This window comes from Gymnoscopelus microlampas (genome assembly GCF_963454915.1).
Source record: "Gymnoscopelus microlampas genome assembly, chromosome: 11".
Taxonomy (NCBI): domain Eukaryota; kingdom Metazoa; phylum Chordata; class Actinopteri; order Myctophiformes; family Myctophidae; genus Gymnoscopelus; species Gymnoscopelus microlampas.
The window spans coordinates 12,988,007-13,060,095 of record NC_139948.1 but is presented as its reverse complement, the minus strand read 5'-3'; the positions used below and the strand labels follow the sequence as shown (position 1 = coordinate 13,060,095).

The 72,089-nt window shown below is 43.4% G+C and overlaps 2 protein-coding genes across 3 annotated transcripts in view; both read left to right on the top strand.

Annotated features, from left to right (window-relative positions):
• pigq (phosphatidylinositol glycan anchor biosynthesis, class Q) overlaps nt 1–13,663 on the top strand; it is a 16,769-nt gene extending 3,106 nt beyond the window's left edge. For both annotated transcript variants that reach the window (XM_084073018.1, XM_084073017.1), the window contains exons 5-14: nt 1–124; nt 703–834; nt 2,383–2,503; nt 2,980–3,106; nt 4,471–4,624; nt 7,430–7,541; nt 7,854–7,934; nt 9,034–9,148; nt 9,985–10,046; nt 10,451–13,663. The exon at nt 1–124 is cut by the window's left edge and continues 73 nt beyond it. In XM_084073018.1, coding sequence (XP_083929144.1) covers nt 1–124; nt 703–834; nt 2,383–2,503; nt 2,980–3,106; nt 4,471–4,624; nt 7,430–7,541; nt 7,854–7,934; nt 9,034–9,148; nt 9,985–10,046; nt 10,451–10,603 — 1,181 coding nt within the window. In that variant the 3' untranslated portion in view covers nt 10,604–13,663. The remainder of the gene's footprint in view (nt 125–702; nt 835–2,382; nt 2,504–2,979; nt 3,107–4,470; nt 4,625–7,429; nt 7,542–7,853; nt 7,935–9,033; nt 9,149–9,984; nt 10,047–10,450) is intronic.
• Nucleotides 13,664–15,918: 2,255 nt separating this feature from the next.
• On the top strand, nt 15,919–54,470 carry LOC311056237 (ras-related protein Rab-40C). Its single transcript, XM_084072706.1, has 6 exons — nt 15,919–17,423; nt 28,712–28,772; nt 34,227–34,287; nt 36,197–36,274; nt 41,534–41,756; nt 51,651–54,470. The coding sequence occupies exons 1-6, from the start codon at nt 17,282–17,284 to the stop codon at nt 51,926–51,928; spliced, it is 843 nt and encodes a 280-aa protein (XP_083928832.1). The 5' UTR covers nt 15,919–17,281; the 3' UTR covers nt 51,929–54,470.
• The last annotated feature ends 17,619 nt before the right edge of the window (nt 54,471–72,089 follow it).

Sequence of the window (72,089 nt, the reverse complement as noted above, 5' to 3'; positions counted from 1 at the left end):
CCCACTGGCAGTCAGAGGGCCGCGAGGCCAGCATCATAGTGGAGCTGTTCAAACACGCCTCCACCCCCGTCTGCCGCCTCATCACCTGGTTACTCTCCATCTGGTCCTGGATCTGTAGTCTACGGTGAGAGGACGTTTTTATTCAATCAGGAGAGACGATATACAGGATAAACAGGGGAAATTGCAAGTGAAAAAAAGAAAACAAGCAGACAAAATTGGAACTACTTTACTTGATTTTTTTATTTTGACGGGACCGTGCATAATTTACAGTAATGCAATGTAAATACACCCTATTTAGCAAGGATGCTAATTTTCATCCGTAGTCCCCACAAAAAAACTAAAATTGTAACCTAATTAAAATGTACTGAAACACATAAAATGTAAGCTGATGAATGAAATCTGTGCGGTTCTCACTCTTAGATGAAGTTGGTATTACTCCTAAAAAACATTTGTTTACTAAAGAGCTGGAGAGACTGGGAGATCCCCCTGTTATGGAACATATAAGAGAAAAAGAAAATAAATAACTTGCATAACCTTTAATTTAATTTAGAGTGTACAATCCATTTGGTTACATTTGTACACTCTCTGAGTTGTAGACCCTTAGGGGTCCCATTTTTACCCTGAGAAGCCAGTGGTCGAAGCCATATTCAATGGATCAAAATAGAATCCTCCTCCCTACCATAACTACTTCTTCTGTCCCAGGATCCTCAACCTCTACCCGGTGCACTTCCTGTCCAGCAAACTGTCCACGTGTGTCCAGCTGAGCTACAGGACGGAGCACATGCACACGCTCAGCTCACCCAAGAAAGCTGCCACGCACACACAATCCATGAGGTAAGTGCATGTGTAATCCTGGGGGCTTGGGTGGCGCAGGAGTAGGGTTTCTGTTCACCACCACGGAGACTAGGCCGGGCGTTCTGACAAACACAGCTGGCCGTGTTTGTGGGAGGGAAGCCGGTCGGGGAGTGAATACTTTGTCACTGCACTACCGACTCCTACAGGTTGATCAAAGGTGTGTTGAACTGTGAGGAATAGGGTGGTTCCTCCACACACACTATCTCGTTCCGGTGAAGCTTCTCACAAGCACGTGAAAAGAAGTGGCAGGCGATTCCATGTGTATATGAGGAGGTGTGATATCATCCCTGGGACCATCCAGTCCAACAACCAACCAATAGGGGTCAGCAGTGACAAGATTACACAAGCAGGGAAATGGTATGATGATTAAATTAAGAGAAAAGGGGAAAAACTGGCAAAAACAAATGTAGTAAAATAAAGTAAAAACATGTAATCCACCTGGATTTGAACCTGAAACCACGATCTACCACTCATACAAAGTGTCCCCCCAACCAGCCAAGGGAGATATTAGATCCCTTGGTTATTAGGCCCCTTGACCCCTTAAATAATGGGTTCCCTTATTTAGAACCCATATCAGAGCATGTTTTGTTGACATCACAAAGGCGTGCAGGCAGGCTGCAAAATAATCCAACCATTTATAAGATGCAATGGAATGGAAGAAGTCATCATGGCACTCGCATTTAAAAATACATCCCATCAAACCTTTGGCTGTGGTTTGCCTCCCAGTGAAGAGGAAGAAGGCTTAGAGAGCATACTGTGACCTCTCCTTTTTTTGCTAGACCCAGGGGGTCTGGCTTACATGAGGCTTTGTACCTGTTTTCTCCATACATGGGCATGCCCCCTTTGTCCTTAGGCCCCAGCCATAAAAGTCTGTCCCCCTTTCGTCCATACATGGGCATAGACACAGGCTGACACGTCATGTGAAGTCTGGGTCTGGCAGAACCAGGTCTCCTGGTTTGTTTAGATATACTCCTTGGTTTCTTACACGTGTAAGCCCAAACCAGTTGTCCCCAAAACCCTGTCCCCAACTGCTGTTATTGACTGAGATGCATGGAGGGAGCGCCCATGGCGCACAAAGCCATCGGCTTCTCTGTGCGGGCACTCTATGGCCTGGCTGGCACACCTCACTTTTCTTATTTGTGAAACGGTCCGAGATATGTCTGAACAGATGAGAAGCACTATATAAACTTAATTCATTATTATTTTATTATGCTGATGCCTGATTAATACTTGCATCAGGTCATGCTCCGAAAATAGCTGATCTACAAGGTCACAAGCTTGTAAATCTGCTGTTAGTGATCGACACCGGCAGCAAACTAAGTTTAAGTCAGGCTTAAGATGCTCATCTTCGATGTCAGCCCAGGGGACAGAAAGGGCAGTGAGAAAAGAATAAATTATGCTTTATGGCGTCAGTGGCCCTGATCACCCCAATTTTGATTGTGGTTCTACGCACTTGTTGTGTGTGTGTGTGTGTGTGTGTGTGTGTGTGTGTGTGTGTGTGTGTGTGTGTGTGTGTCTCCCCGATAGGAAAGCTAACATCCTGGTGTCCTTCATGGTGGACATAGCTCTAGGCCTCCTGCTCATCTCCTGGCTCTACAGAGAGAACCGCATCACCATGCTGGCCAACGCACTGGTGCCCATCGCCGATGTACGTCTTTCTGTCTGTTTGTCTGTGTTGTTCACTACACTGTAATCACAAGTCCTGAATTAAATCTTTGATGCTCGCTGTAAGTTGGGCTGAAGCCCTCTGAATTCACTGCTGATGTATTTCTTATTTATCACTGGTGTCACATGAAAGCCCTGACCCCTGATTCCTGTAACGGTGCAGTTAGAAATGAAGCCCATTCTACATCATTTAACCCACATGAATCCTAGCATCCCTATTCTGGGATAAACATTCAGCAAAAATAGCCGATCTTCAAGCTCACAGCTTGCAGCTTACAGCTATTTTCATCGAAGATATTTAGTGTAGAGTGAAAAAACTCTGGTCAACTAAGTACTAAGTATATAGGGTTTAAGTGGTTTTAAACATGTGGAAATGGCAAACGCTGCCCAACAGGTTACAGTGCTATGAAAGTGTGCGTGTCCTGACTCCTGACCTTGTGCTACGTGTTTCTTACACAGCGCGTGGCCAAGGAGCTAGAGGAGCTGCTGCAGTGGCTGATGGGAGCGCCGGCGGGACTGAAGATGAACAGAGCTCTGGACCAGGTGTTGGGACGCTTCTTCCTCTACCACATCCACCTCTGGATCAGTGAGTCCCACCACACACACACACACGCGCACATGCACACATGCACACGCACACGCACACACACACACACACACACACACACACCACACACACACACACACACACACACACACACACACACACACACACCCACACACACACACACACACACACACACACACAGTGAGACACACACACTTAATTTACTGTTAATAATGTGAAATGATTTAAATTGCAAAAGTGCGAAAGACAGCACTTTGTTTATGTTGATGAAGTCAAACATATTTAAATATGTAATCTTCTAATTGCAAAAATCTATTAAAGTAACTTTCATGTGCTACCTGGGATTCAAACCCAGGTCCCCTTCATAAGTGCTGACATTTTTACCAGTGAGCTTGTAGAGCATTCCTGCTCAGGGAGAAATGTATTTTGTCCTTCAAGCAGTATCACTTGTCAACCAGTAGGTGTCCTACCCCGACTACAGGATCTAAATTAGGGGTGTTGGGAAAAAAAATCATGTAAGAATCACAATTCTTATTATCAACGATTAAAAATCGATTCACAATTTCAAAAGATCGTTGACACAAACAAAACAATTATGTTGTGTTTCTGCATCAAATAGAACTACACCTAATCTAAGATTCCACCAATGCCAAGACTTTTTACAAGCAACCCTCTCTGGTATTCTATAATTCTTTGCTTGAGCTGTTGGAAATAACTAGGCTACACTTGGCTGTTAAAGTTCAGATGAAAACAATATGACTGAAATAATTTGGATTAAACTGATTGTTTTTTAATGAAAATCGAATCTTGACCCCAAGAATCGTAATCGAATTGAATCGTGAGATAGCAGAAGATTCACAGCTCTAATCTAAATGTCTTTACAGAAGAGCGGGGCAGACCTAATGCCTAACCACCTTAGTTTATACAGTTATATTGTATTAACATACAAAATGAAATTACCCTCCACTGTTTTTCTGTAAATATACTTTTACTGCTCCTAGTATTGATGATTTCTTGTATAGTATTTTATGTCTTTATATGTGAATTGAATTGAATACATAGGACCACAATGGAAATAAGCCCTCAGGGCTTTTCGTGTTATCCTTTTTAGCATTATTGTATAACTAACGTTTTGCAAACTGTTAATACATTGATTGATTGAATAATCAATCAATCAAACGCTATCATACAGATTGGTAAAACATCATGTTTTATTCACTAAAAACAGTTACATAGCTTTAAATAAAATCACAATTAATTTTGAATCGTAGCCTAAAACTCATGGTAAAATGGGATCTTGAAGTCTGTGGTGATTCCTACCCCTAACACAGACAAACTTCTCCTTCCCTTTCTCTCTCGTCCATGGCGTCCATCTCCTGCAGGCTACATCCACCTGATGTCTCCGTTCATAGAGAGGATCCTGTGGTACGTGGGCCTGTCGGCGTGCCTGGGTCTGACCTTTGCCCTGTCGCTGCTGTCCGACATGGTGGCCCTGCTCACCTTCCACATCTACTGCTTCTATGTGTACGGAGCCAGGTGAGAACACACACACACACACACACACACACACACACACACACACACACACACACACACACACACACACACACACACACACACACACACACACACACACACACACACACACACACACACACACACACACACACACACACACACACAACCTTAATGAGTATTGATTTGAACAACGCTACCCTCCACTTTGTGTAGCTGAGCATATTACAAAGTCTGTACTCCAGGGGGCAGTGTCTCCCAACTGTTTGCTTCTTGTGAGAGAGCCTCATAGACCAATTATTTGTTTACCAACATTGAGACTGGATGCACAGGTGATTGTTTCATGCAATCAATTCTCAACCTGTTGTTTTGGGGTGCGCTGGTTTCAGCACAGCCCAACCCCCTCTTGTGTGTTGGGTAGTGAGGTGCGTCCTAGCGAGACCTGACAGAATGGGTTTCATTTTTAACCAGTATGACGCTTGCAACCAGTGTCTCAGTGTGACGTCGTCTGTTAAGGGGTCTATTGGGCTAATTGTCTAATTCCTTACAATTACAGTATATATAACTCTATGGTTGTAATATTAGCATGTTGGCGTGACTTTTTCCTCAGTGTTATTTTAAATAAATACATTTAATCAGTGTTATTTGCTCCATTTGAAACTGCTTCTATGGTCAGTAGAAACAGCATTGTAGTTAAAGTACTAATGACATTATTTGCATTTACTCTTAAGAGATAAATTCATTAGGAGGTGTGTGGGCTCATGAAAGAGGGCTCTTCTTGGCAGTGTTTGAGGACCTGTTCATTGTGACGGAGGATCCATTAATAGAGCTCGAAAGAGGAGCAAGGTAGAATCCACTGTGTTGTTCAGCATGATGAGCAAATGGAAGAATAAATAAGGAGAGATGAGAAGCCACTTAAATGCAAGAAGTACATTTAATGTTGTTCACAATTAGCACATAAACACTTAACTTCGAATGCAGTCTACATGCAAAAAGAACACTTTTTGCCATGTAATGTTGTGATCAGCATTAAACGTTCTGAATTTAAGTGCCTTCTCAACAATCGATTGTGGCCTTGTGAGACCTTGTTTTTTCACTATGTACTTAGACAACTAGAATAATGAAGGAAAAAAAACATGAAAATACAGATTTCACACAAATTATTTGAGAGAGAGAGAGAGAGAGAGAGAGAGAGAGAGAGAGAGAGAGAGAGAGAGAGAGAGAGAGAGAGAGAGAGAGAGAGAGAGAGAGAGAGAGAGAGAGAGAGAGAGAGAGAGAGAGAGAGAGAGAGAGAGAGAGAGAGAGAGAGAGAGAGAGAGAGAGAGAGAGAGAGAGAGAGAGAGAATAAAAAAAGGATGCTACCTTGTCCAGTAGGTGTGAATATGGGATGTCTGTCCACACAAAACCGTGTTTTAAGAGTAGTCAGTTATCCCCCCCTAACAGTTGTGGGGGCAAATGATTGCATGTAGAACATTGCTTAGTGAGGGGTACCTGCCATGGCATTGAAAATGCAGATATCTTATCATGACCATAAAATCATTGCTCCGAAAGACCTGCGTCTTGTATCCCAACATACTGTAATTGTTCATATTGAAGTAGTGTGTTCGTTAGTGTACAGCTGGTGATATCTTCTCTGGATCTCGGGATGTGATCATGTTCAGTATCATCTCAGCTACAACAGTATCATTAGTGTCTGGTTTAATGCACTCAAGCACCACAGAGATGTGTTCCAGTTCTCTGTGGGATTTAGAGATATGGAGAGAAGTTCCGGGTGAATTGACGTTGTGTCTCATAGCTCTTGCACCATCTCGTATTAATATATACACGTACACACACACCCTCCTATTAACTTCCCCATTCCCATTGCCTGTCTAACCACAATAGAGAATGCTGAAACCCAGCAATGCAAGGCTATCATATCACTCGTATTTGATTGAACCATGAGTATGTGAAGCATAATAAATGTCTGTCTCTGGGTTTGCTAGAAGCAGAGTGTTTATCAATCTCGTTTCATAGCGGTCTCACATTGGACATCAGTACACAGTCAAATCTAATCTTTCAGTTAATGTAATGCTGAGAGTGTACAAAAGGAACCAAATGAACCCATAAGAGTCCATTTGATCCATTTTACTACTGTACACAATGGTGTGTAATTAGAGGGAACATTTATATACAAATTCAATAAATGTTTACTAAGATCGAGTGGACTCTACAATCTAAAGGAGTCACAGTGTGAATATGTACATTATATGTTTAGATCGCTTTGCATATTGTAGTATATGGACACTGATAAAACAATAATTCACTGTATTTAATATGCTCTCAATCAATAGTATCAACCTCATGCACTACTTTTAGGCTGCATGGACTCCAAAAAGCACTATTGTGAGAAATCTGGCAGGGTTCGGTTAATGCATTTACAGGAGTGAGCAAGCTGTTTTGAACTTTTACAACATTTAAGCTGTTTATTTGTGTTTTGGGCATGGTCCCAAAGCCCGGACAGTGGGTCAAAATTAGAGCCAGACCAGTCTGATTAATTGATTGTGCAGATTGTGAGGGAAGCTGGTTATGACCAATTGGTGAAAATCCTAACTGTCAGGTGAAAAAGAAGCTGCTGGCGACTCACCCCAGGCCAACAATGGTGGGATGGCAGCAACAGGGGTCGCAGTACATGTGGTGGAACAGGCAATGATTACAAAAAGACAATGAGACAAAAGCAGATCTAGCAGAAAATATAAAAAAGGTGAAAATTCATACTCTTTCCCTAACCTCTGATTTTGTATTTTGTGAGGCATGCCTTGAACTGTGTGTCTGTGTTTGTGTCAGGTTGTACTGCATGAAAGTCTACGGACTGTCCTCTCTCTGGAGACTCTTCAGAGGGAAGAAGTGGAACGTCCTAAGACAAAGAGTGGACTCCTGCTCCTACGACCTGGACCAGGTAGCACATGCATGTGTAACGTGTGTACACACACACACACACACACACACACACACACACACACACACACACACACACACACACACACACACACACACACACACACACACACACACACACACACAGTCCTGTATTCACTCACTTACAAAGGTAGACTTCACACACACAAGTTCAATAGCATTTCCCCAAGTATACTATACTGTACACATACTGTCACAATTATTTGTAAGACAATCAATCGTCATGTAAAATGTCATGATCGTGACCGGCCTACCTGTGATATGATATCATTGCATGGTGTTGTGTTTTCAGCTCTTCATTGGGACTCTACTGTTCACCATTCTGCTGTTCCTGCTTCCGACCACAGCTCTGTACTACTTGGTCTTCACTCTGGTACGTACACACCAAAGATTATTAGAGTTAACTAAAACTAACAAAGTAACAAAAAGTAGAATTGAAAAAACATTTTTAAAAGTATGCTTTACAAAACAAGAATGATACCTAACTGAAACTGTATTGTGTGGTTTAACAAAGCTAACTAAAACAAACTAATTATTGAGAAAATGTCCTCAGTTTTAATCTTTAGGATACAAAATCTGTCTTATTACACTACAATTCTCAGAGCCCCGCTGTGGGTCCTGCAGTGTGAACTAGACTCTTTTCATTGTGGTCTTGTAGTTCTGCAGGAATGAGAGTTTAGCGCTCAGTTCCTCCTCTGATTGTGTCTGAAAGGCTTGATATCTCTCTCTGTTCAGGCCCTCAATCTTCTACATTATCTTTGTTCTTGCTCCCTCAGTGCAGTGATCTTGGTCTCCTCTACCTCTTGTAGAAATTGATGACCTTAATGTGTTCTGCAGCTTGGTTATAGTTTGTTTTAACATCAATAAAGACCATTAGTTTCTCCTGTAATAGCTTCAATGATTCTTGGACTTCCTTATTGGAATCCATTTGCCAACATTTGTCCTTTTTTTAAGGTCTCACACAGGTTCTTACAAACTGGACATTCCTTTCTTTCCTTATGTGACCACCATTCCTGTAGACAGGCTTTACAGAAGCTGTGGCTACATGACAAGACAACAAATGATTTTATTTAGGGGTGCAACAGTTCATTGAACTAATCGATTATTTTTATTAAGATTATTATATTAGGTTAATCAGACTAGTTGAAGTGTGCTGATTAGTTTATTCGATTAATCTCCCGAAAGGAAATGCATGTATTTAATTAAGTCTGACCATAAGCAGGGCTAAAACATATCCCCACCGGCTGTTTATGACACATAATACTAGTGACTCAAATACATTTACTTTAACACAGTAAAATCCTGAGTGTTCATTTAATAATTAAATGAAGGATTTTACTGTGTACAATCTCTCCTGTCTCTCTCCATTGTTTTCAATGTGCACATGCACACATTGCTCATTCATTGTCCATCCATGTGGCGTGTATGGTTTGTTTGTGACTCCTGCGTGTCTCTGTGGGGTGGGGTTGTAGTTGCGGCTGGTCGTGGTGCTGTTCCAGGGCGTTCTCCACCTCAGTGTGGACTTCATCAACTCCTTCCCTCTGTTCAGCTTGGGCCTCCGCATCTGTCGCTCCTACAGACTGGCAGGTAATGTACTCACAACTCTTAACCACATGAACCATAGCGTCCCTGTTCTTGGGGCGAACATTTGGCGAAAAATAGCAGGTGAGGTTGGACATCTGCTATTTTCAGAATAGAGCCCGGGGGAATCCCGGTCAACTACTTTAAGTAGGGTTTAAGTTGATAAGCCCTGTATACAGTACATCGTATACTATAAAGAATAGCGAAAATAGCCAGTAGCCTTGTGGTTAGAGTGTCCCCCATGAGATTGGGAGGTTGTGGGTTCAATCCCAGCAAAGACTATAAACATGGTACCCAAAGCCTCCTTGCTTGGCACTCACCATCGTCCACTACGGCTTCCCAACTTGGACGGCGCACTCGTCGCATCCTCTCCCTGCCTTGTTGAGGTAGCAAAACTAAGCGCTCCTGTTCAGTTTAACTCCTAGGAAAACAAATATAGCATCCAGGACTACAGTTATGCATAAAGCCTACAGTATTTGAACATCCCAACTGCCATCTACGCCCCTCCTGTTCTGCTATCCAACAGCCAACATATTCCACATTAGAATGTGGAATATGTGTTAGAATAGTATATAGAATTAGAACATTTATTTTTTACAGGCCTTTGCATAACAGTCGCAAAGAAATAGCTTTACCAAAAATTACATAATAATAATAGATAAATGATAGATAAGAGATAGACTTTAGGTGGATAAAGAACTGTGTGGGTGTGTGTGCGTGCGTGCGTGTGTTTACCTGTGCGCTTCATGTATGAAAGAGCAAAAGTTGAAAGTTGATCACTGGCAGAATCGATATGTGTCATTGTATAGTGATGGGTGCGTGTTGATGCTGTGTTTGTGCAGAGGGGGTGAAGTTCAGGGTGCTGTGTGAAGAGCCAGGAACAGCCCTCCACCTGATGATGGAGGTAAGCTTGGCTTTTGTCCTTTCATTTCCTTTAAGACACTTTTTCTCTAATTTACATCAATGACATATTTTTGTCTCGGTATCTAGAAATAGACAATGCAGACATGCACTAACCACACGAACCCAGGCATCCCTTTTCCAGGCATGTCTTAATAGGCGAACATTTCTGCGAAAAAAGCAGATCTGCAAGCTCACAACACGTCATGGCGAGTTATGAGATTGTAGGTGGTCTTTTTTCGCTGAAAAAAGGAGGTGCCCAAGTACGGTCTAGTATAGACCCCAAGAGGGACTCTGGTCAACAAAGAATATAGGGTTTAAAAGTGTGTTTTGTTTTTTTTATCTATGAAATGTTGACACACTTCTGTAGGAGCTTGTCCTTCACCGTTTCTCCTCTCTCCCGGTCAGATGAACCCGCTGAAGTTCGGCGATGTGGTGAAGACCTATCGCACCCCCACATACAGCTGCTACCCCAAGGACTCCTGGCTCGCCCTGGCCAAGAAGCTGTTTGTCGGAGAACTGGTCTACCCCTGGAAACACAAGACCACCAAGGTGGACTGAGAGAGGGCTGTGGATGAGATGCATGATGGTGGGGTAGGAGGAGGAAGGGGGACTGGGCCAGGAGAGATGCAAGCAAAGAGATATACACCGTAAACTCTGGAGGTTCAGTTGAACTCTGAGACTGTTCAAATGGACCCGTAAGGGAATACAACTCCCAGAGAAACACAGCAGAGATGCCATGGGAGTGGTCAGAGAAGGTGTGTGTGTGTGTGCCATTTTACCAGTGCGAGTGTGCGTGCGTGCGTGCGTGCGTGCGTGCGTGTGTGTGTGTGTGTGAGAGAGAGAGTGTGTGTGTGAGAGTGTGAGGTGAAAATCAGTAGCTTAGATATGGAGATGATGTTACAGCACATTGAGAGATTCTTTAGGCCAGGGGTCTTCAACAGAGGATCTGGGACCCCCAGGGGGTCCTCAGAGTTACTACAGGGGGTCCCCCAAATCTTTGTGTGATATAAACTTAAGCCAAAAATAGTAGATCTAGATTGATTGGCTATTTTTGGCAAAGAGTTAGGTGTGTAGAGGGAGAAAAGAGCAGCAAAGGTTTACCGGAAACACAATATTATACAATATAGAGGGGGTCCCTGCTTCATCTCTCTCTCAGCTAGGGGGTCCTTGGCCTGAAAACGTTGAGACCCCTGCTTTAGGCTAGTACGTGTAGGAGGGATACTAAGTCAATTTTGAAATCAGGTACCGTATTAATACATTAACTGCACTGATCAGAGATAGATCATAATGATTTTATGATTTTTATGTTATTAAAGTATTAACTTAATATTAGTCAGACATTTTGCTAAAAAAAGACATTCTGATTCTGTTTTCCCTCAATGCTTAGGTTTTGTATTTCTTTCCCTAGAAAGTGGCTTGCTGAATCGAATGTATTCCGTATTTATATTATTTGTGTTTTAACAACCTTCCTTGAAATTTGGAGACTTTGAAAACTTGTTTATTGTTGTCATTTGTCTGTGGAGATCTGATCGAATAGGTAACTGGATGTAAGGTAGCTGCCAGCATAAGTGAAAACACCTTTTGTCTCACTGTGAACTTCCCATCAAACTGGTAGAACGCATTGTCTCTGCAACACTGCCATTAACCACTTTGGAATATGTGAAGATTTCCAAACCCTTTCAAAAAATAGTGAAAATAGCTGATCTACAAGCTGACATCATGGCGTGTTGTGGCCGTGTATGTCTGCCATCTTTTGCCATGCAAAACCACTGTACAACTAAGTATAAAATAGGGCTATACGTGTACATTATAATCTCCCATTCAATCTACGTGGTGTCTGAAAAGCCTATGCAGTTTCCTCCTTTTCAGGTTCCATCAACTGCTGAGTGAGCGTTTACGTGACATGGACGGACGGATAGCATAGTCCTCCTGAAAGACCACTGCCTTCAGGATAGAAATGCCTCACCTGAGGCCAATCTATACTTTGTAAAAATAAATAAAAAAGTATAAAATAATTTGAAATCTCAGCAGACACTTGTCTTATGAGGATGAAACAGTTCCCAAAAATGTTAAAACAATTTCCCAAAATTTTGAACAATTTCCAAAAATGTCTACATTTTGAAAAGTAGCTAAAATAGCCTATCTACTGTAGAAGCACACAACGCACCATGATGCGACGTGTGATGAGCTTGTACTATTTTCACTATTCGTTATACAGCAAAGTATGGCACTTATGTGGTTATGGAAGTGTTTGTTTTCTTTATTGTCAGTATGGTGTTTTATTACTGTCGGTGCTCATCTGCACGACACACCCTGCTGTTGTACATTCCACTGTTGTTTTTGTTCTGAGAGAGCCCATCACAAAGGAACTGGTATGTTAGTTTGAACTATAATTTACTGCTATTCCTGCCCAGAACATGTCACATTTGAATCAATTGTGTGCCAACTTCACCCTTTTGTCTAACTGTGTGTAATTGCGTCTGCCCTCAGTTTCATCATAACTAACCAAACTGGACCCACTGCTTCTCAAGTTGAATAATTGTTGTCTTGTTGTTATCTGTTTTACTTACTTTCTTTGTTTTTTACTTTGACATATTTTGTGCCAATTTTGCTTAAATGATGAACAACGTTTTGGACATTGCTTGATTCTTTGTCTGAAACTTTACTATTTGTTTGAAAGCTGAAGATGTTCCTTTCCCTTTAATAAAATTCCAGATTGATATTTAAAGTTATGACCCCTTCTTTTCAAATGAATCTAGCCAACCTGCCTTTCTCCACAGCACTTTACAATGGAAACCGTGCAAAGCACCAACCTGCTCATTATAGGAGCAGTTCAGTGTCTTGCTCCTGGACACTTTGACAAGCAGCTAGTAACAATGTTTTAGGCCTCATTCAGTGAGAGAGGTGCCTGATAACTCTAATGATATACTGCTGCTGACATCAACTCCCTCATTTTCCATGTTCTTGCCTTTTTAGGAGGGGATAAACCTAACACATCCTTCACAGTAAAATCCTCTATTAATTGATCCCTGTCGAGTGTACACAGGGAACCAAATGGACCCATTTGTAGACTCCTTTGAGTTCATTTAACACAGGATTTGACTGTGTACAGTATGTATTTGCCTCCCAAAAATATGAATCATGTGCTACAACAGCAGAGTACTATGGCTGATGTCATAGTACTGCCGTCATAGACTGAAAGCCTTTGAAAGTATATTCAAATAATGAGTAGTACTGTATTATGGCAGCAGATAGAAAGAGTCCATTAGGCCTACTTTGCTTTCAGGAGTTAAGGCGGTCAAGTGGAAATCTTAGAGCAGGAGTCTTCAATGTTTTTCAGGCCAAGGATCCCTTAGCTGAGAGAGACGATGTCTATTGTATAACATTGTGTTGCAGATTAAATTTGTTCATAGACTTCATAGATAGCTTCATAGACTTTGACGTTTGTTTGACAGCAGTATCATCAGTGTTGTGTTAATTAGTTTTTTGTTTGCACACACATCTTTTTTTATTATGTTGGATTTGTGTTAATGTGTATTTTCAGATATTTAACCACTTAAACCCTCAATACTTGGTAAATGTGACTGTTGGCTCTGTACTTGGTCTGCTTTTTTCACCCTCTACACACCAAATGACACACACACACACACACACACACACACACACACACACACACACACACACGATTAGCAAACCATGCATGTTGTAATCCAGCTTATACAGAAATGTCTTTATCTGAGAGATGATTGGATTTCTTTTATAATAAAAAAAATATGCACGCTAATGCCTCATGGGAAATATGATTCTGCAGTCAGTGTTGAATATTTCCAGTTGTGTGAGCGAGAAAGAAACACAATTTGAATTCATATATGGTGTGTGTGTGTGTGTGTGTGTACACGTACACCTTTGGACAATTGGTTTGTGTACGTGAGATATTGAGAGTTGCGCTCATATCATGGGGGTGGGCTGCCTGGTATACAGTGGTTCTCAAACATTTTCATGTCCAGGATATCTGATCAAGCTGATAACGGTTATAATATAGCGTATATAAATACACCATAACTATAGACTGTCATTTATAATCCATTGCAATTACTTGATGACTTTAGTTACTAGATTTAGATTATTAATTCAAAACATACATTAACTGATAAATGATGTATTATAGGTTAATCTACCCAACAGCACATAAAGTAATTAAAATCCCCATCTTTACCAGCTGTAACATTAAACTGATGAACACAATAATGGATTACTTACAATCCTATAATATGGTGTGTGAAATTTACCATTCTGCGAAAAATACTTTTATGTTTAAATTGGTACTATAAGTATATTTGTATGCAAATAATTGTGTACATTTCCTGAAGTAAAATTGTGAAAGCAACAGAGTGACAAGTAGCGGTTTTGCTACATTTACATTAAGATGTAAACACTTCTTCCACCACTGGCCCTTGGTATAATCTGGGATATTTAAATAACACTGTAGTCAGTTGAAAAACATCTTTAAAAAATAATAATGATAATACAAAAGAAGGACTGCTCAGTATTGTATTGGCAACTCTACTTGGATCATTGCATCAAACTAGATGTGACCCATGTGTACATGTTGAATTCAATCTGTTGTTTCTCTGCCATTGAGGTTACAGATATGCTGCCAAACCGCTGATGATGATGATGATTCTGTCATTCACTCATTATGTAGGTGTGTTTATCCTGCAAAGAGACTATTCTGGCAAAGCCAACTGGTGGTGAGTCATGATGTTAAAACAGATCACACACACACACACACACACACACACACACACACACACACACACACACACACACACACACACACACACACACACACACACACACACACACACACACACACACACACACACACACACACACAGCTGACTGTAAATGATCCTCACACACTCACTAAGAACAAGACATTATTAGTTTATACCACTTTTTCTGCACCATCTGTGTTGTTGTTGACAGCAAAGGTGATTGATTGGTCTACGCACAAATCACATGTAAGCTTAAGTGCCCAGTCAAATGAATGGAGAGGCGGGACTTGACAGGGGGCGGGAGAGTGGAGGTAATACCGCGCATAGGGTAAATATTTACCCTGGCTTACGGTCTTATTTTTTAACTCTATGCTTACAGTATACTATGCAATAGCTTTCCTGTAAAACATTTGTACAAGTTAAACAGGGTTTTGTATCTCCACATAGTTATTAAAAGTAAACTAGCTGAAACTGAGCGTATTCTGAATATACGTATGATTATTATCATTATTATTTACTTTCTGAGAAACTGGCAGATTTCATAAACAATAATAATCAAAATAAAATGTAATAATATTATTATTAATAATAATAATACAATGTAATAATAATAATAATAATAATAATAAAATGTAGTAATAATAATACTACAATATAATAATAGTAATATTAAAATGTAATAATAATAATCATAATACAATGTCATAATCATAATAATACTACAATGTAATAATAATAATACAATTTAATAATGTGTAATAATAATGATAATAATAATAATAATAAGGGTAATAATAATAATAATAATAATAATAATAATAATAATGGTATTGTAAATCTAAACCTCCTGAGGAAATATTCAGGGCAAAAAAAGGTACCGTGTGCGGAGGCAGCAGTGAGGTCTGTCAGCGGACGGACGGTGTACTGTAGTGTGTTGTTGTTGCAGTAGCAGCAGGGCTTACACATCGCTGTTATGACTGAACAACATGGAGAAAAATGGAAAGATCTCCCACTGAGATCCTCATCACCTCGCACACGTACCACACACACCCGGGCTGGACGTGAACCTGTCACCCTGCTGTGACTCTCTCTCTCTCTCTCTCTCTCTCTCTCTCTCTCTCTCTCCCCCCACAGAACCGCAGCCCCGGGACAACCTGTGCTTTATTACAACAGGGGGAGAGATAACGACGTTAACGCCGCGAAGTTGTGGGAATCTTTGTTGTTCCCCCGTCGGACCGGAGGAAAGGAACGGGGGGCCTGAAAAAACACACCGCTCCGTTCGGCTGGACGTTCTGTAATAGCTGTGGAGAACAACACCAGTCTTTTCTCCAACCGTGTAGCAGCCCATGTGTCGCGAAACGAAACGCGAGCAACGCGCGTCTTTCAATGAATATCACAACACTTGCCGTTAATAACAATAACGAGTGGTGGTAGGCAGGCAGCGGGCTAAGTGACACGGTGCTAAGCTAAGCTAGTTTTAGCGCTGAAGCTAGTTTACCGTTGGGTCGCGTTCATGTGGACAAGAGGAGCGACTTTTAAGGTTGGACACTATGGTTTGTTTGGGAGTTTTTTTTCCCCCTCATGTTGACCTGCGAGATGCTTCTGTGATAACAGCAATAAGAACGCGTCTATAAACAACAATGCAGCTGAGCTTTCGAACTGGATGACAGACACAGACGTCTTCCACAATGAGACAGACTCCTGCCAAAAATCCCACAAGAGCCATTCCACTATTTGTGGATCTATTAACAGATCTCTCGTTTTCTTCGTGCTTAGTTTCAAGGCATTCTAATCTGTAATAATAGATGTGTAATAATAGTTGTGAACCTATCAAAACTGTCTTATTGTTCCAGACAATGAGTGGTTGGTTGATTTCTGGACAACGTTATTAGACTGTAATTAATAGTTAGACTGTGACTTATTCTGACAGTTGGAAGGACCAGTGTTTGCTTTTAGGGGGGAGTGGTTTTATATCTGTTTTTGGGGTACTTTAAATCTTTTTGGCCATGAGGAGAATGTTTTGCCCCGATTTGGGAACCCATGCTGTTTTTTTAATCAGACTCTGAAGCAGTTGTGTTGGAGGACTTTTCTGAAGCAGTTGCGTTGGAGCACTTTTCTGAAGCAGTTGTGTTGGAGGACGTTTTTTGTCTTTTACTTAAGTTTTTACACACCTGTCCATTTGGCAGAGAAAGGCGTGCATCCCTTGAAAGTGGCACACCATCACCAAGCGAAGAACACACAAGCATTGGACCTTGCATACTGTCCCAACATCAGGCAAGTTCGTGACATAATCAACCCTTTTGTCTCATCAAGGCGGCCAAGTTCACGTCGGGGGTCACCCTGTTTGCCTTTCCTACGCGGGCAGTCTGCTCAGAGCGGGGGTCCCTTCTCCGTAGCCCCCTCCTCCTCTCGTCTCCCCTCACCCCCCTCGCCCTGGTGGGCACAGATGTGAGGCATCATGGGCACCCAGGGCAGCCCGGTGAAGAGCTACGACTACCTGCTGAAGTTCCTGCTGGTAGGAGACAGCGACGTGGGCAAGGGAGAGATTCTGGACAGCCTGCAGGACGGCTCGGCCGAGTCCCCTTACGCCTACAGTAGCGGTGAGTCACTCATATCTGCCCCCTTATCTGGGCAGACACAACACAAGGCGAGGGCAAAACAACGCCTGTGTTGTTTTGCCCTCGCCTTGTGTTTTGTCATGCTGGCTCGTCACAAAACCTCCCCAAACACGCTCGCCGCCATGCCTCTCCATATGGGCACTGTGGAGCGCACAATGAGCTCTCTTCTCTTCACTCCAACCCCCCCTCTCCCTTGACTTTACGAAGTCCTCAGTTAGCACGCGCCGTTACACTATCTCTGTGTGTTGTCTAGCTGTCTCACATGCACAAACAAACGTATTCACGATATAAGCAAGCGTGCGTGCACGTGGGAATAGTTTAGGAGTGAGTGTGTATACTAGTGTGCAAGAGCATGGCGCCTGGTGTGTGTCATGACCTCATGACCCCATAATGAGATCTTTTATATGGTGAAAGACTCAAAGGAAGGTGACTCATATCAAACATACACACACACACACACACACACACACACACACACACACACACACACACACACACACACACACACACACACACACACACACACACACGGTGAGTAAATCTATGTGACCATGAATACACAGTGTGCACAACAACAACAGAAAAAGCTTTGTATTCTGGTTAGTCCAGGTTTCCTGTTTCTGTATGTGTGCTTATGGGTTAAGTGGAGGCTGCTCAAACAAACAAGCATGCCATTACAAGGAGTAGAAATGGTTTGATTTGAACATCACAGCAGTGCTGAGATCAAAGCTGTGTTGGCTTATGTCTGCTCATAATTGGCAAGTAGGTACCGGTCCGGTAGGTACGGAATAGGTGTAGTATCACATCTTTTCACATCTTCTTGCAACAACCAACATGCTGTACACTTGACTGTACAGGCTCCATCTACATGTGCATTGTGCTGACACACTGCCAATTGTCCTGGAGGGTCATTGAGGGACTCAGAGGGAGCTTTATGGCAGCACTTTGCCCAATCACACAGGCTCTCCCTGGGTGTGAAAGCACAGCAGTCACTTCTATCTTGCTGAAAGTGACAGGCTCTATCTGATCAGTGCTGCCTGCTGTTGGGGCAGGCCGGTGGTCCTGCTGCAAATATGCATGAACGCATGCACGCATGCACACACACGCACGCACGCACGCACGCACGCACGCACACGCACACGCACACGCACACACACTCTTGCGGATGTTTCAGTCCCCATCAGAGAGAGGCTGTAGGGGAGAGGGAGGAAAAAGGGAATACTAATGTCTCAAACAAGGCAGGGTCACTCCAGCTATACTAATAGTGGAATGTGAATCCTGCACCAGAGGGAGGGGGGAACCTCTTTCTGTTTTGACAACATGTGATCACTCTCCGACTATGCTAATGAGGTTCATCAAGGGAAGGGGGGGCAAAGGGCAAACAAGGTAGAGAAGAGCAAATGTCCATCACAGTTACAGTATGCAACGTAACTTAAACGCCATGCCATTGACTAGGGTCCCCCCCCCCCATGGCTCTATAATTGATCAGTTCCTTTTCCCCTCTAAACCAAATCTCTCTTTTGCCGAAAATAGCCGATCTACATGCTCACAACGGGTCGTGTTGTGAGCTTATACATTGGTTGTTTTCACCGAATGTTCGCCCCCAGAATAGGGATGCTAGGGGAGGGTTCATGTGGTTAATTAGGCCCAGCTCTCAGCATAAGGCAGCTTTTTACTCTGCATATCGCCCGCTGGCGTGCTTGTGCCCCAAGGGAAAATGTGCAAATGTGCCTACATTAGAGAAGAGACACAAAATCCTCACCAGAGATGCTCCGGCAAGCGATTCCCCAAGTATCCATTTCATTACTGAGATGAAAAACACCTCTCCTCGCTCGCACGCTCCCTCCCTCCTCTGTTCGTGATGACAGGAAACGTTGATGAAAAATACATCAGTCAGCAATGTGAGGCCTTTTCTTTTGCTAGTGGTAATCTAATGGATTCCGCCAACACTTGTTGGCAGTGTGAGGCTGTGTTTTTGTGGATATCTACCCTTTTGAAAGTTCAGCGTAGAGGGCGAGGATGTCATACAGAGAGGGAATCCTGCGTTATGACTTATGACATTGTAATGCAGAGACGCCTCTGCATACAGCCTGCACTGTAAAATCCTGAGTGTTCATTTAACTCAGAGAGGGTACAAAGGGTCCATTTGGTTAGATTGGACTGATATGGATTACATTTGTCCAAGTTAAAATTGGTACGTTTCGATTTGTAGACTAGGGGTGTAACAACTATATCGAACTAATCAATTATAAAATATAATCAATTAAAATAAAAGAATAGTTTTTTGGTAGAGTTTTTCCCCCAAAAAATCCTAATCAGCGAAAATAGCAAATAAACGCATTAGCTTGACCGGGGACCCCCAGGGGTTTATACTTGATCCCCTTCCCTTTTTCCCTCTACATCTAACAGCTTTCCTGAAAAATATCTACAAGCTCACAATGTAGATCGGCTAATTTGAGTATTTTTGTGTGACACCATTGTACCTTGAAGTATAAAATAGGCCTTCAGTGGTTAATCAGACTAAATGATTTTGTTGATTATTAAAAAGAAATGTTTCTTTAATATTGAATTAATCAAAATCAATACAATAATTGCTAAGAAAAGAATCAATAGTTGCATCCCTAGTGTAGACCAGCCGCCTTATTCCAGCAGTTTCAGTCTCATGGCCACAAGGTATGTGGAGGCAGTGAAGTGCCCTTTAGTTCTTTAAACGGAGAATCAACCGCGCTGAATCTTGTAATCGGCAGTCCTGCGGAGAGCCGACCAGAAGCTGCGTGCCGTGGCGAAAATGCAAGCTGGGTTCTGGCCAGGCCTCCAAAAGGTCCTTAAAACCGGAAAGACATCCTAATTGATGCAAGCGAGATCAAAAGCCCTCCAAACCATAGATAGCTTCATTAATATGGAAGGCAGAGGGGGGTGGGTTCACAGGCTTGAATGCACTGCATCAGAGATGTTTGTGCAGACAGATGCACTGCTATTGATTTTTATCTCTCTGACAGAGGCAGGCAAAGAGGCAGTGCAGGGGGTAGGGCCGAGTTTTGCAATATAGTAGGTGAAGTATTTTTAACAATGAACCCTAGCGTCTATATTCTGGCCATGTTATAATAGGCAAACTTACAGTGAAAATGTGAGTGTAGATCGGCTATTTTCAGGGAAGAGATTTGGTGTGGAAGGAAAAAGGAGGGGGCCAAGTACAGACCCCGGTCAACAAAGTATATAGGGTTTAAATGTTAAGAGGAGCAAAGACAGGGTCATTTTTGACCGGATGGAGTTGCCCGTAGGTCGATGATCATCGGTTCCCTGCTCAGTAAATCCTCAACTGTTGAGTGTACAGTAAATAGACAAAATGGACTCGTAAGCTCGCAATCAAATGAACACTAAGGATTTTTCTGTGTGCCTGAGTGGTCCATTTCCTCCTCTGTGATTGTTGTATGCCTGGCCTGCTGCACGCATCATTGATCTTTAGTTTGGCTTTTTTTATGGTGTGGTTCCTCGGAGGCAAGCCGTCTATAAGAGGGTCTATGTATGTGTGTGTGCTTGTGTGTCTGTCGCTAATCTCACAAACCAGTGAAACCACAGGACCTTGCATTTCTTTCTTTGTGAGAAGGCCAAATGCACATCTTAAGGCCTAAACTATTCTAAATGTAATACGCTGTAATGCTAAAGTTGCCTTCTAAAAATAATACTTTTCTATAGATCTTGTAAGACTGATGTGCCTGTGTGCAGCTGGGATGTTTAACTATGGGTTCATGTCATAATAGAATGCCAATCCCTGCAACGCTCAGCCCGGTTCTCTGGTCCAGTGTTAGTCATTTAACCCATTCAAACCGGGAACGCATCTGTGTAACCGCTTAAACCATACTTTATACTTTGGCTATTCAAAAGTAGGAGATCTACAAGCTCAAAACGCGTTGCCTCACGCTGTGGATGCTACTTTTGATGCTTTTGTGTGCCTCTGTAGTGTGATCAAGTAGGGCATTCATTTACGAAAAAGCAGGTCTTGATGTGTGCTTGCAGGTGCACATGCTTATGGGTATCTGTTGTTACTATTCATTTGTTACTGTATTTATTTATCTTATTTAGTTTCTTATTTTTACTTTGTATTTGTATGTTTACTTATTTATTTACATAGCTTTGTCTGCTTGGACATTAACCAGTAATGGGGGGAGGAGGGATGTGGGGGGGGACAAAAAAAACTGTTGAAAGAAATTATGTTTTCTTCTGTCTACTCTGTGCTGAAAAAAAAAGCGTAATAAACATAACATGTTTAGCAGCGACCAGAGATCTACTGGCAAGTGGCAAGCTGTCTGCATTTTGGCATCCCAGGGGTCAAAAATAACATTTTGGAAGAGAGATTTCTCGCAAGGGAGAGGCTACAGTACATCTCAATCATGATGGCGTAGCCTGGGCGTGGTGTAATATTGCTGGTAGCTAATACTGCCAGCAGCCTGGATAGCGTCGCCTTTGGGTAGCGAGAAATGAGCCTGTTGATCAGATATTTTCCGCTACTTTTGAAAATGTGTGGCATTTCTTTTTTATAACGTATTGATCTTCTACTTTTGCTATTTTGTAACCATGCCCAAACTAGGGACACCAGGTCTGTCTGTGGGTTTCATAACTTTTTAACCAATTAACCCATTAAGACCTGGAACTTTGTCATTTTTAGATTTGAGCTAAAAAAGCATTATTTTACACTTTGGGCTATTCAAAAATAGCAGATATACAAGCTCATAGCGCGGCACCGAGTGCCGCGCTACGAGCTTGTAGATCTGCTATTTTTGAAAAATCTTGAAAATGTGTGCAAATCTTTGAATATATATATTTTTAAAGCGAACATTTTTAACTCAAATCTTTGCTTCTGGGGGTCCCTGGAACAAAATATGTTGATGTGGGTCGGCGGCCAAATACATATCATTTTGGGGGTCCTTGACATGAGAAAGATTGAGCACCACTGATATAGAAACATACGTTTTTCAGAATACTGTTGGGATTTAGGAGACGTGTAGAATCGGCTTCAGGTCTCAATGGGTTAAAAGTGTTAACAAGAGCTTGTGACTAAATAATTATAACTAAATTGGATCTTTTGGAACACAGGCTCTTTTTTCCATTTCCTGAAAAGTAAAACATTTGGACGTACAGTTACAGTACAAGGTTTCCGCCCAACAGCGAAGACATTTCAACTGTTAACCAGCCAGTGAAACATCTCACATCTTTGCTGTTCAAATGGCTTGTATATTTTACATAGCTCTAAGCACAGCTTAGAAGATGGCTCAGTATCTATTCCCTATCCCCCTGGGGATGTACAAACGCAGTTCATTTCAGCTGGGGGAGGGAATGTTTGTTGTGAGAGCTCGCAGGGTTCTGTCTCCCCCGCCACCACTGTTATATCCTTTTTTTTAGTTAGAGTGCATCATTGATAAACTATTCGATGTGTGAGCCACTGCCGCCCCATAGAAACATACGTTTTTTTCAGAATACTGTTGGGATTTAGAAGACATTTGTACAATCGGCTTCAGGTCTTAATGGGTTAAAATAACATTTTGACCGATAGCTGATTACGATACTGATGTTTGTTTCCCTTATGTTTTTGTTGTTATGGTAACGGGGAAACAAATAAATCATCGTAAATGACTGTTTGAAAGTCTTTCAGCCCTTCATCACACTATCTGTTAATGAGCACAAATTCAATCGTATGTGATTTATGATTAGCGCCAGGGCAGGAATTTTAGGCCATGAAGGCCTCTGAGTTTGGCCTTCTGCCCTTCAAAAAATGATGCCCCGTCCATGCTGCCCCAGCTGATTTCACAGTTTTCTCCTCTCTCTTTCCCGTAGTCTTCACAGACTACATCCTGCTGCTGTAGAACAGGACGTGAACCGTTTGCGGTCAGAAAGACACATGCAACTGAACTAGGCTAGGCCTGAACAGATTGCCGAAAAGGTGGCAAAAAGGATGATCAAACATAGTGGCGTCCAGGGACCCCGCTTTGAGATCCACTGCTCTAGTGGGTCTGCGTACTGTATGTCTTTTTCCAGCTCATTAATCCATGTCACTTTAATTTGAACCCTTAACCAGTTTGCATGCCTGTTTGTGTCAAAAACACACTTGTCCCTCCTCAGCATGTGGCTGTGTGGAAGTGCTGTCTAACCAGTCTGGCAGCCACTTCCCTCACTGTCCTGGGTGTGTATGTTAAGCCTGAGTTATACCTGGTTGTGCACGGGTGTCATACAAGGAAAATAGCCGATGTGCAGATCGGCTATTTTTGGTGTGACGCCGACGCGCAACTAAGTACAAAATACGGCTTTATACAGTAAAGATCTGTGTTAACAACTCATATCGTAGTCATTCTTCATGCATACAGAACTACTTATACAATGTGACGTGACATGACCTGCTATCCACGTCACACTATACCTATAACTCACATTTAGGTGAAAATGGTGACGGTCGGTACATAAACGCAGTTATTAATATTCAGGTCTGTCTGGTTTTCAGACAGAACATTGGATCTGTCTCATCTTGTTTTCATGTGGTAGATCTAACATATTGATTGATAGTGGTGTGTGTCTCCGTCTCTGTGGATGAGACGGAGAACAAGCGAGTAAATGTGTTGACAGGCCTGTTTGCATTGCTTACTGCTTGCATTCCCTATTCCCCATGCAGTTTATGTCATCATGTCTCTCAGGGTTATCAAATCTCAGCTAGATGCCCATGCCATATTTTGTGGGTCCGATCGCGATTTTTGGAGTGTCCTAAACCAATGATCTCCAATGTTTTTACTTTTTTTAAGTGCAAAATGTTAAATCAATTAAAAAAAATAGCTTTTATTACAATTTCGATTTGAGATTGTTAATTTTTTGATGGATGAAATATCCATTGATATAACTTTCAATATATGAAAAGAACATTTAACTTATATGAGCAAGGCAAGCAAACAAGTACATATTAATAAAATACACATGAAATGAACTTTATTTTATTTAGCCACCACCTACAGTACAGTAACGACATGCTCAAAATAGACACACCAGGTTGTAAGGGGTTAAGAATCAGGAAACATTGGCTGCGTAATTGCAGATGCCGATGTCCTTATATGCCGGTCTTGCTCTAATCCCTATAGTTAACAGAGTGTCTTCTTCTTCAGTGTTTGAGTTGACGTGGTCTTCTGTGGGGCATGGGGCAAGTACCAGCCTTGATCTTGAATCTACATTATTTTATGAAAACGGTCAACTCAGCCAGTTACACCCCGCCAGTCTCCATCCCTTTTCCTCTTTACCAGGGATAACGTGAACATTTACTATAGCTACCATAGCGTTTCTCATCATTAACCTCCTCCTTAAACACTTCCATTATGCATTTTAAAGTTTCAGATTCCATTAAATGTGTTGGCTTGGACAACTATATTGCTAAAGTTATATTTATGGGAGTTTATAATAGTTTTGTTATGGTTTCCTCAGACATTGTAGCAGCAGTAATAGTAGTAATAAACGTATATACACAACAACAAGGTATTATCAGAATTAAAGAATAGCAGCAATATCCTGACCAGTTTGTCCATTGGTCCTAGTGCTTAAGGTGCTTTAGGTACTAGGTGCTTACTACAGTACTTATAAGCAAATATCTGTGCCAGTGTCCTTGGCAGACTGCCTATTACCTCAGAGGGGCAGTTGGGGTTGGGGGGGTATCCCATCTGATCTAATATCTGGAGGAAAATACAATAGTAATCAGTTGATCAATTCATTGATGGGCAGTGGCTGTTGCAGAGTTTGAACCTATTATCACCTTCAAATTACAGGATGGCCACTTTAAGGATATGCTTGCTTGGCCCAACTCATTGAAACCTTGGGCAGAGTTTGCTGCTAGTTTATGGCTAAGCCTCATCCCCTCGGTACTAATGCTTTATAAATGAAGTTGCCTACAGGTATATGTGTCACAGCATCTCTGTTTAGTTCATTCTCTCATTCTTCTTCCTCGTTACTTTCATCTGTCCCTCAGGAGTGTAAACGGATAGCAGCATTAAGATGGAAAATGTTAGTAAAAATGCTTCTCATGAATTCATCTACTATGCCAGAAGATAGAGTTCTAGCAGTCCCAATGTTGTAAATTAGTCAGCACATGCGCAAACTAGGGCTGCAGCAAACTAATATTTAATACATTCTAAAAAGTTTGTTTTCTCTCTATTTTGCTGGTGAACGTTTATAGGACAGTGCATATGGTGTGTGACATGAAATGAAAGCTTATTGAACACAATCATAATAACTAGTCATTTTCAGTGGTTTTACAGAAGATTTTGCACATGACAATAAAGCTTCAAATTTCACCATCGGATGGACATGGGCTTCGGAGAGGGCCGCCGAATAAAATGCAAAAATAGCCGGAGAGGAGAGGAGAAGTGAGAATGTAAATCCTCTTGTTTCATTCAAAGGCCCCAACAATGGAACTCTCCCCAAGGAAGGATGAGGTATCTACAGGGCAGAGCGTCCCATTGTGTCACTACGGCAATGGACTTGGGTATCCTCACAATGCCCCAATGCTCCGCAGTGAATAGTTTTCGCCCCCTGGAAGCAGGCCACTCCGCAGATAACCCCCTACTTGTGTTTCCTGTGAATGCACACGAGCAGGAGTGAAAGAGAGATGGAATGAGAGTAGAGTAGGTTTAGGTAGATGCGGTGTAATCCCCTTGACACAGATGCACTGACTGCCACGGCTGACGATTAAGCCTGATGTAGTTTGTGTGCCGGTGTGTCACACACCGGAAATAGCCACTGTGACACGTTGTGAGCTTGTAGATCGGCTATTTTCGGCGCACGAAACCATACGCAGTCGAGTGTAACTGATGCTTTTTACAGCTACACGGGGCCTAGCGGCACAGCAGCGCGCCTCCGCCCCGCTGTCAAATACCATTTCACGCCTATCGGTCCTGCTTTCTAACCGCACTTGCTGTCTTTTTCTTTTCTCGCTTTCTTTTTTTCTTGCTCTTTGCATCGTCTTCAGCCCCCACTCCCCCCCCCTCCCCCTCCCCCCTTTGGATGGATACCTCTCTTCCTCGCTCCCCGTCTTCTGTCTCTTTCCCCGTCCGGATGCCATACGTGCAGGCGGTCTTACTGCTGTTAATGCTGTCAGCTCGCGTTCATACATTTATACAGCTGCCTGTACCCTCTGAGGCTGAAACCACTCGCTGTGTGTGTGCATGTATGGGTGGGAATTGTTTTGAGTGAATACACACGCACGTGCGGGCGCACACACACGCACACACACGCACGCACGCGCACACACACGCGCACGCACACACACACACACACACACACACACACACACACACACACACACACACACACACACACACACACACACACACACACACACACACACACACACACACACACACACACACACACACACACACTTACAATACCACTTTTGAGAATGTCCTGACAGGAAGCAAAGTCACTCCACTCCCAGAATAGCAGCAATAGCAGCCAGTTCAAAGACTGGTAGAGGCTATTGATTCTCCTGTCTGTCTGTCTGAAAGAATCCTGGCAGGTTGAAGAGAGAGAGGAAGCACTTGGTACAATGCCCTGCACTCACTCCAATTCAATTTATTTGGCTTGCCTGAGCTGAGAGCTCAGCACTTTAGCCTGGCTTGTGTCTCCATTGCCCAGCAAATTGGAGGATATTGCTAACATCGTTAGCCACCAACTGCTATCAGCCCAGAGGGGATTTTGTTGATTGAACATATCGCTAAGTTGCTGTTTATGGAATTGGATGATTGAGTTGGGCCTGGAATTAGAATTTAGAATTTTGAGGAAAAGGCCATTGGGCCCTCAAAAAAACACAGGGGTCATCCTCTGGGTAGCATGGAGGTGCACAAGCTAATTACGTGGCTATCCAGCCAGTATTTTGAAATATTGTGTGAATGTATTCTAGTGAAAGTTTTGGCCTGATGGCCTTCATGAGTCTGATTACAGTAAATGATAATAATATGCTAGGAAGCACACATAAGAAAGACGATACACGACAATGTGGATACGAAGACAATAGGGAGGCCGCGTATTGAATATCCATTTGGGCCATAAATATCGTGAGAACTCTTCCAAACTAGTCGTATTGGCAAGCTGCACGGTGAAAACCAGAGTGACGGGGGAAGCAGCTCTACATCATGTTCAGACATGTAAGTAGCTACTACTACAGAGGCAGGTGTAGCAACAGAGCAACATGGAGAAGTGTTTGTCAGAGAGTTGAGGTGCCACAGAAGAACAGAGGTCTGTTAGTTGCCCAGGGCTAAGTAAACAGTGGCACTGCACCAAACTACTAGCTCCGTCATGAAAGGTGAACAGGAGCACTGTGTTCACACACACGCACACACACGCACGAAGGCACGTGCGCTCACACTCACACAAATGCCTGATTTGACAATTGCAATGTCATACATAATGTCAGTCAGTCTGCTCCAGAAACTGCATAAGTACAATCCTGTTAATTTCACTCTGTCTGACAGTGTACAAATGGAACCAGCCGGGTCCACTGGTTTGATTTGTACACTACACTCTCAGAGTTAAACTAACAGGATTTTACTTCTTTTTCCATAGATATTTCAATGTACTGTCTGTCTTTTGTTGTGAAGAAGCAGCAACGCTAATGGCACACAGCTGTTCAGCGAGCAGAACTCAAGTGACAGGCTGCAAATAAATGACACTTGGAATATCAGAGTAAGTCACTTCAAGGCCACATAACAAATATAGACCAACTGACCTGAGAGGAACTTTGTGAGCCAAGCCAAGTTCCACCAAGCCTCAGACTTGAGGTTGAACAGTGACTGTGGTAGATGAGCAGAACGTTACGCATCAACGGTAGTTGCGGTACCCTATGGAACAACTGGCACCTTGATAAAGACAAGTCATAAAGTCACTATGACCATGGTATTTGCTGACACTAAGCTAACCACGAGCTGCTGATAAGACAGCAATAACATACAGATATCTGCTATCCTAATTACTGCTTTTATTAGTTATTAGAGATTTCCCATGCAGTTTGTGATAGCTTTGTATTAATAGGTGTTTGTTTAAGCTTCACCCAGGTGATGGCTACCCGGATCGTTACGATGAGGAGGGAGCAGGGGGTGGGGCAGTATTCATAGCGTTTTTTGCCATGAATACAGGTGTGCCTTGAGATTTGGACTTGCCTATTGGTGTGCTTGCCTTGGACACAAAACCTTTGAAAACCACTGATCTAATGCCTTTCTAATCTCTTATCTGTCTCTGTCTCTCTCCAGGTATTGACTATAAGACCACCACCATTCTGCTGGATGGGAGGAGAGTGAAGCTGGAGCTTTGGTAAGCACCACCTGGCATCACACTGTGCCCAATGCATTCATCCATTCCAGGTTTACATGCAAGGAAACATTCTACGTCCTGGGAATGTGAACTGCTTTCTAATCCGAATAGAAACGGTAGGATAGGTGTTTGCGGCTGACCCCGAATCTATGACTATTGGTTAAGTTCCTGAAGGAGAGAAAGACATGGCAAATAAAAATAGGTAATTGGAGGCGGGGTTTTTCTGGTGCGGACCACGGTTTCTGTAACGTGTGTATAATATAGTTTTCCTGACTCCCATCTTCACGGCTCCCGTTGTTACACATCACCGCATCAGCCCCACCCCCTACGTCTTTTTCACCGCACTCGGTCTGCTGAAATGCCTCAGAAATAGTAGTCTTCAAAGCAACGCAGCGGTGGTGCCTGCGACTACAACGCCCGCGAGCAAGGGCCGGTCAACTGGAAGTGGGCCAAGGAATTTGGCTCCTCAGGGAAGAACCGACGCCTCGTCTCCCCCACAGAGCGAGTCCTTCAAACACGGGCCCGTTGAAGGGCTCGCCCTCTCTTTTTCTTTCTGCTGCCTCGCCACGCTTAACAACACGAACCCTAGCATCCCTATTCTGGGTATGTCCTAGTCTCGTGTGTAGCCAGACAACTATTCCACAATGCTACATAGAGTCAGGAACTACGGCCCCTTGACAATTCGAAAATATATTTTAAAATATCCTTGCGGATTTTCATTCCTGCTAAGCAGCAAGCTATATATCTCTGCTGTCCGGCAGGAACCAGCTAACTCCAAAAATGTACATTTTTCAGGAAAATGGAGTTTGGAGGTTGTGTTCATCATTGATAAGAACAGCTAAATGGACCTCCAAGCTCACAAAAGGAGGTCAAAAGGGTGTGGAGCAAAACCAGCTAACTCCACCCCCCTTTGCTGGAGTTAGCTGGTTAAGCAGAAAGTTTGAGGATCCAATGGAGTTAGCTGGTTTTGTCAGAAGCACTTTTTAATACTTTTCATTGGTTCAATATTTTTTTTTATCAACACACAGACGTAAATGGTGTTCAATAGTACTGATTTATGGAAAAAAATGCAAAAGCGGAAAAAATTAGTTTGCTGGTTCCTGCCGGACAGCAACGATATACTTAGATGAATTTGATATATTGGGACAAATTTGCGCGACTGCAAAGACGAAACAGAAGTGGGGGGGGGGGGGGGGGGGACATCCGCTTTACACCCAAATCATTTTCAGCGCTTCTGTTACACAGAATGACGAAAGCATTTGAAAATTGTGCGAGTCAACACTGTCTGGCTCGAGAGACTATGCATGTCATAGGTGAATAATATTCTGCGAAGATAGGTGAACATTACCAGATCTGAGCTTGTATATCGGCTGTTTTTGACATTTGGCACGCTCACAATGCGCCATGATGTGATGTGCATGGGCTTGTAGATTTGCTATTTTTAACCATTTTGAAACATGCCCAAAATAGGAACGCCTGGTTGAAAGTGGTTCATTTCAAATCAGTTCTGTTGAATTCAAATGATGTATTTGCTTGAGAGGAAAGGGACCTATGGCACCAAAGTGTACACAATTCCCCTGAGGAGTGTGCGCTGTGGGAAGCAAGCTTTCAAAGAAGCTTTTTCTAAGAAATATTGCTAATTTATGAATATGTACCCTTATGGACATGCTCAAAGTACAGACGCCATGTTTAAAGTGGTTAAACTTAATTTAATTAAATCAAATTTTACAGTGTGCTATTATTCTAGAAAAACATAATGCTGTATAAATGATGCTTCTGCATCGAGTGCTTGGGGAAGAAGATTGTGTTCCTAGTTTAACCATCCGGTTCTGTTTTAAAGTTATTGGCAGGCTCTCTGCAAGATCAGTGATTCTCAACCAGTTTCGCAATGGAACCCAAAATTTCAAAAGTAATATTCCTCTGTCACCCGGTCAGAACATCTTGTTGACCAACATTGGGCCTTACTCCAAAGTGGGTGTACTACTGTGTCTAGCACTTTACACCGTCTCTTTTACAGAACGAGGCTGGGCCGTTGTGGCATCATGATGGTTACAGTTGCTCTGCATTCTGAGAGGCACTCAGAGTTGTCAGCCTTCCTTTACAAGTCCCTGGGGTTTGTTTTAACTCTTTAAGACCGGGAACGCATCTGTGTGCCATTTTTAGATTTCTTTGGCTATTCAAAAATAGCAGATCTACAAGCTCATAGCGCGGCACCGAGTGCCGCGCTATGAGCTTGTAGATCTGCTATTTTTGAAAATACATGAATAGTTGTGCAAATATTAGATTTTTCCCCCTTTTTTTTGGCGGACATTTGTAACTCAAATCTTTGCTTCTGGGGGTTCCTGGAACTAAATATTTTACAAATGTTCGCTTTAAAAAATATATAATCCAAGATTTTGCCACGAATTTTCAAAAATAGCAGATCTACAAGCTCATGAGCTTGTATATCTGCTATTTTTGAATAGCCAAAGAAATCTAAAAATGACACACAGATGCGTTCCCGGTCTTAATGGGTTAAGGATGGCTATGTTGGTCTGTCTGTCCATTCACCACTTTGGTCCTAAACAACAACATATTTCGAAAACTACTGGCTCGATTGCCATGGAATTTGCTGCACACTTTTGCTCCCAGATCATGGCCCCTCCTGGTGTTGGTGACCCCATGGTCTTTCCTCCAGCTCCACCATTAGGCAAAAACATCTACTAGCATACATTTTACTCCCAACCTACTTCTACTGGATTACTATGGAATGTTCTGTTGGTGTGAGGAGCATCGTGGACTCTTAGGGCTGCTAGCAGAGCTTTTAGATCCCGTCTTGTTATAGGAGTGGGCTTGGCACAGAGCAGTATGCTGCATAGAGGGATGTTAACTGCAGAAACATAAGGCAGAGTTTTTTTTTTCTTTTCTCCTTTCCGCTATGATCTCCCCCCGATGTTTAGATTACTGTGGATTGCTCCAGCTTTTCTTTAAGTACTGTATGTTCTCTTCATATTTGGTCGTTGCTATTTATTTTGTGGTGTGCTGTACTAGGTATCTGAGCTGTTTGAGCTGGTTTCTAAATCTGCGTAAAGTTTTGGAGCTGCACTGAAACTGTTACCGTCTCACTGCATCCCTCCTGCCCTCTCCCCAAGTTATGCTTGTCGCGCATCGAAAATAGTCGACCCACAAGCTCACAATGCATCGCGTTGTGAGCATGTGGATCGTCTATTTCCGGTGCGCAACCAAGTATAAATCAGCCTTTTTTCCCTCTCGCTCTTTCTTTGGCTCTTTGTCTTTCTGATGAGTCACACCCGCTAGTCTCGCTCTGTCTCTGAGGTGCTGTTAAGCATCCATCACTGTCCCGCTCCCCCTCTGTCCAATTGGACTCGCAGGCCAACTGACGTCAGTCCAGTGTGCCAATCACCATGTGGCCAAGTCAGACAGGAGGCTTGACTTGACTGGGCTTTTTTTTGGGGGGGTTTTCCATTGGTATCCATTGGTTCCGTGAAAACGCAGCAGACTTCTGACCGGTCAGAGAGAATCGTCACTAGCGTCATTGTGTCACAGTGGACTCTCCTATTCTGCATGGAAGCTCCCCAACCAATACTGTTAACACACCTTTAAACCAGCCATTGTAAATGTGAAATGAATCTTGGCCTATTTCTCACCTAAACTGTTATCAGAAACGGGTTTAGTTGGACTTTATACAGTAGGTTAAAATTAGAGATTGTTTCCAGACAAGTTGCCAATGATTGTTCTTTAGCACTCTCCTGCGCAGAGGGTTGGGCGTAGGAGTACTATCTGCAATGGAAAACAAAGTACGTTGCACTAAAAGCGGCTTGAGTCTAGCCTAGCCAGTACCATGCCTTAGAAAAGCGCCATGTAAGTGTGGCGTCTTGACCTTTTTAAGTGGAGAGATGACCGTAGAAGTGCAAGGAAAACATATTCTGACTGTTGGAAAGGCAATATGACAATGGGACAAACAAAAAGTAAGATAACTGGCAGTTTCAGTGTTGTCAGTGTGTGGTTGAATGACCTGTAATCATGTCCATGTTGCCCTGTCAGTTGTGTTGCAGGTGCATTTCATGTTGTCACTGTAGCCCACTCCAAAACAGTTTTTCTAGTTTCTTGTACGAACATTGCGCGTTTGCCTCCGATTAGGTATTTTGGGGGTTTTACTCACGTGTGAAATGAGGAAACCCCACCCCACTCTGGGAAGCGGATTTGAACAAGAGCTTTAGCTGAATGTCCCCTCTAGTGCGACTAGTGGTTCTGGGGATCTAAAGTCACACTGGACAGCATCAGGCCTCTGTGCTCGTAGTGCCATTGATTTGCCTTAACTGCACTCAATGAAATGTCCCTCTTTGCTCGTACTCTTTCTACAAACACACAGACACGAACACACGCTAAGAATCCACTTCCTATATTTGGATACTCTCTCTCCCTCTCTCTCTCGCTCACGGTCAAAGAGCTGTTGGTTTTGTGATGTTAGAACGGCCGTTATCACTGGCGATGTGTTTGACACCGACTGACTCATCAAACACATCCTCTGTGATTGTACACACTCAGTTGGTCAATAAAGCTAACAGAGCCACGTACACCTTTTAGAGGTCGGTATCAGCCAGGAACTCCGCGGAGCGACCTCTGTCATGCACTTGATACATGTGTATTTCCTGGATAAACACAGTCTCTAGTGTAGTGGTGTTTGTAGAGCAAGGTGCCAGTGTGTGCCAGGCCACACAGGCTTAGATTGCACACGCTCATGCTAACAGAGAGGCACTGGCGGTGGGTTAACCACTTAAGCCCTACTTTAGGCTTTGGCGTTCGATGGTGTCGCTTGGCAAAAAATAGCCGCTCTTCAAGCTCACACCGTGTCGCGATGCAACATATTGTGAGCCTGTAGATCTGCTATTTTAGCTATTTTTGAAAACCTTTGGAAAAGTTTGTTTATAATGGCCTGCCTGTAGCATGCCTAGAATTGGGACACCAGTTTGAAAGTGGTTAAGAAGGTGATACGACTTAAACGTGTTGCAATGATATTTGTAGACCAAATGGGGATATTTGAAATCCGTCGCAGTATTGGGATGATTAATATAAATTAACCTGTTGAATAATTATACAATCTGCATTAGTCTTTATTCACTGAAAGACTTTTCAGCAACACAGGAAGTGAGATTTTCTGGTAAATATTACAAGATACAATGAATATTTCTTTGATGTCTTAACATTGAGATGTTCATTGAGCTTTGTCATATTGGAGAAATTGATGGAGTACCCAGCCTTATAGTTAAAGTATACACTGGCCAATTCTCTTTTCATTCATTTAGCTAGATTCCGACTGAGACATGCCACAGGTTTTAACTAACTCTTCCAACTGGCTGAACCTAGTTTCTTGGCTGTTGCTCTGTGCATCGGCAATGACTGTCTCTTCTCTCCCTCCCGCTATCTGTCTCTGTCTGTCTGCGCTCTCTCCAGGGACACATCGGGACAAGGCCGTTTCTGCACCATCTTCCGCTCGTATTCCCGTGGTGCTCAGGTGAGGAAAAGAAAAAACTAAAAAAGACAGCTAGTGCTTTAGTTTAGTCTCTACTGAAATAACAAGCTGGATTGTGAACAGCATACATGTGCCACACTGTTGCTTGTGTATAGAGTATGCATAGCATGGTTTAGGAGATAGCAGCGGACAAAATGTCATATAGTTTTGTTTGTAATAACATGTTTATCTAAAACTCACAGTTCAATGTTTCTAGAATATACATGAAATCCAATGTTGTTTTTTCCCCCTTTTCTTCTAAAAGCATATGAAAACAATGCAATGCAAAGCACTTCAAAAGGTCCAATAACCAATGCTAAAATAGCCAATCTACAAGCTCACAATGCATCATGACGCGCGTTGTGAGCTTGTAGATCGGCTATTATCAAAATTATTTCACCTACAGTATTCACCTGTTTCCTAGGCTTTTCACTTCCGGTGTGTGTTCCACTTCCTGTCGATTTGATCCAATGAAATCCAATGAAACTGGTCAGATGACTAATGATATCCAATGAAATCTGACAAGAAGTGGAAAACACACAGCCTAGGAAACAGGTGAATAATGACATGCCCAAAATAGGGACGTCAGGATGAACAGGTAGTACACATACATTACAGTCGGTGCCTCTTAGAGGCTAGCTATGGAGCACAACTCATTTATTGGCTCTATAGTGACATGCCTGCCTGACTTGAAGTTGCTGTTTGATGCCCCTGGCATTCTGTAAAATTCACCACAATGTACAGTTATTTTAATGGAGTTGGATATGGAAAAGCAAAGTCTTATGCACACCTGATCAGTTCAGGGACGGGTGCGTAGGTCAGACGTAACGAATACAACGAAATAACCCTTACACCGTCACACCTCCCTTCACTTGCACATTAAGGACATCTTTTATTAACCCATTAAGACCTGGAACTGTGTCATTTTTAGATTTGAGCTAAAAAGCATTATTTTACACTTTGGGCTATTCAAAAATAGCAGATATACAAGCTCGTATATATGCTATTTTTGTAGATCTGCTATTCTTGAAAAATCGTGAAAATTTGTGCAAATCTTTGAATATATATATATATATATTTCTAAAGCAAACATTTTTAACTCAAATCTTTGCTTCTGGGGGGTCCCTGGAACAAAATATTTTGATGAGGGTCGGCGGCCAAATACATATCATTTTGGGGGTCCTTGACATGAAAAAGATTGAGCACCACTGATATACAGATGTGCCACTTCAAAACTTCACACGTTACTGTTCTTTCCCTGATAGTGCCCTGAAAATGCATTTTTTTCCTCCCTTTTCTGCCCTTAAAATGCACTGTTTTGCCCCTGAAAAGAAGTTGTCACTACACACCCCCGTTTTTCCCTTCAACAGACATCCATATACATGAGAACAAAAGAATGTGTGTTGAACAAGGTGTCAGACTCATTATGAGGCGAAAGGTGATTTGACCAGTTGCTCAAATTAATTAGCATCATAAAAGCAGTGATCATCAAAATAATTCAGCATTTTAAATGCCCTTCTTTGTCCCTCTTATTGCCCTGGGAATCCCCTGAAAATTTACTGTCTTGGCGATGGCAGGACATGTGAAGTTTTGAAGTGGCACATCTGTAGAAACATACGTTTTTCAGAAAACTGTTGAGATTTAGGAGACTTGTAGAATCGGCTTCAGGTCTCAATGGGTTACGGCAATGTTTCGGTCATGGACATTCTTCAGGCATCAGTCATCACTTCATGGAGTTGGATTATGAGATGTCAAATCAGCCTGTTGTCTCGGTGCTAGTTGTCGTTCCACGTCCACTGCAATTGCTGATGCCTCCACGCTGAGTGCGTAGGCTGTAAACAGGACACAGGGGGCGGCACAATGTCGTTGCGCCTGGCCATTGACCATTCGTGCGTGTTTGTGTTCATTGCAGGGCATCCTGCTGGTCTATGACATCACTAACCGGTGGTCCTTCGACGGCATCGACCGGTGGATCCGAGAGATTGACGAGGTGAGTCAGCAGAAGGGGCGAAATGGAGATGAAGTTAAGGGCTGAAGGACGTTGGGCCTGGATGAACATTTTGGGTCGCACACGGCTAGCCAGGAGGCCACCAACAGGGCTACAAGTCATTTTCAGTGGAAGCCAGTGACTTGAAGCTACAAAGTGACCCCAGACACTGCTGCATTACGGGCTCAGTGCCAAATCTGATTCAAAGCTTAAAGATGGAGTGCCATGATATTTTTCAACCCTAAAACCTGATCATAAGGTATTATTATTATGTAAGGATTTTTTTCCAAAAAAAAAAGTGTACAGAAATTGTTTAAAAAAATGTTTTTATGTGGACACGCCTCCAGTTCATTAAGTATGCCTGGTTCTCACCTTAGCACCTCCTCCACCACCTTAGCACCTCCTCCACCACCGTAGCACCACCCACCTGTCCTAGTCCCTCCTCCTCCTCATGCCCACACCTGTTGTGTTATGATAATGAGGGGGAGGGTATGTTTTTTGGGGGCTCTGTGATGTCACTATGCCCCTGTTTTTGGATTGGCACGTTTGACTCTCAAGGTTTCAGCCTCCAGGAAAAAACTCCAAATAGTCAGAGAAGACATGAAACACCATAAAACCACCAGCGGGGGCCTTAATGAAGTTCTATCAACCTCATAGACACATGAAAAACAGAAAAAGTGCAAAACCATGGCACCACCTCTTTAAACAAAAAGAAACAAACTAACGCTGTGTTCACTCTAGGAGCGACAAAGCCACAAAACAGCCAAGCGTGGCCAGCTACATGGCTGCCAAGTCGCCGCTGTTGCTCAGACCACACTTATAAATGAATAACGTAGGGTTAAATAGCACAGGGAACTGGTTAACGGCAAGAATGAGATTCCATTTACGGAAGGCAGCACTGAATTGTAGGGAGAGTGAAGGGCAGTGGAAATGGGGAAACAAAAACATAATCGATGCCTCACCACTTCATTGGAGCACCGCAAAACGTTTTGCAGCCACAGTAGTCGGGCATCACTTTGTAGCTTCATGTCCCTGGCTTCCATTGAAAATGGACTAATGTCAGCCTCATTCCCTCGTCATCACTCACACACATCGCTCTCTCCCAACAATTGCATCCCCCAGCAACGCATGAAACACAATTGTATCCTGAGAAAAAATGCAGAAGTCGCATTATATCAACACATTAAGCAATCCTTTATACTACTTTATACTTGTTGAGAAGAAACTTCCTGAAATTCCTTTAAACATTTCCACCTGTAATGACATGCTCAAAATAGGGACACCAGGTTAAAATAATAAATAATACATGAGACTTGTATAGCGCTTTTCTAAGTACTCAAAGACGCTTTACCGAAAACGAAACAAAACAAATAACTCAAATAGTTATAATTAGAATGATAAAAAAATACAATAAAAACAGCAAATGAACAACATAACGTGCGGTGCGGCCTTTCTTGTCTGGTTGTTCAATTCAATTCAATTCTCTGTGCCCCTGACGCTCAGAACATCATCTTCGGGTTGAGAAACACTGGCCTAGATTTCATTTGGAGGATTGGGTGGTACACGTGGTGAGGAATATGGGACATAGGAAAATATGGCAAGTAGGAAAATATGCTCTGCCAAACTGTATCACCATGGTGTGGCTCTCGCTCTGACTGGATTCAAAGTAGCCTCAAATAATCACTGGAATCTCACAAATTGCTTTCCTCGGGCTATATCGTGGTTTTTGGACATGTGTAATGATTTGATTTATTGGTGGTTGTTGTTTTTTTTATAGATCAAGGCCTTTCTGGTTAATTATTTAACGTGGACGAGAGAGGGGGAGGATGCATGTGGCACAGGTTTAAAGCAAGCATACTGTAATTGGTGAAAAAGTCACAGCTGCACCCAATTTTCACATCTGTACACATCCTCACAGGAAACCACTGGCCCTTCACCGAAGAGCACCGCTAGACAATAGCAAGAGCAGAGGACATTAATGTTAGCCTTTTAACCACATGAATCCTGCCTTCTCTATTTTGGGAAATGTTCCAAAATGTTTCAAACTTTTTCAAATGTATTTTAAAATGTGAAAAAATAAAAACGGTAACCACAGTGACTCGCCGCCAATTTTGGTGGCTTCTAGCTGTAGGGTATTAAGATGAGGGATGATTTTTTAGCTTTTTATCAATCCCCTACCATCTTAGGTTGGTGTATGTGTGTGTGTGTGTGTGTGTGTGTGTGTGTGTGTGTGTGTGTGTGTGTGTGTGAGGTGGGGTCTCCCTGGCTCTGACAGGTCCTTCCTGTTGGTTCGGAAGCAGAGGATGTCCTTTTCTCTCTCTCGTGTGTGTGTGTGTGTGTGTGTGTGTGTGTGTGTGTGTGTGTGAGCACAGCAGGGGCTGAGCTGGTATTTTTGGCCTCTGGTATGTGTGTGCTTGAGATCTGCCTTTCCTGCCCCACCTCCTCAGAATCCTGTGGCTGCCGGGTCGCAGCCACAACGCAGTGAAATCCTCAATGTTACTTTAACTCTGAGAGTAACTACGAGCGTGTGCATATGAACCCGTAAGGGTCCATTTTGTACATTCTCCGAGTCAAATTGACACCGAGGGTTTTGCGGTGCAGTCAGAACCGTAGGGAGTGATGAAGTGAAGGGAAAATGTCCGAGCGGAGTGAGAAGCAGAGAACATGGGAGAGCAGGCAAACAGGGTTGTGGATTGGACAGTAAAAACACTGGAACATTGGTGCCTCCAGACCCAGTCATTAAGTGGACTTAGTGGTTTTGCTCTGGGAGACAGGCCATGTACCAAATGACCGCATACATCCCAGAGTCATACTAGGTCATTAATACAGCTATTACTGCCTGTTAGAGCTGAGCAATACATCCATACAATGCTGTATCCAAATCCTGATATGAGACTAGATATCGTCTGGGATTTTGGTTATCGTAGTGTCTTTTCCTGGTCTTAATTTTTTTTATATATTAACCCATTAAGACCTGAGGCCGATTATACAAATGTCTTCTAAATACTACGTTTTCTTTTTTAAATTTCCTATGTTGCTACATCAGTGGTTCTCAAACCTTTTCATGTCAACGACCCCCAAAATGTATTTGGCCGCGGACCCCCCATCTCAAAATATTTGTTCCAGAAGCAAAGATTTGAGTTACAAATGTTCGCTTTAAAAATATATATATTCCAAGATTTGCACAAATTTTTCAAAGTATTGAAACAACATCGATTTTTCAAAACTAGCAGATCTACAAGCTCATAGTGCAGCACTCGGTGCCGCGCTATGAGCTTGTGTATCTGCTATTTTTGAATAGCCAAATAAATCTGAAATGACACGGATGCGTAAATCAACTAATCGATTAGTCGACAAATTCCTATCAATATTACCAATAATACATGTTGTCGAGGACAGCCCTGGCTCATATGACAGTTCTAGCTTAGATCTCGTCTTTTCCTGGTGTTACATTAAGCTGTGATACCAATTTTGGACCATATTAGACTGTTGTAGCCGAGTGATGGATTGAGACAGATGGACAGACAGACCGGGTGCATGGAGGAGAAGGAGAAGAAGAAGAAGAGAGGAGGCCACTGGCCATCTTCTATTCTGTCAGTCAGAACAGATGGCTGTGAATCAGGGAGACACGAGTGGAAGTGACAGGGCAAGTTATTCTCCTGCCCCGGGCCTGATGAATAAGTAACAGACCACCGCTAGTCACTTTGTTCCATTTAATGTGTGCCAGGGCCCTCTCTTTCCATCTCCGTCTAGCGCTCTATTGCTTCCACTCTCTCTCTGCCTAGAAACCATTTAGTCTCAGAGAACTGGACTTGAGTCACAACCGTGCTTTGACCGTTTTTTTCCCGTCTACACCAAGTCTCTTTGCCAAAAATAACCGATCTACAAGCTCACAATGAGCCGCGTTGCGACGCATCGTGAGCTTCTAGATCTGCTATTTTTTGCAGAATGTTCCCCCCCAGGTTATGGAAGCTGGGGTTCAAGACAAGTGGTTAACCGACCTCTTAACCCATTAAGACCTGGAACGCATCTGTGTCACTTAAGATTTCTTTGGCTATTCAAAAATAGCAGATCTACAAGCTCATGGCGCGGCACCGAGTGCCGCGCCATGAGCTTGTAGATCTGCTATTTTTTGAAAAATCGTGAAAACATATTTTTTATATTTTTTGTCGGCTCCCCTGCGAGTGCAGTGAAGGCCGCATTGGTTCCTTTTGAGTTTCATGCAGTACCTCTTGTCAACCAGTAGTGTTCCTTCACGACCACAGGATCAAAATGTCTCAATAGAAGTGCCGTGTTATTGTACAAACTCTACAATACAGAATGGTTCAAATAAAAACATATTCACTAAAGAAAGTTATGAATTGCTGCTTTAATCACTTCAACACTATACTTCATTGACCCCTGGAGTCCTCCAGGGGTCTATGCTGGGGTCTGCCCAAAATGAGGGTTATTTTGAGTGCACAAAAAATGATTGTGGGTGTTTCACTTAGAGCAAAGAGTGCCAAAAGCACCATGGAAAATAACTACAACTATAACACATTGGTGCACCTACTCAGTGGTGCAAGAAGTACGCACATTTTTTACTTAAGTAAAAGTATCAATACTACAATGCAGAAATGCTCTGTTACAAGTAAAAGTCTGGTATTCAGAAATTACTTGATTAAAAGTACAAAAGTATTGGCATCAAAATGTACTTAAAGCAGTGGTGTGTTCTACCGTTATACGCTGTATACGGCGTACACAGTCCAGCTTATTTTGGGAAGAAGCGTATACAGTCTAATAACCATTTCATCCATTGAAAACGCGAGAGCGTATACCCACGACCACGCGCACCGTATCGTATCGTATACCCTCCAGAAAAACCTAGAACACGCCACTGACTTAAAGTACCAAAAGTAAAAGTACTCATTATGCAGAAATTTTACATCTCAAATAGCAGATCTACAAGCTCGGCGCGTTGTGAGCTTGTAGTCTATATAGGGCTGAAGTGGTTAATTTATGTTTTGTAATAATATTTAAAATCTACAAAGTAACTAAAGTTGTCCAATAATTGTAGTGGAGTAAAAGTACTATATTTGCCTCTGAGATGTACTGGAGAAGAAGTAAAATATTCAGTATTGAAAATTGAAAATACTCCAGTATTTCCCCACTTCACACCCAGTGTGAAGTGGGCGGTGTGGTCATCACAGTGACCAGTGGTGGTTAGTTACTTTCCACCACTGCACCCTACTTGATCTCTCCCCGTTCTTTTCTTTTACCCAGCATGCACCGGGCGTCCCTCGGATCCTGGTGGGCAACCGGCTCCACCTGGCCTTCAAGCGGCAGGTCCCCACGGAGCAGGCCCGCGCCTACGCCGAGAAGAACGGCATGACCTTCTTCGAGGTGAGCCCGCTGTGCAACTTCAACGTCATCGAGTCCTTCACGGAGCTGTCGCGCATCGTCCTCATGAGGCACGGCATGGAGAAGTTCTGGAGGCCCAACCGAGGTGGGTGGACGGATGGACGGATGGGTGGATGGATGGATGTGTGGAGCAGAGGTTAACTCATTCAATCCAAGAACGCATCTGTGTCATTTTAGGTTTTTTGCTATAACCAGGGGTGCATATAACTTTTTAGGTCTAGTACTCAGAAGAGCACCTGGAGATGTGACTTGGTGCGCACCAAATAAATGGTCCCGTCCCGTCCCCCTGTCGTTTTGTCAACCGGGGGGGGGGGGGGGGGGGGGATTTACTTTGGCTATTCAAAAATAGCAGATCTACAAGCTCATAGCGCGGCACCGAGTTCCGCGCTACGAGCTTGTAGATCTGCTATTTTTGAAAGATCTTGATCTTGAATCTTTGAATACATCGATTTTTTTAAAACAGCATTTTTAACCAGCGTTAATGGGGCGGCAGTGGCTCAGGGGTAGAGTGGCCGGGTAGAGTGAACTGGAAAACCGCAAGGTTCCCAGTTCGATCCCGGGCTGGGGCGCTCCCCTAGAGTTAGTGTCGAAGTGTCCTTGAGCAAGACGCTGAACCCCTAATTGCTCCCGGTGAGCAGGTTGGTGCCTTGCATGGTTTCCTCCGCCATCGGTGTATGAATGTGTGTGTGAATGGGTTAATGGCACAATCAATGTAAAGCGCTTCGGATAGAAGCGCTATATAAATGCACCATTTACCATTTACCATTTAACCAGCGTTAATGGTTCTCTTTCCTGTAGTCTTCACAGACTACATCCTGCTTCTGTAGAACAGGACGTGAACCGTTTGTGGTCAGAAGGACACATGCAACTGAACTAGGCCCGTACAAGAGCGTAGATTGCCGAAAAGGTGACAAAAAGGTTGATCAAGAATAGTTGCATCTAGTAAGGTCATCTGCCAGGTGCAAAGGCAACTCGGTCTATGTGACTTCTTAGACACTGCGTACGTGACAAACAGAACGTACTCACGTGCACTAATCATGCACACGCTGTTAAGCCAACAGTTACAGGACGTAAGGTCATCAGACAGAGTAAATCTATTTCACTGTCAATGTGTTTTTTTACTTGACATCAGCGCCTTTTGTTGAGATTCTGAATTCTTAAAGGAGACACACCATGAATTTCACTTTTTTTTTATTTTTTTTTATTTTTTTGGCTCCCCAGTGTCTCTTGTACCCCAAAAAATATTTTCTTTTAACATTCAGTCATTCATTCTCATTTCAGAGATTTTCAGAATGGGCGTGTCTGAACAGGCCATCTCAGAATGGCAAGTTTGCTTACCTCACCAAACTTTCTGCCCATGTATTTTGACAGACAGAATTGCTCAGTGTGCCGCAGTACAGCACCCCCCTAGCCAACTGGACGTTTTGGTATTGCAGCTGAAAGTGCTTTATAAGCCTGAGAGAATTGACTTGGGATGAGTATATCTGAGTGTTGATTTAGGCTCAAACCTTTTGAAAATGGTTTGAGGGACATACACCATATGATATTAAATATCAAAAAAATTTTTTAAATTCATGGTGTGTCTCCTTTAACTCCATCTGAGTCCCCATCCCCATCTTCAAACCAGTCCAATGACTCTTGAGTATGAACTTTTCAGGAGTTTGTACAAATATTGGTAATTTATAAATACCATCATTTTTGGGGCGGTGTAGCCGCCCCCTATAAGTGAGTTTTGGACACCGACCAAAAGATTTGTATACCCCCTAACCCTTCCATTGTTAATGCAAATCGATACTTTTGCAAAGTCAGCCAATCACATTACAGCTAGTGTCATCACCACTAACTGTAATGTGATTGGCTGACTTTGCAAATTCAGGACTGTGATTGGCTAGCGAAACACATGACACATGTGCAGCCCTATGAATAGCAGTATGGACTTTAAAAAAGTCATTTATCCGTTTTTTAAAGTGAGTCATGACCACACACCGCCCACTTCACACTGGGTGTGATTTTTTTATTTCACTGATAGTTAAACTACGTTTCTATTTCATCCTTCCTGACTGCCAGAGGCAGTGCTTAACACTGGATATATCCGTCTCACGCACGTGCAGTCGAGTAATTAATATCAACAAAGTCACAGCTGTGACATAATGACGGTGGGCGTGGAACGCAGTAGCCAGCGTACATAAGCCCACAGCCGTCATTAATGACTTCCCTTTGATCTTCTCGCAAGCTACGCGTTGCAGGTTTGAGGTTCTAAAAAACAAACTACTAAACCATCGTCTTTTTCGCAGGGAGCCCTGTAACCTACAGTAGGTTGGAGCTTCGCGTGTCGCGTCCTCCAAGGGCTGCGATTAAGGCTCGCTATTTTCTGTTCTTTCCGAAGACCAACATAGCTCCCCAGCAGAGCAGTGTTTGCGCGGCCACGCTGTGGGAAACGCACAGGTTGGTATAGTAATCAGAGTCTGTTTTCGGTCTCTGTCCCTTTATTATTTAAGTTGGAAAGACGCCATATATATATATTTAATTTGCATTTTCTGTTGAATTGCATGTTTCAGTAAACTGAACAGCCTATGTTGCAGATTTAAGAATTTTTGATTACCTGTTGAGTGTTTCCGCTCTTTACGGTGTTTTCTTTTGAGTTGAAATTATAACTGTCTCCCTATAGTGGATCGTATTATAATACTTATTTCAGCTTTATAGCTCTTTCCCATTTTTGGGTGTTTTTTGTTTGTTACTAGGGGTGCTTTCGCTCCACAGTAACTGAGTTGAAGTTCCCAAAGCGTGCACGCTTAGTGGGTGTTTTTTGTTTTTCCTTCCGGAGTGTTTTCGCTCCGTTATATACTGGCCATGGCACATGCGTGCCGCGCCTGCGCGGTGCCTTTGTTGCCCGACGATGGCCATGACGAATGCCACAGGTGCCTGGGTGTAGCACACCTAAGGCAGGGGCTGACAGAGGAGCAGTGCACAAACTGCAGTTTCATGCCGCATGATCTGAAGCTGGCCAGACTGGCTGAAGTGGAGGGGCAGCAGCCAGAGGACCGGATGCCCCCATCTGGTGTCCCTCCACAGGCAGGCAGGCGGCGGAAAGGGTCTCCGCACCGTCATGCCCCGCACAGCAAGGAGAGGAAGAAGGACCATCTGGCTACCAAGGTAGACACCTTGGCATCCCAGTTTGAGGAGTTGAAGGAGCTGCTCCTTAATATCCAACCGGACAGGCCTGTTCCCCGGGCCGGCAGTCCACCGGCAGCCGCCCCTGCCCCAGGGTGGGAGGTTGATTCACTGTCGACAATGGCCTCCTGTACCGATTTCAATGATGGTCCAGAGGAGGCAGAAGAGGCCACCCACACCTCATACCCCGGCTCTCAACGGTCGGGAAGTGAGTCTAGAGCGGGCTCGGGGCCTGCCTCGGCTTCAATCAAGCCTGTGATCCGGATGGCGCTGGCACGCCTGGGCCAGGACGAGGCCCCGGCAGCAGCAAGGCCTGCAAACGTTTTCTTTAGACGCGCTCCACCTCAGGCTGCCTTCACTGTACCTCCCGCAGAGCAGTACATTCAGGAGCTCCACAGGTGCTGGGAAGACCCCAAGTCCCAGACCCATCGGGTCTCCGACGCTAGGGCCTTGGCGTCTATGCGGGATGCGGACAGGTACGGGTTGGGCAGCATGCCATCAGTGGAGCCATCCATCGCCTCCCTGATATGCTCACCCGATGAGGTCCTGCGGCCGGTTTCCCGTTGCCCCAGGCCCCAATGCCGCATCACAGATGACCTGCTGGTCAAGAGCTACGACGCAGCGGCCCGTGTCGGCCGCATAGGCAACTCTCTGTCACATATCTTGCTGGCCTTGTCCCAGTCTCTGCAGCCCCTGGGCACGGCGGCTCCCTCAGGCGCGGAGGCTACGTCTGCCGCAGACACTAACCCAGGCATGGACGCTTCCGTCCAGAGCCTGAGCGACGCTTCCCTGGAAGCGTTCGCCTACATGACAACGGAGCTTGGCAGACTACTGTCAACGCTGACTCTGACGCGCCGACAGGTGTGGCTGGCTCAGTCCCCACTGTCGGAGCCATGCCGGAGGGTACTCCGTGCACTCCCCGTGGTCCCGGGGCAGCTGTTTGGCCCTGCAGGACAGCAGGCCTTGGAGCGTAGCCTCCAGGCCAACCAGACACGGCAGCAGTATGCCAGCCTTCAGGGGCCTTCCCCTGCAGTGAGGCAACGGCCTGCGCCAGGTTATGGCACCGGTCGCCCCCGGCCACAGCCGCGGCAGGACAGCTACCCGAGGTCCTCGACCTTCGAGCAGCCCGACCAGCGTCGCCGCGCCCCTACTCGCCCAGGCCCTCCACGTCCGGCACCTCAAACGCAGAGGGCTCGAGGGTCTGGGTTTCGCCCCTCAAGGGGCCAGAGGGGTAGGCAATGAACGCATGGGGCCGGCGGTGGGACGCTTCTCCCAGCAGCAGCTCAGCTACTGGGAAAGCTGCGCTTCAGACCCTTGGGTGGTGGCCACGCTCTCCCAAGGGTACAGTATCCAGTTCCGCCGCCGGCCCCCCACTTACAGCGGGATCAGGATGACCATCGTCAACGATCCCACCAAATCCGAGGCACTCAGACAGGAGGTGGCCACCCTCCTGGAGAAGAATGCCATCGAGGAACTAGATCTACATACACGGCAAGGTGGGTTTTACTCAATGTATTTTTTGGTTACAAAAAAAGACGGAGGTTTTCGCCCTATACTGGACTTACGGGGGCTCAACGCCTACCTGAAGGTGTTGCCCTTCCACATGTTGAAGACAGCGGATGTGCTCCAAACGGTCAAAGTGCACAGTTGGTTCACTTCAATCGATTTAAAAGACGCATACTTTCACGTCCCTATAGCCCCGCATCACAGGCAGTACCTGCGCTTCGCGTTCGAAGGCAGGGCCTACCAATTCAGGGTGCTCCCGTTCGGGATTTCCCTGGCCCCTCGGGTATTTACGAGATGCATGCGGGCTGCGTTGGCCCCAATGCAGGGCCGGGGCATGCAAATCCTCCCATACCTGGACGACTGGTTGGTCTGTGCTCCAACCAGGGAACAGGTGGGGCGGGATACGGCGGCCCTAATACGTCATGTGACACGACTAGGTCTCACAGTCAACCACAAAAAAAGCTGCCTTGTTCCCAGCCAGAGGGTTGTATTTATCGGCTTGGCCCTGGACTCCTGCCGAATGCTGGCCTCTCCCACTCCTCAACGGGTGGAAGCCATCCTGCAGCTTCTTCTCTGGTTTCGGGGGAACAAGAAGTTGAGATTCAGCCTTTTCCTCAGGCTGTTAGGGATGCTGACGTCAGTGACTGCGGTAGTGCCACTGGGCCTCCTACGCTTGCGGCCATTCCAGATCTGGGTCAATGGCCTACATCTAGACCCAAAGTTCCACGGGTCCAGGAGAGTCAGGGTATCCGGCAGCTGCCTCCTCACACTACAGCCCTGGAGAGACAGGGCATATCTGTCCAGAGGTGTCTCCTTGGGTTCGATCCCCTCGCGTCGCGAGGTGGTGGTGACGGATGCCTCTCCCTCCGGGTGGGGGGCAGTATGGCAACACAGGGCTGTGAGGGGGCTCTGGACGAGACAGGAGATGACGGAGCACATAAATGTGCTCGAGCTTCGTGCTATATTCTTAGCGCTACAACATTTCGTACCGCAGTTGGAGGGCCGGCATGTGCTTGTGCGGTCCGACAGCAGGTCAGCTGTCTACAACGTGAACCGGCAGGGGGGCACCAGGTCGACCCTGTCGTTACAAGTGGCACGGCGACTCCTCATGTGGGCTTTCCCTCATTTTCCCAGCCTGAGGGCTATGTATCTGCCAGGGCCACAGAATGTGGTGGCGGATTTTCTGTCACGCCAGAAACCTCCTTCGGGGGAGTGGAGACTCCACCCGGAGGTAGTGGAGGAGATTTGGCACAGATACGGCGCTGCGGAGGTGGACCTGTTTGCCTCAGAGTCCACAACACACTGCCCTCTTTGGTTCTCCCTGACGGAGACATCGAGTCCGTTAGGACAGGATGCTCTGGCGCACCCATGGCCAGATCACCTCCTGTATGCTTTCCCACCTTTTCCGCTGATAGCATTGACGCTACACAGGGTCCAGCAAGACAACCACAGAGTCCTGCTGGTTGCTCCGGCATGGCCGGGGAGGACGTGGTTCTCGGCGCTGCACAATCTTTGTTGCAGCTCTCCATGGCACCTCCCCAACAGGGAGGATCTCCTGTCCCAATTGGATGGCCGCATTTGGCATCCGTGCCCGGAACGCCTACAACTGTGCGTGTGGCCCCTGAGGGGCCGGACCCGCTCCTGAGTCTGTGCGACCAGGCTGTGATCCAGACCGTGTTAAACGCAAGAGCACCCTCCACCAGGGCAATCTATGCAAACAGGTGGAAAATATTCTCGGAATGGTGTGGGGTGAACCGAGAGGTACCTGAGTCTTGCTCGGTGCCGATGATATTGCGTTTTTTGCAATCTCTATTGGAAAAGAGACTATCAGTGTCAACACTGAAGGTCTATGTGGCCGCGATCTCGGCCAGTCACTGCAGGGTGGACAACCAGACTGTGGGGTCCCACACTCTGGTGACCCGGTTCCTTCGTGGGGCCCAGCGGCGGAACCCCCCGCGGGCCGTGAAACACCCCTCATGGGACTTAAACCTGGTCCTGGAGGCTCTTCGTCTCCCCCCCTTCGAGCCCCTAGAACGATCAGGACTGAAGTGGGCTTCAGCCAAATTGGCCTTTCTTCTTGCAATGGCATCGGCAAAGCGGGTGAGTGAACTGCATGCCCTATCGACGAGTGACGCGTGCATACGCTGGAACTCTGATGGCACGGGGGTGGCGCTTTGGCCTAACCCCTCGTTTTTGCCCAAGAACTTGGCTTCAGACCATACTAACCAGGTCATACGACTGGCGGCTTATGACCCCTCAGGCCTGCAGGGTGAGGCTGCTTTGGCAAGGCAGCTCTGCCCGGTGAGGGCCTTGAGGCATTACATACAGGTGACTGCTGGGTTCCGTCGCTCGGACAGCCTATTCGTCTGTTATGGTGGGCACAGAAAGGGGCATGCCCTGTCCAAACAGAGGCTTTCCAAATGGGTTGTCATGGCAATAGAGGAGGCATATAGATCAAGAGGCCTACCACCGCCTCATAATATCAGAGGCCACTCCACCAGGAGCGTTTCCACTTCCTGGGCGGCCCTACGGGGAGTTCCTCTGAGCGAAATTTGTGCAGCAGCCACGTGGGCTGCACCATGCACCTTTGCCCGGTTCTATAGGGTCAATGTGGCTGCAACCAATGCGGTGGCAACCGCTGTTCTGGGGGTCCCCTAGGCCGTTCCCGGCAAGGTAAGATTCCTCGTGACTTTGTTGATATTAGTCATCCAGTGTTAAGCACTGCCTCTGGCAGTCAGGAAGGATGAAATAGAACGTAAGTTACGTATGTAACTATGGTTCTATGAATCCTGGATGACTGCCAGAGTTCCCTGTCACTCGGAATCTCGCGAGAAGATTCTGCAGGGAAGTCATTAATGACGGCTGTGGGCTTATGTACGCTGGCTACTGCGTTCCACGCCCACCGTCATTATGTCACAGCTGTGACTTTGTTGATATTAATTACTCGACTGCACGTGCGTGAGACGGATATATCCAGTGTTAAGCACTGCCTCTGGCAGTCATCCAGGATTCATAGAACCATAGTTACATACGTAACTTACGATTTAACACAAATTCATTCTTAACCCTTAAATTCAATTAATTATTTCAGTGGACTTAATATCATTGTTTTATTTGATGGCCTTGCTCTCCTGTCATTTGGCCTTTGTGCCCTCAAAATTCATATGCCTTGCCCCTAAAAAGACGAAATTCCAGGCCTGGCTCTCACAGCTTGGGAGTGCTAATGGTCCGCTTGAAACTTGTGGATATATCATGTGTGATCATGTGTAATTAGAAAGAGAAGCAGATGGAGAGAGATGTCCCAGCTTGCCCCCTGTAAATAAAACGAGTGCTTACTAAGGCTCTTGAAGTCTGCCAAGGCTGGCCTCCCTCAGCTTGATGTTCATTTGGTGCCTTTCAGTCAGTTGAGTGTCGGTGGTATACGAGCTCTGTGCAGAGAGAAGGAGCCTCAGCTGTTCTCCATGGAGCATTTTTAAATAGTCATCCTCCATGTTAGAGAGGAACTCTCCTTCTAGTTCACATTTTTATTCCTGTGTTTGTCATTTCTGCATTAATAAACACTTTTAACCTGTAGTCCCCACTTTAGGCACGTGAAAAAACATAGAAAATAGCACAAATAGCCAGTCTGCAAGCTTGCAGTTTGGCATTGTTTTGCTATTCATTGTATGACAAATAATATAAGGCTGTAGAGGGTAAGAAGTCTGATTTCAGTGCATTTCTTAATTGTGTAATACTAATTAAGGAAGCTTAGACGTACTGTAAACATGACAACATCGACACATGTTGAATATGCTCCGTAAAAATATTGCTGTAACACTTTTAAGCAAGAAGACTACTTGAAAAGCGCTCAACCACTTGAACCCTATAGACTTCTTTGACCAGAGTCCCCAGCAGTCTATACTAGGCCCCCAACTTTTTCCCGTCGACACCAATTCTCTTCATCGAAATTAGCATCTCTACAACATTGGTTGTCAAAGTGGGGTCTGGGGACTCCCAGGGGTCCATGGGGGGATACCAGGGGGTCCCCAGCAAAATTAGTTAATAAAGCATCACGATCATTTTAACCCCTTTATCCATATTTTATACTTTGGTTATTAAAAAATAGCAGATATACACGCTCATAGCGCGGCACCGAGTGCATGAGCATGTAGATCTGCTATTTTTAGAAAAATCTTAGAAATGTGTGTAAATCTTTTTTTTAAAAGGCAAAGATTTTTAACACAAATCTTATCACAAATCCTCATATTCTAAAACGGTTTCGAATTCAAGGACAACAGGATTCGAATTCAAAAGTAGCAAAAGTAGCTTTTGATGCTTTTGTGTGATGCTGTAGTATGATCAAGCAGGGCATTCATTTACACAAAGAAAAACACAAAAAGTTAGAATATGGAGATCGGCGGATTCTGCCCGACATCGACGATATACTTTGTTGACAGGGGATCCCCCAGGGGTCTTCTCTATACTTGGGCCCTCCTTTTTCCGCTCTACACCAAATCTCGTCACCGAAAATAGCACCGCTATTTACGCCTACTGTTCGCCCCCAGAATAGAGACGCTAGGGTTCATGTGGTTAAGCTTTTAAGACGTCATCCTGGTGGAGTACAAGCCGTGTCCTGGGAATTTGTGCTCCGAACAAGGAGGTAAATCATGAATGCTTCACCACTTAAACCCTATATTATGTTGTTAACCGGCGTGCCCCAGGGGTCTATACTGGGCGCACTCCTTTTTCCCCTTACACCAAAACTCTTCTGTGAAAATAGCCTGGTTTACATTCTCACAACGTTGTGAGCGTGTAGACCAGGCTATTTTCGCAGAACGTTCGCCTATTAGAGAGCACTAGGGTTCATGTGGTTAAACTTGTGACTTAAACTTTTTTTTATGTCAAGGACCCCCAAAATGATATGTATTTGGCCGCGGACTTGATTTGTGTAAAAAAGAACACTTTCTAGATTTTTTTTAAATGTTCAAAAATAGCAGATGAGCTTGTACATCTGCTATTTTGGAATAGCCAACGTATAAAATATGGATTAAGGGGTTAAAGTGATCGTGATGCTGTGTTAACACATTTTGCTGGGGAACCCCCTGGGGGTCCACGGAGAGCACCACTGACTTAGACCCTACATTACTTTGTCTGTAGTCCAGGAGCTAGTTGCACCACCTCACACTAAGCTCAAACTTAGCCTAGTTATAGCTTAAATGGCCATTTAAGCTATAACTAGGCTAAGTTTGAACTTAGTGTGAGGTGGTGCAACTGGCTCCTGGGTGCTGAACTCTTCCCTCTCTCTTCTTCCCCCCCCCTGCAGTGTTCAGCCTGCAGGACCTGTGCTGCCGCGCCATCGTGTCCTGCACGCCGGTCCACCTCATCGACAAGCTGCCGCTGCCGGTGGCCATCAAGTCCCACCTCAAGTCCTTCTCCATGGCCAACGGCATGAACGCCGTCATGATGCACGGACGCTCCTACTCGCTGGCCAACAACCCCGCCGGCGGCTCCAAGGGCAACAGTCTGAAGCGCTCAAAGTCCATCCGTCCGCCCCAGAGCCCGCCCCAGAACTGCACCCGCAACAACTGCAAGATCTCTTAGTCTCTGGGGACTTGGGGGGGAGGGGAGGGGAGGGAGGGAAGGGGGGGGGGTAGTTGGAGATGACGGGAGAAGGAGACCAGTAGAGGGATTTGTGGGGAGATGGGGTGTGTGGGTGGGTTTTTGGGTGGAGAGTACAAAACCGTGTCCTGGGAATTTGTGCTCGGGAACAAGGAGGTAAATCGTGAATGCTTAACCCATTAAAACCGGGAACGCATCTGTGTAACCACTTTAACCATTACTTTATACTTTGGCTATTTTTTTTACATCGTAAAAATTTGCAAAACATATATATATTTTTTAAAGCGAACATTTTTAACTCAAGTCTTTGCCTCTGGGGGTCCCTGGAACTATATATTTTGAGACGGGGGTCCACGGCCAAATTCATATAATTTTGGGGGTTCTTGACATGAAAAAGGTTTGAGAACCACTGATATAGCAACAATACTTTTTCAGAAAAATTAAGACATTTGTTGAGACATTTGACAGTTCCAAATGTTCGCTTTAAAAACTAGATATTCAAAGATTTGCAAACATTTTCAGGATAAAAAAAAAATAGCAGATCTACAAGCTCATAGTCAACTTGGTGCTGTGCTATGAGCTTGTAGATCTGCTAGTGTTTGAATAGCCAAAGTATAAAATAATGGTTATATCTCAAATCTAAAATGACATGGATGCGTTCCCGGTCGTTGACCGGCGTGCCCCAGGGGTCTGTACTTGGCCACGCTCGTTTTTCCCCTTACACCAAATCTCTCCTGCGAAAATAGCCCGGTCTACATGCTGCTCACAACGTTGTGAACCATGTAGACCAAGGCTATATTCACAGAACAACATTCGCCTTAGCGCTCAGGGTTCATGTCGTCAAACGCATGAAGCGATAGTCCTCCCATCTCCCCTAAGATCCTGTCACACCTGTCACTTTGAGACCACCTTCTTAGAGAAGTGACTCATCTAATGAGTGAAGATAGAAGGAGCCCGGCGGCGCCTCTACAGCCGTTGCTGCTCGCCACTACCAACCACGGACGTGTGGACTAGACGGACAGAAAAGAACCCCTTTCATTCCCGGGGGTTCTCCTGTCTGCGGGAGCATTATTACTACATGTACAAAATGGGCAACAAGTGTACAGGAACCTTAAGAAACTCTTGCAACCACTTTTAGTTCATCTGCATTGCGCCACACTCACGGTTTGTGTCATACACTTCACCTCAATTCTTTATAATCTTTGAGACCTTTGAGCTCTTTGTGTGTGTGTGTGTGTGTCTCCCCCCAATTGCTCATATTTATCAGTATTTCTTCCTTATTCGGTCCATATTAAAATGTTCTATTGACCAGTAAGCGAACAATAATCAATGCTATCGCTGATATGGCTGATCATAAACACACTATTACCCGTTTATAACTTTGGCTACTAATGTCAGTTCTGGCCACAACCCCCTTGCATTTGACTGTAACGCTGCTTTAGAAGTCGCAACGTTTTGTTCTGTTTTCACATGACCTTCGCTGATTTGAAATCACAAATAATTTAAAAACAAAGTCCAGGGTGTATCATTGTAGCGGTGGAGCAGTTGTTGGGTTTTCATCGCCCACAGGCCCCCTGGGAGTCGTGGTAGGAGACGAGGTCTAAAAGGACAGCTTTCCAATTCGCATCACGTCGAGACGCCACCCAAGGGAGCCGTTGGTGTCCAGACGCACATTAATTTGACTGTCGCCCTCTTCCCTCCTCCCCTTTACCTGGCTTCCAACTTCCTCTCTCTTCCTCCCTCGTCCTTTCTCGCAGCCCCCACACACACACTCACACACACACACACACACACACACACACACACACACACACACACACACACACACACACACACACACACACACACACACACACACACACACACACAGTGGATGCTTATTATAGATCTCACTTACTTGTCTTATTCCTGTAGGCTCCTAGATGGAGCATAGGACCGCAAATCACACCCCGCCATCGGACTCTGTTTTGGGCAGTTTTCTTCGGCTGATAGTCTGGTTGTCTTTGCCTCACTCTCGACTGATCTTCTCCAGGTCTGTTTTGGCCTCTTCTTCGCGTCCTGGCTGATGGTGTTCTGGTTGGTTCTCTCCAACAGGCTGGCGTTTGTTATAGATCAGCGGTTCTTAAACGGTTTCATGTCAAGGACCCGCACATTAATACGTATTTCGCCGCAGAACCCCCATCTGAAAATATTTAGTGCCGTGACAGGGACCCCCTCAGGCCTGATTCCATTGACAACTGTTGAGAGCTGCTCAATGATGCTCCTCCAGGACTTGCTCACCCTGCTACAGCTGATGAGGTCTCTCTCTCCCGGCAAAGCCAGTACGTCGGCCAGAACCCCCCCCCCCCCCCATGTTCCCGGACAGCAGAGAGGATAATACATCCACATACCCCCTCCCCATATGCCCTCCAATCACTCTGTCCAATAGGCGGTCCTCTGCAATCTTATCCACCACACTCCAGTCATACCTCTTGCTTTTCTGGAAGCTCTTTTCGAGCTCTTCACACACAGCCTGCTGGAACTTCACTATGGGCAACATATATAAATTGGGAGAGATAAAAAGTGTGTACATAAAAGTAAAATACTATATAATATATATACGAATCATCGTGCTAGTTCCACGTAGCACAAATGTTTTTGGGGGGTCTCTGTAGCGCCTTTTTCGCAAAACATGCAACTGTTGTGAGGGGGATTTGTTGTGAACACACAGAAGAGAACACACATGCTGGACCCTCATAACTTGTATTGTTACTTGCCTACCCTCCTGTGCCAAATCTTTTAAGATCAGTCAACAGAACCAAGCACTTCCTTGCCAAACCTGTTTCATTCCCAAACTCTCCCTCCACTGTCCTCTTTTTTTTCCCCCATAGTTCTGGGTCTCAAAGATGCTGCTTTTGTTCCATAAACCAGCCCCCCGCCCCCCAAAAAGAAGGAAACAAATCCATAGCATGTACTTATAGGTTTACCATACCTTCAGTTCAGTGTTTGGCCTATACAGCATGCATAAAAGCTCTTGAGATGGAGAGCACAGGTATCCAAGGCTGTTTGAAAACAAAAGCATGGCTTCAAGGCATTGGGTCGTCGTCCAGCTGAATAACGAGTGCCAAAGTGATGAGTCTGATGAGAGACACAGGGTGAGAGCAGCAAAGACAAAACGAAGCACTAGCTCTGTTAGGGAGACCAGCATTAAGCTAAGATTGTGACTTGTTCAGAGAGAGAGTGCCCTGGGATCGAAGGGTTGTGTGTTAATATCGAAACAGTGTCCTTTTTACCGTCTGCTCAGGCAGAAAGCAGATATGGCATCACTTCTCTCGTCTCGGCTCCTGATTTCCCCAGGGCATGTTCCACCGAAGAACCTCTTATTACGCCCGCGCCCATTTTTGTATTGCATTGTAATCGACCCTGTCTGTCCCAGTCATAACTGTGTTTTAATCCTCTTCGGATCAAACTTTGCAGATGAGTTCAAGGCCTGCGCTATTGATTTTTATGGGTTTTTTTTTATCGGCCAACGGTCAAGGTCAAAGTTCAGCCCCATGCTTAGCATATTTAGAATGTGAGCCTAAAGGAACAGATGGCGTTGGTGCGCCCGGCCCATGAAGACGCAACATCTATTCAGACTGAGGCTTGATTTATACTCTGTTGGAACAAAAGCGCCTCACAACGCTTTGCGCTGCGACACGCCGTGAGCTTCTAGATCGGCTGTTATTGGTGTGCGACACTGCCGCGCAACTTATGTTTAAAACCAGGCATGATCTGCCCTCATCCACGACATCGGCTCTGTTTTTCCGTTTCACGAATACATGCACACACCCCCACACCCCGCCCCTCCAGGCTCTGTCCTGCCTTTCATCTCACTCCCTCCATTCTCTCTCATCCCCCTCCACCATCTCCACATGCTGCCCCATGATTCATAGCTGCTGAATTATAGATGCTCTTTTCATATATCTCTGGAGGGCTTTATCAGTCCACCCCAACTCTCTCTCGCTCTCTCTCTCTCTCATCTCCCTCTCCTCCCCCCAGCAGCAAGTAGGAAGCCTGCTCGAGTGGTCTCCAGATTCCTATTTATCAGTCTTACTCTCCTGGGCATCATCTGACCAATGTTTTCCTGTCACTGCCTGCACCTGGCTTCCTTTCTCTCCCATTTACACCAGACGACACATGGGCTTTCTCCTTGGAACAGCTTCTTTAGGTATCACACTTCCAGAGATGCTCGTAGGCCTGCGTCCTGCGTCGCTGACGCACCATATTGCGAAAGGACGCATTCATGACAACTCTAGTGCGTCCATGGGACGCAGCTCCGATTAGCTCCGATAATATATAATATTTGTCAGCTGTGATCTACATGGACTCTCTCGGTTAGGCACCGTTGGTGGAGAAGTATAACTCTCCGGTTAGACACCGTTGTACTGGAGAAGTATAACTCGGTTAAACGGCGTTGGGTGGCAGAAGCAGCAGCACAGCCCCTCGCTGTTAGTCTACGCTACACACAGAGAGAGAGAGAGAGAGACGGCATGAGGACCTGCTCTTAAACGTGTTAAAACGTCTTGGATAGACCACTGTCTGGAATAATAACTGATCATCATACATACAGGTCTACTACTAATCTTTGTTGCTGTTGTCATCTTAAATTGACCAGCCAAAGTAAAATCCCCGATTTTAGAGTGTTCTCCCACTTGCTTGGAGATCAGAGTGAGTGGTGGATTAACGCATGTTGCCAATCAGCTGTGTAACATTAGCAGGTTAACGATGGCTCGTTGATCCTATGCATTTGACCCTGATTTGACCACAAAGGCAAACAAAAGCACTAATTAATGGCAGCTGTAAGTAACCGGTTGTCTATCGTCTGTGTCTTGTGTATGTTTAATAGGCAACTGGATGTTTTCTGTAGCTTAGAGATATCATAACAATTAATTCCCTGAAGAGGGTAGACCCTCTCCCTCATGCTAAACTTAAAGTGACTTATAAGGTTCCACTTCTCCTCAAAAAGACAACTTTATTTTCCTTTCTCAATGACAAGCCTAATAGTATTATTGCATGTTGACTATGTGCAATAACTGCAAGCCAATGTTCATAGGCATTGTCAGTATTTGTCTTCATTATTTCTTGAATTCCTATTTCTTTATTTGCCAATACTTCCACTGTAAGCCAGTGTTTTCAGTCTACACAATAAATAGTAAAAATAAATTCTACATTCATAAATAATACAAAATAAAATAATAATAATGATTAAAAGGTTCTATGATTAAATGTATTCTATTGGTCAAAGGTATGTTAAATCCACCTGTTGCCCACTACTAGTATTTCTTACCATAAGGTGTGCTAATACTACAGAATCATATACATTTGAAAAAATATATTTATGATTTTTTAATATATGTATATATATCGGTATCGGTCTTGAAAAGCAGGAACGGGTCGCACTGATCTAGATCTGCTATTTTCACAATATGTATCTGTGGAACTGAATCAAACTAAATTAAGTGCCTCAACTCCTAATTCCTCAGGGTGGGGGGTCCCCAGTTAAAATATGATTATTTTGGGGGGTCGCTGCCTGAAAAGGTTGAGATCCACTGCATCAGGATATAATGTACACAGTCACACACGCATAGAAGATATGGAGATTGGAGATCAAAGAAAACGATAGGGGGGGGGACGTGTAATTGGGGACCCATAAAATGTCCCTGGGACCCATCTAAAAGACCACCCTTGCATCCCAGGACCCATTACATTGAAAACCTAGCAACATCACTGCACTTCAGAGGAACTGTGCCCTGGTCAAATCTCTGCTCGGTTCACAAAACAACTAAATACAAGCCACACAGGCCCTATTAGCTGAACATATGTGAACATTAAGGAGAACAGTTGAGTTGTGGCACTGTCAAACAGAGCTCTGGGAGATATCAAATAAATACATTGAAAACTATAGATATTTTAATACAGTAACCAAATATTGTCACCTGCCCACGCATTAAGCCAAGTGTAGCTCAGGTCTTTCCTAATTAAACATTTTCTAAAAGGAGCCTAGATACACAGTCTGCACTTTAGAAATGTAAACTCTCATCAGAATTGCAAAATCCTCCATCTCTCTTCTAATGCTATCAATCAATTTTCAACATTCCCTCTAAATCTATGTATGAATTGAAGAGGCAGATGAAAACAAGGTCACGGTTTGGTAGTTCAGTAACTCTTGTCAGCAGCTTGTTGTCCATTTCGTGTCAGGAGGGAGACACTCTCGTCATCTCAAAATCTAGTTTGGGCTGCTGCTGTTCCCTTGGTGTGTGATGTGATGGGAGGTCTTGAGCCCGATTTATATTTAGTCCTGTGGCGAGTGCCAAAAATAGTAGATCTGCTATTTTCGGAATCGGTTGGAACACTCTTCTCCCCTCCAGTTGTTCCCCCTCTCCCTTCTCTTATCTCAGGGAAGTTGCCCTTTGACCTCCAGACTTTCAAGATGCCTTGACTCACCCAATGAAGCCGCCTTGCTTTTAGACAGACCCATCTCTCTCTCTCTGGCTCGCTCACTCTCTGGCTACAGTCTCCGGGGAATTGACCGCACGCCGTGTGAACGTGGTCAATAGGAATGAGCCGGTTCTCGCGTTTTGTGACGAGAGGAGATCCTGTATAAAGCAGGTGTTGGCTGAGCGGTGTTAATGGACGTTTTATTTCCCTACCAAACAGGTTGGCAGGGAAACCCTGACCCACAGAGGATATGTGATGGAGTAGTGCTTTAATCCTCTACCTCTACCCCACCCTCCTATCTCTCACACACACACACAAACACACACACTCACTTCCATCCCCACTGTTTGCGTGCACGCTTTTGTTAGCATCGCAGACCAGTGTTGTGAGCACGACGAACAAACGAGACGCTGAAATAAAGGACTTCGAGAAAACTTGTGGCCGACGTTTTGAGAAGCCTGTCTGTTAATCCTCTGTCGCTCGGCGCGGAACAGCGGGTGGTTATTATTATTATTTTTAAAATGAATGTTGTGCATCAAACCTTTCAGTAGATGTGATATAGAACATACATTTTGGTTCCTCATTTTAAAGCTTAAGCCTGATGTATGCTAAGTTGCGCGCCGGTGTCACGCGCCAAAAAACGCAGCTAACACTACATCTGCAAGTTCTGTGAGCTTGTAGATCTGCTGTTTTCTATGCGCACCGCCGCCCGCAAAGAAGTATACATCGAGCCTTATTTGTGTTGTGTTTTTCGACACCCTCTTCTGTTTGTTTTTGTGGGAGGGGGTTGGACCCTATAAGAGTTTGTCAGTTTATCCTCCACCTGTCAAACGAGTTTTTATGTTGTAACTGTTGACAGGGTTTAACCACTTAAACCCTCTATTCTTAGTAAAACAGACTTGAGATACAACTGTACTTGGGCCATCTACACCAAATCTCTTTGCCAAAAACGGCCAAGCTACAAGCTCACAACGCACACGTTGTGAGCTTGTAGATCGACTATCTCTGGCGAATATTACCCCCAGAATAGGCATGCTGGGGTTCAAGTGGTTAAAAAGGTTGGATTGTTTTGCAGAGAATGAGAGCGTATTTGTAACTGTTGTGGATTTTGGGAGCCTGATAGGAATGACCTATGATAACTGGCTTGTGTAAGGGGGGAAGATTATGGTGAAAATGACTTGGTAAACACTATTTTTGCGGGGTTTCTTTTGTGATTGAAGCTGCTGAGTAAGCAAAAGTGATGGTGTGTGTGTGTGTGTGTGTGTGTGTGTCTGTGTGTGTGTGTGTGTGTGTGTGTCTGTGTGTGTGAGAATGTTCCTCAAACACAAAGCTGAACATTTTTCTTTTTCTTTTTTTAAATTATTGATTGTACAGTACCATGGCTTAGGATATGAAGACTTTTTCACAATAAAACTGTTAATGTTATCAACTCTGCGTGTCTCCGCTGTATATTTTTCTACACTCGCCACATTTTGTTTCAGGGAGATGTTGCATAATTGGACACTGGAAAAATCTAGATTGGGGTGTATGATGTGTAGACCAGTGGTTCTCAAAGTGGGGTCCAGGAATCCTTAGGGGTCCTTATTCATTAATACAGCATCAACATCAGTTTCAGATGTACAGTATATATACTATAAAACAAATCTTGAATAAATGTGATTTTTATAAAAAGAGAAATCATTTTTGCACACAAGTATTGTATGGGGGTCACTGACACACACTTGGGGACCCTTGACATGAAAAAGTTTGAGAACCATTGATGCTTGCACTGCATTTATTTTTAAGGTGCTTTGCTTTGGAAAGAGTGCCACCTACTGGATCTTAAGTGCATAGACGCAAACGGCAGATATTGAAGCACAGAGCTGGAGAATTTAAATTATATGTAAAACATAAAATAGTACATTTTAAAATGGGTACTTAAATAAAAGCTATTGTCTGTAGAAAGGCCAGTGTACATAGCAAATAAACTTTGGGACATTTCTACATCTGTCCTCGACTAAGAAAGTCTTAGCTTAATTGACTGATTGAATTGATTGAATACTTAATTAACAGTTTGCCCAAAAAAAAGCACAGGGAAGTATGCTAGCAAATGGACCTGTAAGCATACCTGCCAACTCTCCTGTTTTCACCATGAGACTCCTGTTATCTGACCAACAACTCCTGTTCTTCCATTTCTCCTGTTTTGGGGGATTCCACCCTTTTTTGTGTGGCCCCTCACTGATATGCAGCCACGGCCATTCATGTTAATTTGCTATTTAGTGTGGTTGACCAGACTATTGTACTCTACCGACTTTATTGTGGGATCGCTAAAGCGATCACACTAATGTTATTGCCGATATTCCGACCGTTTTTTGGACCCTAACTAGTCCTTCATACTTTTAGCTACAAACTCCGTTCCAACTCTTCAACGTTCGGCCTACTCAGGACATGTCGGCTATTATTGTTATGCCAAATTATTGAAACAAATATTACACCATTGGGCCTCATGGTGGCGCTATAACAGCCCACTTTACCTTTTGGCCTATAACTCTTGAACCGTAGGTCGTAAAATATTTTTTTCCCCTAGATTCCTTGGGTCATTACGCAACTTTCCATATAGGCCACGCCCATTTGCGTCTGGATAGATTTTTTGATATTGAATTATTAGTGCATTAAATTTCCCCATCCACTTTAATGGGAATTGCAAAAACTCCCATTCAAGTATTTTTTCCTCGGAAACCGTAAGGGCTACAGTTACAAGACCTGGAGGGGAGGTTAATAGTTTATTGCAAAATGATTTAAAAAAGAATCACACCAGTCAGCCACATGGTGGCGCTATAACAGCCCACTTTACGTTTTGGCCTATAACTCTTGAACCGTAGGTTGTAAAATCAAAATGTATTTTTCCCTAGATTCCTTGGGTCATGACGCAACTCCCCATATAGGCCACGCCCATTTGCGTTGGGATAGATTTTCCGCCATTTTGAATTTTCTGCAAAACACACTTTTAGCTCCTCCTCCCACATGTTTTGTCCAAATTTCACAAAAATCGGTACACATGATCTCTTGTGCCCATGCGGTAAACATATCCAAACGGCATTTTGATAGTCTTTACCGTTCGTCCGTAAATGGCTTCCAAAGTTAGTGGGAGGGGCCTGTTTTACCAAAAATGCCAGAAATCACGAACGAAACGTCCGGTGAATCCCAAATTTGAATCACATGTTGAGGATGGTTTACTCAACAAATCCCCAAAAGCATTTCCATTTTGACCCATAGGGGGCGCCACAAATGCACAAAATGTAACCGAGGCAAAAACATGATTTTTGGGGGGATCAGTCCTCTCAAAATGAAATAAAAGCGATATCATGAGTGACGTGACAATACGATTGGTCTGTTACATTTGTGGGAGGGGCCTATTTATTTAGTGGGAGGGGCCTATTTCCTAAAATCAAAATGGCACGTATCACGAAGGCAGGATCCGATCGGCACCCGATTCGAATGGCACGTCGCACGGCCTCCGACGGTATTCCTCCCGGCGTATCCCTCGAGTCGTGATACGGTCGGCGCAACCACACTTTGCAATTTCCCAGAATTGCGACGCGTCTAGTTATGGATGCTATAAATCAGTAGAGACCCCCACATTAACGTATGCTTTATGGCCACGGACCCCTAGGGACCCCCTATTTAGTGCCAGGGACCCCCAGAAGAGAAAAGTTATGTTAAGAAATTCAACATCATTCAAAATGTTCTAAACATTTTCAAGATGTTTCAAACATTTTTAAAAATATCAGATGTACAAGCTCGCTGCGCCGCCTCGAAGTGACGCGCTGTGAGCTTGTAGATCTGATATTTTTGAATGGCCAAAGTATAAAATATGGATAAAGTGGTTAAAATGATTGTGATGCTGTATTTTAAATTGAATCGATTTTTTTTTGTTTTAAAACATACTGGTTTTAAATAGACAATTTATTCAAATATGTAAATATACACGATTCACATATGCAAAGTACAAAAGTATTCACATTAAAATATACTTAAGTGCTGAAAGTAAAAGTACTCATTTTGCAGAATATCCCATTTCACAAGTTTCCAAATGTGTAAAAATGCTTTGAAAACAGCAGATCTACAAGCTCACAACGCATTGCGAGCTTGTAGATTTCAAATAGCCTAAGTATGCATAGGACTGTAGTGGTTAATGCATGTTTTGTAATCATATTAAACATCTATAAAGTAACTAAAGCTTTCAAGTAATTGTGGTGAAGTAAAAGTACAATATTTGCCTCTGAGATGTAGTGGAGTAGAAGTAAAAGTATTGAAAATACTCAAATAAAGTACAAATACCTCAAAATTGTACGTAAGTACAGGAGTACATGTACTTAGTTACTTTACACCGCTGCTCTGCACAGGTGAAGATGATTTAGTGTTGATGAGTAAAAAGCAGTCTGTGGGGATCTATTCACTCTGCAGGATGAAGATCCGGTCAGAAAACGCAAATGGTTTGTCCATGTGACGTTCGTTTGAACGTGTTCAACGCACCGGATCCAGTAGGCGGGGCTTTAAACCGGATGTGAAAACGGATTTTAAAAAGAAGCAAGGCGCACTACGTCTGCTTTCAAACATTTTAGCTTGCACCACGTCGCGCCGCTCTGCTGAAGGTAATGTTTGATTTATATCTAAAGTTTAAACACTCACTGTGTGGGGGTTTGTAGATCTAACCCTGCCATATGTTCATGTGTGTTTATAAATCTACTTTAGTCTTGGATCAAGACGGCCCGTCAGGGATTGTATTATTTATGGTGATCGAGTCTGATGTTTGTTGGTAGTTTTAAACGGATCATAAATCCTCATAAATGAACCCAATCCAACATATAAAGTGTTTAAACACAAAGACACGGATGTTACCCGTCCATACGGGTCTGTTGTGTTCCGTAATATTACGTAGAGTTTAATAAAGACGCGTCTTAGTCCCGTGTGCGTCTGAACGCCGTTCTAGTTCCACATTTACATGGACATTTACCTGCTGCAACAGCCACTTTACCAAATAGTTTGTGGTTCTGTGTTTAAGGCTCGTGCGTCTATACTTATGTATGCATTGTAAATATAAAGTGATTATCTTAAAGCCACAGATGTTATCCGTACATACGGGGTGTTGGTGTTCAGTTAATGTTCAGTATAGATTAATAAAGAAGTGTTTTAATCCCCTCTGTGGATGAACGTCATTGTATTTCCTGGATTACATGGGGTGTAATACCGGTGTTCACCTGCAACAGTGCCACTTACACCCATTGAATGATATATACAGTGATGTTCAGACAGACCAGATTGAAACATTTATTTATCGAATAATGCGGAATATTACCGAACATAAAGGGTCTGTATGGTGGGATAACATCTGTGGCTTTGGGATAAACACGTTATATTTAGAGTAACATACATTTATCAAGATGTTTGAGACTTTAACATGGAACCAACTAACAAACACTATTTTTGGACAGTGTTAAGAATGTCAAAGATAGGATAATGATAATAATGTCATTTTATTTGTACAGCACTTTTCACATTTCATACTTTTCATGAAATATCTAGAACAAAACAAATGTAAAAGCCTAAGGATAGAGATTAAACTGAGCTAAATTGTAACATAAGATAAATAACACTCAGGCAGGATAATAAGTAATCTAAACTAAATATCGATATCAAAATCGATAAGAAATCTGAGTCTTGATCTAAGGCTAAGATGAAACTATAATATCGTCTCTATCGGGAGGAAACCATAGAATGTCCCAAACTGTTACTTTTCAGGATTTAAAAAATGGCAAAAGTAGCAGATCTACAAGCTCAAAACGTGTTGCTTTGTGCCACGTTTCAAGCTTGTAGATCTGCTACTGTTGATGGTACTATTTGAAAATGTGTCCACATTTTTCAATGTTTTTTTAAAGCGAACATTTTTAACACTAATATTTGCTTCTGGGGGGATTCTACAAATGTCTTCTAAATCAGTGGTTCTCAAACTTTTTCGTGCCAAGGACCCCCAAATAGACATTTATTAGCCCGCGGACCCCCATTTGAAAAGATAAGCCAGGGACCCCCATAATAGAAGATTTTTACGGCTCTCTAGCAGTGATTTTCAACCATTTTAAATTTCAAAGACCCCCAGTTTGACATGCATTAGGGCTACAGACCCCCATTTAATGGCATGTATGTCTCTGGGACCCCAATTCATATTGTAAAATCAATGTTAATTTAACTCTCAGAGTTACAGACCCATAAGGGTCCATTTGGTCCCTGTCCATCATTTAGCTGGGGACCCCCTGGAACCCCCTCAAGTACCCCTGGGGGTCCCCGGACCCCACTTTGAGAACCAATGTTCTAAATCATACGTTTTTTGAAAAAAACTTATGTTGCTATAATCAAACTTTTTCATGTCAAGGACAAGGACCACCCAAAATGATATGTATATTTGTTCCAGGGACCCCCCAGAAGCAAAAATTTGAGTAAAAGAAATTCAGAAATTTTCACAATTTTTCAAAAAATAGCAGATATGCAGGCTCATAGCGCCGCACTCGGTGAGCTTGTAGATCTGCTATTTTTGAATAGCCAAAGTGTAAGATAATGGTTAAAGTGTTTACACTGACGCGTTCCCGGTCTTAAAGGGTTAACAATATAGCATACATGGGCAACTTAATGCGGCCCGCAGGTTAATAGTGATATAATATGTTATTGATTTCAGCTGTTCCAATTCCAAACATGCAATCATGACCCGCTTTAATTACTCCAGTCTATATTATTAGTTCAATGACTTTATATCCAATGTATTTGTATTTAAGTTCATAAAGTTAACTTAATTATAAGCAAATCCATTTGAAATTAAATTTAAAAAAAAACTGTCAGGATTCCAATTCCAAAATTGCTGATCTACAAGCTCAAAACGCGTCGCGATGCGACGCACTTTGAGCTTGTAGATCAGCTATTTTTTGCTACTTTTGTGTGACATACTAGAATGACGAATTTAATTTACAAAAAAAGTAAAAATATGGAGATAAGAGGCGTCTGCCCGACAGTAACAATAATTATGCAATGTGTCCCTCTGGAGTGAGTGTGGAAATATAGTGGCCCTATACACCATCAAAGTTGTATCACCCCTGCACTATAGCCTACTTAAAAACTGTATTTTCTATTATTATTGTTATTATTATACAATATATTAAATTTAATGTTGGTATATATCTGTGTCTTGCAGGTTAATCATGTGACCTTCTGCAGAGTGGACTAAATCTACTTCATACAGTGAGTTAAAAACGCTGAGTCATGGCTCCTAGCTATGACTCAGCGTTTGACTCACTGTATGAATGCTTCAGGGAAGGTTCAAAGGATGGATGGAGTCATCAGGAGATAGCTGGTAATAGAGTGTCTGTAACTCAGGACAAGGGGCTTGAAGATGGAACCTCGATGGCGTCGACGCAACAACGAGGCCCTGAGAGCTGAAACGTATAACGGTGCCAACGAACGTTCTCCGTTTGAGATACAAGGCGTACGGTGCTCGGGACGTGGTGCCATACAACCTACGCGGCTCTATTAATACCAGCTATCTTCAACCACGCGGCGGGAGGCCCCACACGGTACGTACCTGGATCACACCTGGCCAGCAGTGGTGGAAAGTAACTAGGTGCATTTACTTGAGTACTGTATTAAGTGCAATTTCAAGGGATTTGTACTTTCCTTGAGTATTTCCAAATTTCAATACTTTTACTACATCTCGGATCCAAATATTGTACTTATTACTTCACTACATTTATTTGAAAACTTTATTTTAGTTACTTTGTAGATTTTTACTATAATTAAGAAAAACAATTATTAACCACTTCAGCCCTATATACATTTTGGCCATTTGAAATTAGCCGATCTACAAGCTCACAATGCGATGCGACGCATTGTGAGCTTGTAGATCGGCTATTTTTAAAAGATTTTAATATATTTTGAAAACTTTTGAAACGGGATATTCTACATAATGAGTACTTTTTATTTTTGGTACTTCAAGTACATTTTGATACCTGTACCTTTGTACTTTTACTCAAGTGAATTTTGAATTCTGGACTTTAACTTGTAACAGAGTATTTCTACATTGCAGTAGTGATACTTTTACTTAAGTAAAAACAAATCAGTATTTTCTTCCACCACTGCTGGCCATTATAAACTAGGGCTGTGTCACCATTACAAAATGGAAGTTGACGATTCATTGTCACATGATTGATTGCGATCAAAGATTTAATTGTGTTTGACGTTGAGCATGGGAACATTATGAATACAAATGTAATTTATTTTTGGCTTTTAGGGCTTCGTAAACAAAGGTTGCACAAGGTAGATATGACACATAATATACATCATTTAATTACAACAAATACATTCATAGTGGGATTAGCAGAGTGGAAATAGCCAATCTACAAGCTCAGAACGTGTCGCATCGCAACACGTTTTGAGCTGGTAGATCTGCTATTTCCACAAAATGTTTGAAAATATATGAACATTATTAACATGGTAATGATTATGACGATTATGCAAAACATAATTGCAAATTCAAATAATTGCAATTAGGCTATTGCGTAATAATTGTGACCGGTCTAGTATAAACCCTAGGGTTTATACTCATGGTAACTGATGACTGGTATCAGACATCACTTTGAGAGCCACTGGTCTAGCGGCTGAGAGCTGAACCAAGACGTCTGGTTTTATTTTCAAGCTGAATCCCAACCCTCAACATTCTGCCTCCTCCAGTGTTATGGAGAAATTGGTGACCTGGCAAAAGATGTGTCCATCGTGTCCATCACATGTCAAACATCCAAAGTAAATCACTGCTGTTAGTTCATGAACAGAGTTGCTCTGTTCATAAACAAACGGTTGTTATTTACATTTGGACGTGGTGATGTTTTTGTGAAGTCCACGAGATGGTCGCATGTTTTCTGAAGGTCACCAATTTCACTGTAACACACAACCATGCTGGAGGTAGGAGGCACAAACTGGAGTTTTGGAATCAGCGGCCATATTGGAAATAAATCGGGCCTCTTCCTCATTTCCCTTCACAGGTGTTACCAATGATGCTAATGAAGGCTCTGTTCCAAATGGACCCTTACGGGTGTGTAACTCTTGAGTGTACAGATGGAAACAAATTACAGTCCATTTGGTTCCATTTGTACACTCAGAGTTATGGGTGTCCTTTGAGAACCACTGTGCTACACTAAATAGAACAGAGCCTTCATTTGTATCATTGGTAACGTGGTAATGTGAAGGAAGTAAGGAAGAGGCCCAATCCTTGGCCAAATGAATATTCATGTGGGGGTCCTTGATATGAAAACATTTGAGAGCCACTGTCTTTAGTTGTTTCTGAAACTTGATGAAATGATAAGCATTGTAGACTTTACTTGAACATGGTGTTTGATACAGGAATAGACGGCACCTCTTTGCTAAATTGGCAATGTTTCTCCCAAAATGTAAAGCAAATGAAGAATTTGCAAAATGTTCTTAAAGCAGGGGTCTTCAACAGGGGGTCCGGGACCCAGAGTTACTACAGGGGGTCCGCCAAATCTTTTTTTACATTAACCACTTGAACCCTAGCATCCCTTTGCTGAGGAGAACTTAAGCCAAAAATAGCAGATCTACAAGCTCACAACGCCTCGCGCTGCAAGACGTAGTGAGCTTGTAGATCGGCTATTTTTTAGCAAAGAGTTATAGGTGTAGAGGGAAAAAAGAGCAGCAAAAGTTTATCCCAAACACAATTTTATACAATATAGAGGGGGGTCCCTGCTTCATCTCTCTCTCAGCTAGGGGGACCTTGGCCTGAAAACGTTGAAGACCCCTGTCTTAAAGGGATAGTTTAAAACAGTGGTTCTCAAACTTTTTCATGTCAAGGACCCCCTAATTGACACTTATTACCCCGCGGACCCCCATTTGAAAAGATAATCCAGGGACCCCAATAAGAGAAGGTTTTTATGGCTCTCTAGCAGTGATTCTCAACCATTTTCATTTCAAGGACCCCCCAGTTTGACATGCATTAGGCTACGGACCCCCATCTAGTGGCATTTATACCTCTGGGACCCCAATTCACATTGTAAAACCAATGTCAATTTAACCAAATGGACCCATAAGGGTCCATTTGGTTCCTGTCCATCATTTAGCTGGGGACCCCCTGGAACCCCCTCAAGTACCCCTGGGGGTCCCCGGACCCCACTTTGAGAACCAACGGTTTAAAACACTTTTTCCTATGGATTAGTCACCCCATGGAGACATGAATTCATGAATATGTTTTTGTTTTTGTCTCATTCCTAAACCAATAATTTGATGACCGGCAGCGGTTCCGGTAGGAGACACAAAGAGTCTCCTTTGTGCCTACCGGTCCATAATTCAAGGCTCCGTGGGGTGACTAATCGAAAAAAAAGTATGTTTTTGGGTGAACTATCCCTTTTTAAGTAATGTAAAGTATACATGATGTGAACATGTACGGGTGGGTACATCATTATCAGACCTAAAACGTATTGTTTTATGCACACAGTGGCTGTAGGCCAGTCAAGCATCTTCAAAGCATGTACTTAAAGGAGTAGTTCACCCAAAAAATCACTTATTTTCTATAAATTGCACACCCCATGAAGCCTTGAATTCATGATTTAGTTTTTGTCTCATTACTAAGCCAATCATTTGATGACCGGGTGTATTTCCGGTAGGAGACACAAATAATTTACTTTGTGTCTCCTACCGGATACATTAGCCGGTAGGAGACGGGAATCTAATTATTGGCATAGGAATGCGACAAAAACAAATCCATGAATTAAGGCTTCATGGCGTGTGCAATTGATAGAAAATAAGTCATTTTGTGGGTGAACTACTCCTTTAAGTTACTTAATTACTTACTTTGAGGAATAGAAATGGCCAATTACACATTGAAGTGCCCACTTTTCCCAGGTGCCCACTCTTCTAGTTACAAAAATGTTGATTTATTTTCAAACATGTTCAATGTTCATGTACATTGTAATACAATTAAATCCTTAATCACAATTATTTGTGACAATTACTCAAGTAAAATGCCATAATGGTGACACAGCCCTGTCAGTGACCAGCTTATGGCTCTACAGACCATCTTGGCTTCCAAAATGTCACCCTGTAAGGCCTGCTCAACTCAACGTTTTTGTTTTCTTTTTTGTGTCTTTACAGAACACGAAGATGACAAGAAGTAGACGTCCGTAAGTGAAGATGGCAGGAAGGTAGGAACCTTTTGATTGCAGCTGCTGCTTGTTAAGGGGGCTACATGCTACATGCTACCATACCATGTATGTGGTCATTTGCGTCGTCTATCGTTTCACGTGGGTAAAGCTTCATCACGTCGGTCCACATCACATAGGACCATGTGCCTTTCTGTGATGTGGATTAATGTGATTTTATTTATTGTTTCACGTCATTTGCGCCCAAAACTTTGATCACATCGGTCCACATCACATATGACCATATGTGGTCGTAACTTCTCCTCTTTTTCTCTATTCTTTGCTTTAATAAAGCAATAACAAGATTATTTGTTTTTATTTACTTTTGTGTCTGAGTTATTTGATCGATTTTTTATTTTTGTCTATCTTTCTTTTCACAAAAACATTTCTTTCTTCTTGCCTGTCTATTGCACTAGTTCTTCACTAGTGGTTTGTGTGTACAAATGTATGTGATGTGGAGCTGTGATTTATGTCTGGTATCATTATGGTAGCATGTAGCCCCATTAACACTGTGTTAACAGTCATCTATGCTGTAGGTCTGTGCAAACTAAAAGAGAAAGCAAATGATGTGCGTAGTGTCATTTGCTTCTTTCTTAGTGTTTTTTTAATTTCATCTGCTGTTTGAGTCGTGGCTGCTGTTCAAGGTAAGTGATAGTAGTGACACGGTCTATCATTGGTTGTCGGGCAGAAACCATATATATATATATATATATATATATATATATATATATATATATATATATATATATATATATATATATATATATATATATATATATATATATATATATATTTATTAAAAAAAAAATGTCGTAAAGACATTTCTTTACTTGGTCATACCGTGTGACAGTGTCACATACTAAAGCAGTACAAACAGCCGATCTACAAGCTCACAACGCAAAGATCATGATAATTATATTGGATCCATTGGCACACAGGTTATTTTGTGTCCATTTTAAAAAGTAACAATTTTGGACATACAAGGTTTCTGCCTGACCTCCATACTTTAACTTCCCCTCTTTTCTCTTCATTATTTGCTTGAATAAAGTTATAACTTTTTTTCCTTCTAGTGTGTCTTTGAGTTTTTTACAAATGGAACCAAATGGACCCATCACTGGTCCATTTGGTTCTATTTGTAGTACTGACAGTATACGTATCCAGGCTGTTTATGTAATGACAGGGTACAGTATATGTAGGCTTACGCTAAGCTGTATAATATAGTGACAGGGTACAGTATATGTATACTAGGTTGTATAATATAGTATATGTGGCTCTTGGTCACATAGCAAACTCACATAGTTAAACCTATTTGTGCTTTATCTATTTTTGATAAAGTTAAAAATATAGCTTTTTTTGCCCTGTCATAGTATCAACTAAACATTTTTTTAGCTTTAACTGTAAAATTTGCACTATCAGCGCCGCTTGCGTTGCGTCATTTAACGGGTGGCGGGCCAGCGGTTTGCGTCGTTTGCGTTCAATGCCCGTCATTCGTGAAGAATATGTAAGGGACTGGACCAGTTCTTTTTTATTGGGTCACAGCCAGCGTTTGTGTGATTTATGTCTCGTAGCGTTTCGCGTCATTTGCGTTTTGATTTGATTTGCATCGCGTCTCAGGATTTCACGTCATATCCGTGCAGGTAAGTCTTCATCACGTCAGCCCACATCACATAAGTCCATGGTGTAGTGTAGTGTAGTATGTGATGTGGATTGATGTGATGTATGTGTTGTCATTTCACAACACATGCGGGTAAAAATTACATTTGATTTCACGTCGCTTCCGTCATATGCAGGTAAGTCTTCATCACGTCAGCCCACATCACATATGACCGTACACGGGGGCCGTATGTGATGTGCATTGATGTGATGTATGTCTTGTGTTGTCATTTCACAACATATGCGGGTAAAACATCATCACGTTAGTCCACGTCACATATGAACATATGTGGAGGTATGTGATGCATGTCGTCCTTTACGTCGTGTGTCGTTTCGCATAATTTTATTGCCGTTGTACCGTTTCAGGCTATTTGCGAGTAAAGCTTCATCACGTCAATCCACATCACATAATAATAATAATAATAATAATAATAATAATAATAACAACATCACATTACTGGTCTTAGGGTTAGGGTTATATGTGATGTGGATTTATGTGATTTTGTGATTATTTCACGACATTTGCGGATAGCTCGTCATTCACATCGGTCGGCAATTTTTTATTTTAGGCGAGGTACACGCCGTTGTTTACAGTAGGTCAGAACAGGGAGAGATGTAGGGCCATCATTCATATCATATGCATTTAATGACTTTGGTTATTCCTGTTGCTTGTGTTGTATGTTGTGTATTAATGTCATTCATAGTGTTGTATATTGTGTACTAATGTCATTCATAGTGTTGTGTACTAATGTCATTCATGCTGTTGCTGTATTGCTGACAAATATTGGCACAATTGATTTTGCGTT

What these genes read in the sequence shown, in the direction of transcription:
- LOC311056237 (XM_084072706.1), top strand. Translation starts at nt 17,282, where the DNA reads ATGGGCACCCAGGGCAGCCCGGTGAAGAGCTACGACTACCTGCTGAAG. An exon ending in AGAGTGAAGCTGGAGCTTTG is followed by an intron (nt 28,773 to 34,226) that starts GTAAGCACCACC and finishes CGCTCTCTCCAG; the next exon opens with GGACACATCGGGACAAGGCC. An exon ending in CGTATTCCCGTGGTGCTCAG is followed by an intron (nt 34,288 to 36,196) that starts GTGAGGAAAAGA and finishes TGTTCATTGCAG; the next exon opens with GGCATCCTGCTGGTCTATGA.